Source organism: Phyllostomus discolor, chromosome 9 (genome assembly GCF_004126475.2).
Source record: "Phyllostomus discolor isolate MPI-MPIP mPhyDis1 chromosome 9, mPhyDis1.pri.v3, whole genome shotgun sequence".
Classification (NCBI taxonomy): Eukaryota; Metazoa; Chordata; class Mammalia; order Chiroptera; family Phyllostomidae; genus Phyllostomus; species Phyllostomus discolor.
The window spans coordinates 42,242,727-42,306,510 of NC_040911.2; the positions used below are offsets into that span (position 1 = coordinate 42,242,727).

Here is a 63,784-nt window from a genome sequence, read left to right on the forward strand (position 1 = left end):
CAGAATGCATAAAATTTTACAACTAAAGTTTTAGAGGTCTAACATAGTTTTTCTTCATAATTAACACTTAAGAAATTGATTCAGTTGATGGAATAGCCTTGGCAGTATCTTAAAAGCATAAAAAACGGTCTCTAAGTTAGATTTTTCAAGTATTTACCTTGCACTTGTTTCTTTAGTCACTCTTAAATAATGGTTTTGTTTTCCGTTATTAAGATTTTATCCCCTAATAATTTCTTTAATTAAACATTTTTTTTAATTTTTAAAATTCTTTATTCTCTTTTTTTATTATTGTTCAAATACAGTTGCCATTTCCCCTCCATTGCTCTCCCCTGACCTGGCTAACCCCCATTCCCAAAGACAATCCCCACCCCATTGTACTCGTCCATGGGTCCTTTGTACATGTTCTCCTTCCTTTCCCACTATCCTCCTCCCATCTCCCCTCTGGTCACTGTCAGATTGTTCTTTATTTCCATGTCTCTGGTTATATTTTGCTCATTTGTTTGTTTTATTGATTAGATTACACTTATAAGTGAGATCTTAGGATATTTGTCTTTTACTGCCTGGCTTATTTCACTTAGCATAATGCTCTGCAGTTCCATCCATGCTGTTGCAAAAGGTAGGAGCTCCTTCTTTCTTTCTGCTGCATAGTGTTTCATCGTGTAAATGTGCTATAGTTTTTGATCCCCTCATTTACTGATGAGCACTTATGCTGTTTCCAGCATTTGGCTATTGTAAATTGTGCTGCTGTGAATGTGGGGGTACATAAGTTCTTTTGAATTAGTGCTTCAGGGTCCTTAGGGTGTGATCCCAGTAGTGTAATTGCTGAGTCAGAAGGCAGTTCCCTTTTTAGTTTTCTGAGGAAATTCCATGCTGCTTTCCACAGTGGCTGCACAAATCTGCATTCTCAACAGCAGTGCACTAGGGTTCCCTCTTCTCCACTGCCTCTCGAGCACTTGTGGCATGTTGATTTGTTTATGATGGCCACGCTGACTGGTGTGAAGTAGTATCTCTTTGTGGTTTTAATTTGCATCTCTCTGATGGCTAGTGATGCTGAGCATCTTTTCATATGCCTATGGGCCCTCTGTATGTCCATCTTGGTGAAGTGTCTGTTCAGGCCCTTTGCCCATTTTTTAATTGGACTGTTTGTCTTCCTGGAGTGGAGTCATATGCATTCTTCATATATTTTGGAAATCAAACCCTTGTCTGAGGTATCATTGGCAAATATTTTTCCCATATGATTGGTTCCCTTTTTATTACCCAAAGCAATTTATAGATTCAATGTAATCTATACAAATATGTCATTAAAATACCAATGACATATTTTGCAGATATAGACCAAATATTTCAAAAATTTATATGGAACCACAAATGACCCTGAATAGCCTCAGCAATTTTGAGAAAAAAGAATAAAGTAGAAGGGATCAAATACCTGATATTAAACTGTATTACAAGGCTATCATAATTAAAATGGTCTGGTACTGGCATAAGAACAAACACATACACCAGTGGAACAGAATAGAGAGCCCAGAAATAAACTCATGTCTCTATGGTCAATTAATATTCAACAAAGGGGGCAGGAGCATAAAATGGAGTAAAAACAGCCTTTTCAATAAGTGGCACTCGGAGATCCAAAAGCTACATGCAAAAAGTGAAACTAGAATACCAACTGATATCATACACCAAAATAAGCTCAAGTTGGATAAAAGACTTAAATACAAGTCATAACATAATAAAAGTCTAGAGGAGAACATAAGCAGGAAAATTTCAGATATTCCATGCAGCAATATTTCATTGATATGTCCCTTAGAGCAAGGGATATAAAGGAAAGAATAAACAAATAGGGCTACATCAAATGTAAAAGTTTTCTCACAGTTAAACACTTTTTTAAATTGGCAAATAGTATGAAATTGATGCAAAAAATGAGGATAGTGAAACAACTATGAAAAGGAATAATAAAGTTGGAGGACCTACAATTCCTAAATTAAAATCTTAATATAAAGTTCCATTATTCAAAACAATGTGTTATAAGTATCAAAATACACAAATGAAACTAAACAGACTATTTCTGAAGCAGAAACAAACCTACACATAATGGATTGTAGTAGTTAGCTCAGGCTGGAATAACAAGATACCACATACTGGTGGTTTAAACAACAATTCTTTATTTTCACACTGTTCTGAAGGCTGGAAATCTAATTAATTTTAAGTTGCCAATAAAGCTGGTTTCCATGAGGCCTTTCTTCCTGGCTGGTAGATGTCTTCCGATGTCCTCACATGGTCTTTTCCTCTGAAGAGGAGAGAGAGAGAGAGTGTGCATATGAGCTTTAACTCAGGTATTTCTTCCTCTTCTTAAAAGGTCCAGTCCAATTAAGGTACCACCTTTATGACCTCATTTAGTCTCTCAATTACCTCTTTAAAATCTCTATCTCCAAATACAGCGATGTATCAAATTGGTGGTTAGGGCTTCAAATAACATGAATTTGGGGGGATATAATTCATTCCATAACAGTAAACAATTCATTTTTTACAAAGTTGTTAAGGAAAGTCAGTGGATAAAAGAGAGACTTTTCAATTATATATGGAAAGCCAAAGGGGGAAAAGTAGACTTGAATCCACAGATTATACTATATATAAAAAATAATTCAAAAATTAATTACAGACCTAAATAGAAAACCTAAAACTACAGAACCTCCAAAAACACTGTTTATAAAATGAAAAGAAGAGCAATAGACTTGGAAAAAAATATTTTCAAATCACATATCTGATAAAAAGACATATAGAATATGTAACAGAACTCTCAAAGCTCAATAAGAAAACCCAGTTTTTTAATAGTTAAGTGATTTGACAGGCACATCACCAAAGATAATATGTAGTTGTCAAATAAGCATGAAATGATGGCTAATACCATTAGTCATTAGGGAAAGGCAAATTAAGACCATAATAAGAAAACTATGCACCTATTAAAAATAGCTATTTTTTTATTTTTCAATTACAGTTTACATTCAATATCATTTATATTAGTTTTAGGTATACAACATAGTGGTTAGACAATCATATTTTTCAAAGTGATTCCCCTGATATGGCAAGCACCCACCCACCTGGCACCATACATAGTTATTACAATAATATTGACTATAATTACCTATGCTGTACTTTACATCCCCATGACTGTTTTGTAACTACCAATTTGTACTTCTTAATCCCTTCTTCTCTTTCGCCCAGTTCCCAATTCCCCTCCCCTATGGGAATCATCACTCTGTTCTCTGCATTAATCTCTTTTGTTTGAAAGTTTATTTTGTTCTTTAGGTTCCACATATAAGTGAAATCATATGGTATTTGTCTTTATCTTCTGACTTATTTAACTTAACCTAATACTCTCTAGGTCTTCTCATGCTGCCACAAGTGATAAGATTTCATTCTTTTTCATGACCAAGTTTCACACACACACACACACACACACACACACACCCCATATTTTTGAGACCATAAGACCCACCTAGGTTTTAGAGCAGGAAAAAAGGAAAAAAAATTTGAAGCAAAAAATGTGGTAAAACATTTAATAACACAAATAACATAATATTTCACCAATGTAAATGTAAACAGAACTCAACAGCAGCATTAACAACCATTATTCCTCCCAAATTTGGGGGGGTGGGGTGGAACATGTATCTTATAGCCCGAAAAATGCAGTAACCACTTTTTTTATCCACTTATCTATTGATAAGCACATGAGTTGCTTCCATATCTTGGCTATTGTAAATAATGGTACAGTGAACATGGTGGTACATATGTCCTTTAAAATTGATTTGGGTTTCATTGTATATATAACAGAAGTGGAATTGCTGAGTCAAAAGGTAGTTTCAGTTTAAGTTGTTGAGGAAACTTCATACTGTTTTCTATAGTGGCTGCACCATACAGTGACTAAAATTTAAAAATTGACTATACCAGTTGTTGGAAATGGAATATACCTCTGTCCTATTATATCTACCCAGTATCTGGTACAGTGTCTGACACCTAAATACATACATACATATATACATACATAACAACTCTGCTTAAATTGAACTGGTTAAGAAGAAAATGTTACAACAAAGTAGGAATTGTCATCAATGTCAACTACTACATGGATATAAGATAGAATAAAGAAAAGTTCAAAAGCTCTAATTTGTTCAGTTTTTCTTTTGTGAATCATGTTTTAGGGGTTTGAGAGGGAGGTATCTTATTTAAGAAACTAAGCTTAATCCATTGTCACAAAAGTTTCCTCCTGTGTTTTCACAGAGGAGCACATAATCCAAGCTTCCTGAACATAAATCATATCTGGTCCCTCTTCTGGAGTTGATGCACTCTTTTCATTGAGATTGACAAATTGGTAAAATAAAAAAGCCTACATCTAATATTGGCATTCTTTACTACTGTGTGGAGAATTCCTGCCTGAGAATAAAAACAATACATAAAAAGCAGACCCAAGAGAGGGAGAGAGAGAGAAATTCCTGACCTGCCTGAAATCAACCTTAAGTCCTACACTTTTTCAGTTGCATCACCCAATACACTGGCTTTACTTATAGAAATTTAAGTTTATTTCTCTTATCAGTAATGAAATAGTCTTGAGGAATAAGTGACTTTTTCTGGAGTAACTTTAATATAAACAAAATAAAATTCCTAATACCTACCTTTAAGAATGTTGTTAGGGAAGATGATAGTACATGTCAATTGCTTAGCACCATTCCTAACAAATATTAATCACTCAAGAAATACAGGTATAATGCGGACAGTAGCCAGACTGCAGCAGGTTGAAGAGAAAATAGGAGATGAGAATAAAAATAGGCATGGACAAGGTTTCAAGTATTTTTGCTATCAAAAGAAATAAAAATGGAGATAAGGCTGACAAGGAAAATTGAAATAAGAAAGTTTTAAAGTGAATTTCTCTTCTTGTGATATTCTATTGTTGACAAAAATTGGTTTATCATGTTCAGTCAATATCATACTAAATTTAATTTTGGTTGTTTTCCTAACACCTTCAGATTCTTAATTATTATCACTCTGAGGCTTGCCAGTCTTACAAAATTTTATTACTTATTTTAAGAGAATATATTAGAAAAGTGCAATAAAGTATATGCATTAGATCTTTGGATTGAAGACTTTAATGAGATTTTCTTTAAAATTAGTGAAATGTTTTCTAGATGTAGTTGCTATTGATCCACTCTTCTCCAATACCTGTTAAGATAAAATTATATTAAGATGTCATATATTATTCCTTGATACCCAAAGTGATCATATTAGAATTATATCGAGTTATTCTATTTTAATGAATCCAAAGTCAAAATTATGGTTTAAGTTAATAAACATTAGATACGATGAAAAACATGTCCCTAAGTTATAAGGATGATATCATCTTGAATCTTACTTCATTTATATACAGTGTTAATTATCAATAAATCATAGGTTATTTCTTATTTATCCTAAAGAGGCATTATTTGCATATTATATCAGATTCACATATATACAATGTCTCATTTCAAAATAATAACTCACTAACAGTATAGCTTGTGACACTATATTAGAACCTCAAAAAATGTTGATTTGAACCAAACTGTTATATGCTTCTCCAATTACCAATAAGGAAATGTCCTATCTATAATTTTTCAGTGGGTGTTGCTGGGGAAAGTGAGGAGTGTCAAAGTATGAACCAATTAAGCATATCCATGATAACTAAATTTTCATTTCTATACCACCAACAATTATAGCAACATAACTAAAAAATATAGCCATCTACTTTTGAGCACAGTAACAGATAATTTATTCTACTTTCTACAAACCTCTAATAAAATTCCCTGAATTATATTAAAGATAATATTTATATCTTTCATTGCTTCTGAAATTCTTTTACATAAATACCTCATTTGATCTCACTCAACTCTATATAGTAAATAAGACCTTTCAAAGGTATAGAAAGCTAAAGTTCAGAGACATGTATTGACATGTGAAGAATTACTAAAAAATGAAACCAGAATTCAAACTCATCACTCAACTCACAAGTTCATTGTTTCCAGTACACCACACACATGTTTACATATATGTATTTCTTCTAGCAAGAAACCAAGTGAAGTTTACTCATACAAATTTTAAAATAATAAAATGAGACTACCACAAATTCCTCAGGTCAGATAAAATTTCATATTGATCTTCTGCCTCTCACATTCAAAGCTGTGCTTTCACAAGGACATTTGTCTGATCCCATGGCTACAGGCATCTTCCACAGCATATTGACAGATATGTCTCTTTTTTACCTCAAGTGTCTGGGAACATAGAATGTGACAGCTTACCTCCTGCTAAGCACCTGAAAGCCACTGGGCTCCAACCTTTGCTGCAACCAGCAGTTTCCTCTACTTGGATTACTCTCTTAATGACCAGTGAATTTACCAGACAACAGGAGCTTCATTTTCCATGAAATCTGAGTGTTTCATCAAAGAAACACTATCTCTTCGTTTATGTATTGTCCTATAAACTCATATTCTTAATACATACAATCCTTTGAAAATTTCCAAAAATGCTCATTTAAAAAAAACTTTTATAGGCATGTAAATTCTTATGTTGTTACATGTATGCATATATTATCTCGACTGGATTATACAAATGTTAAACTCCTGAGATTGAGACAGGACTGGTTTTCCTTCTTCTCTGCCTACAGTATATTCATGGGTATTCAGCAAGCACTTAAGAATCTTGGTTAATTGCACAGGTCATAATGTAGACTGAGTTAATAGAAGTGGATCTTCACTCAAGGAATGTAAAATTTAAGACACATAGCACTTGTTCAAAGAAATATTTTTAAAACACTACAGAAGCTTTTAAAATGTTTTAAAAGTATTATTATTTTCCTGGTTTCTCTTTCTGATATTTTCTTGTTGCTGTACAAAAATGCCTTCAATTTCTGAATATTGACTTTGTATCCCCCTATTTTGCCAAATTCACTTATTAGGTTCAGTAGTTTTTTGGTGGAGTCTCTAGGGTTTTCTATGTACATTATCATATCATGTGCAAACAATGGCAGTTTTACTTCCTCCTTTCCAATTTGGATGCCTTTTATTTCTTTTACATGTCTGATCATGGTGGCTAGGACTTGCAATACTAGGTTGAATAGAAGTGGTTAAAGTGAACATCCTTGTCTTGTTCCCAATCTTAGTGGGAAAGCTTTTAGTTTTTGCCCACTGAGTATGATGTTGGCTATAGGTTTCTTCTATATGGCCTTTATTATGTTGAGGTATTCTCCCTCTACTCCCACTTTGCTGAAGGGTTTTATCATAAATGGGTGCTGTACTTTATCAAATGCTTTTTCTGCATCTATTGATATGATCATGTGATTTTTGTCTTTCCTTTTGACATCAGCAAAATGAAAAAGGAACCAACTGTATGTGAAAATATATTTGCAAGTGATACCTCAGACAAGTGTTTAATCTCCAAAATATATAAAGAACTCACACAACTCCACTCCAGGAAGACAAACAACTCAATTAAAAAATGAACAAAGCACCTGAACCGATGTTTCTCCAAGGAGGACATACAGAGGATCCAGAGACACATGAAAATATGCTCAGCATCACTAGCCACCAGAGAGATGCAAATTAAAATCACAATGAAATGCCACTTCACACCAGTCAGAGTGGCCATCATAAACAAATCAACAGTCAACAAGTGCTGGCGAGGTTGTGGAGGAAAGGGAACCCTAGTGCACTGTTGGTGGGAATGCAGACTGGTGCAGCCATGGTGGAAAACAGTATGGAATTTCCTCAGAAAACTAAAAATGGAATTGCCTTTTGAACCACCAATTCCACTGCTGGGATTATACTCTAATAATCCTGAAACACCAATTCTAAAGAACTTATGCACCCCTTGTCCACAGCAGTACAATTCACAATAGCCAAGTGTTGGAAGCAACCTAAGTGCCCATCAGTAAACGAGTGGATCAAAAAACAATGGTACATTACACAATGGAATACTGCACAACAGAAAGAAAGAAAGAGCTACCCTTCACAACAGCATGGATGGAACTGGAGAGCATTATGCTAATTGAAATAAGCCAGGCAGTGAAAGACAAATACCATATGATTTTACCTATAAGTGGAACATAATCAACAAAATAAGCAAGCAAAATATAACCAGAGACACTGAAATAAAGAAGAAACTGGCAGTAACCAGAAGGGAGGGGGGAGAGATAATGAGGGAAATTAGAGAACGGGTCATCAAGGAGCATGTATAAAGGACACATGGACAAAGCCAAAGAGGGTAGGATTGAGGGTAGGAGGTGGGGATGGGTGAGGTTCGGGTGGAGTGGTTGGGAGAGAATAGAGACAACTGTACTTCAACAATAATTTTAAAAATTTTTATTAAGTTCAATTAAATGTTTGAATATCTACTGCTAGACAGTAAATAATTTAATACATAACTATGTATATCTCTGAAAAGAGTATTTGTACAAAGGTCTAGGGTAAGTTACATATATTAAAGATAGGAGTTTGAGAAAAATGGGGTAGAAGTGAGCAAAGGGGGGTGAAAGGGTAACAACAAAAACTGAGTTTAAAAAGAGAAATAAATAAATACAGAAATACAGAAATAAGGATTTTAGGAAGTTAAAGTCACATAATTAATCACATTTTACCATATTAATAACTCATAAAAGTTAGCCATTTGTTAATATGTTGTTATGTATACACACACAGAATCATACTTATTGAATCATACTGAAGTAGTATTTTTCACTTTAGGTCTTTGTTATGTAGATCTATACCATTATTTTTAATAGCTAATAGTAGTTAATGATAATAGCTGCATTATAATTTAATTATAATTCTGCATTAATTGTTTAAAAATAACGAAAGATAATGAAGGACATTCCAGACTCTTTGAATGAGTTGTATGGATAAGCTTAGAAACCCAACCAGGACTAAACCTTGTCCATAATTATCATGCCCTAGGTTTGAATTTACAAAATCAGCCCTTTTGGTGGTCAAATATTAAAAATTTCAAATAGTATCTCCTGGTAAACATAACCATAAGTTCACCAATTATTCAACAAGCATGCTGAGCATCTACCAATGAATAGTGAATATTGATAGAGGATTCAATAACTGAATTAATAAGGCCACATAAAAAGGTTATACCAACATTAAAGAGAATTGAGCAGTAAGTTCTTATAAAAACAATGTTTCTAAAGTAAATATTGAAAAATAATATAATGGCTTCCCCCATCAATCCATTTGTAAATTATATACTGCTTTAAAAGTAAAAAAATCACTGCCCAGAGTTGATACATTTCTTACATAAAAATTAGATGTATGGTAAGTAATATGAGGCATTAAGTAATGTTTAGGTTCAGAAAAAAATAGTAATTATAGACTGTCCTTTGGAAAACATCACGTTCTCAATTATATCTCACTAGGAATCACTCAAAATACTACTTTTCTATTAATTCTATGAGGACAAGAGATAAAATTATGCTTGTTATTTTTAAATCTCTACCTTTTTCCACAGGCATGTATATGCATGTGTGTGTGTGTGTGTGTGTGTGTGAATGCTCTAAGTATCTGGTCTAACACACACACACACTTTTAAGACACCACAGGACAATTTTATTTCTAGTATAATTGCATTCATTGTGCTATATTTCTATAACTCAGTAAATAAGGTGCACATCTTATTTACCTATTTCTAAATGACTAGACAGGTTATTTTTATTACCTATTTTGTTATATGGTTCATTTTCTCAAGCTTTGCCTTTAATCATGGAGCTCAGTTTGGAAAAATTCAAATTTTGACCAACTAGCAAGTAGGCTTAAATTTAATGTATATGCATATTATTGATATTTTATTATTTATTTAGATATATGACAATTACTACCAGTACTTCCTCAGCAGCTTCTCACACTGCCTTATATTTTAGTTTACTTAATTTTAAAATTTATACGATGGATTTGGATTTTTTTTCTAAAAGACTATTTGGAATAATCAGGAGAAAGAATTTGCCACTTCTGTCTGTACATTACATGGGGATTCCAATCTATGTTTCTTTAAAACTATTTTAAGAACGTATTAATTTTATAATACTTAATTTAAGCATAAGGGCACCATTATGGTCTTTGTATGAAAAATTTATGCTGTCAAATTTATGCTAACCAAGTGACAGTTGTAGAATTATTCCCTAATGGCAATATGTTACTAGCTATAAAAATAAAATCATGAAAATATTGATTTTTACTGGTTCATTTGTTTTGAAAAAACAAAACATAAAGAATTTCCAGCTATAATGGTGTGAAGCCAATGAATCCTTAACACAAAATAAAGTTATAAATATATATAACTAAGCAAATACAATTGTCAAGGCTCTGAAAATTAATCAAACTATTCAACAAATTGAGAAGATTTTATCCTTGAAAAAAAATTCCTCAAACTTAGTTTAAGAACAGTAAGAATCAGTGGCAGTTTTCCTAGTACTACTTTCATTCACCTCTCTCAGCCCTCAGGTGCCACAATGGCAAAAGCAGTGGCTTCACCAGTGTGGTGCTGGGCTCAAAAACAAGAGCCTTACTGCAAGAGAGGACATAACATCAATTTGGGGGACAAAAAGAAACCTGTGATTTTTCTCAACTAAGTATGGCAAAGATGGAGGAAAATAAATTAGGAAAACCTGTTGTAAGAGACCATTCTGTGTAGCGTGTGCCCAGCTCCCCCTCAGAGATGCACAGGACCCATGCCCATGGATAGGTTCTCCTATGGGGAGTCAGGCCTGCAATGTACCTAGGCCACTATGAGTCTTGCTTTTTGCTAAAACTCCCTCACCCTGAATTGAGGACATTTACTGCAAAGTAACTTCCTAAAATCCATGCTAAACCTTCCAAGGATGAGTGTAACAGGTTCAACTACTTTTCCCATTTCATTTGCAAATATCCCTCTTCTGTGATGTGATTAGGGGCATTGGCTCCTTTGTTTTCTGTAAAAGATAACCACCTAAAATGAACCTGTGCATACTAAATGAGGACCATCATGTAATGGGCGAAGAAATCCAATAAAGACATGTCATGGTGGATGCCGTGGCCTTTGCTCCCCTTAAGAGAAAAGCCATGCTGTCCCTTTTTTTCCACCAGACAGGTAGTTCATGTGAATGTCTCATTTCATCCATAATCACTCGGACACTGTGGGCTGGTGTCGGCATCAACCTGTAACTTTGCCAACCTGATGATGCAGTCCTGGTTTGGAAAAGTGGCGGCTCAGTCAGAGATTGAACTAGGGGAACCTAAAAATGAAAAAAACATAAAAATGATAATATAAGTCTTTCACATAGCTTGCTGTTGGGGAGCTACCACATGCATGAAAAAGAGTCAAGCAATGCGGGCACAGCTTGACTGAAAAGGTGTACAAAGGAACTTTTGGGGACAACAGTCATGTCCTAAAACTAGCTTTGAATTTGAATTGAACATTTACAGCAACTGAATTTTGTTGTATATGATGCCAGTGGAAATCAGGCTCTCCCACGGGATCATGAGAAAAGCATTTCATGAACCCACACACAAGAGATTGTGGTGTGGCAAGGTTTATTTGAGTTAAATCTGTCCCTGGATTTCTAATGTCCCATCTTCATCCATCCCGCCATGGGAATAATTCAACCATGTCATCAACAAGGCCAAAACAGGGCCAGTGTCCAGAGTGTCTGTTTCATATTAAGGCTTAGTCCGTTGGAGCCCATGTAGTCTGCTGCAGGCCCACACACAGCTTCTGGACACACATGGCTGCATGTGTTTCTGGATGAGAGAGAGAACACATGAACAAACAGGGTGAATGCAAGTGGCTAAGTGAGAGTGAGAGTGAGACAGAGAGTTTCTTTCATCCCCTGTGGTTATACCCAGAAGATTTTTTCAAAATAACCAATCAACTTCCCAAGCTTTCACAGGATTCTGATAGTCCACCCCCAGTTAGACTGGACAGGCTTCTATGGTCAAGCACCTCCCCATGACTGCCCCTGAACAATCCAGTACTGGAGGGGGAAAGGGAGGAGTGTTAATCCCTTTAGCAGAGAAATGCTGTAATCCCTTGCAGCTTGTAAAACTGTAGCTTCCTAGCTAAGCAAACAGAATTATTAGCCCCACATTATTGAACTCACTGTCTAATTCCTTTTGTTCTCTTATTATTAATAACTGGATAATTATATCTATAACAGTATAGAAATTAAACTTGAAGGAATATAAGCACCCCTATGTTCACTGCAGCATTATTTATATACAATAACAAAGATTTGGAAGCAGCCCAAGTACCCATTAGTAGATAAGTAGATAAAACTGTGGTACATTTACATCGTGGAATACTACTCAGCTGTGAAAAGGAAGAAAATTTCACTCTTTGCAATAGCAAGGATGGACCTGGAGAACATTATGCTAAGTGAAATAAGCCAGTCAGAGGAAAACAAATACCATATGATTTCACTCATATGTGGAATCTAATGAACAAACTAAATTAACACGCAAAATAGGGACAGACTCAAAGATAGAGAGCAGGCTGACAGCTCTGAGGGTGAGTGGTTAAGGGGTGGACAGATCAAGCAAAAAAGAAAAAGCACTCATGGACATGGACACAGTGTGGTGATTGTCGGGGTGGTGGGGTAGGTGGAGGTGGAAGAGGGCACAAGGGAGATATGGTAATGGAAAAAAATATACAATAAATAGTAAATTATAGCTGTTTAAAAATAATTTGACTACGGGGGAAAAAATCCATCGGTAGAATCAAAAAGAAAAACTGTTTTTATAAATTTGTTTAATACTATCACAACATAACATTCATTGCTTATTGAAGACCATCATTAACCATTTGTGCACTTCACTAGTTATTCTAGGTAGGATGTTGGCTATTTCATAACTGTACTCATTTTTCCTTTTGTACGAACTAAACTAATTATTGTAGTCAACCATTAAAATGATGTATCATTTCCTTTTACTGAAATGGACTGCCTGTTTTATAATCTTTCTATACACTATAATAAATTTCAGTAAGATAATAACAAGTTGTTGAGTTTAATATGTGATCAAAACAATTGAAAACTAAGGAATAGCTATGGAAATTATAAATGTAATGCTGCCTCTGTGTGGCTAATCTTTCACCTTTCATTGAAGGTAGTCAGAATTAAATCAACCTGACAATTCTTGATCCTTGTCCTTGCCAAATGTACAGAAGTACCATTTCCTGGCAACTAGAGAATCCAAATCCTTGACTCTCATTAAAATAGCCTAGTATGTACTAGGCATTCAAGAACTTTTTTAGCTTTAAATTTATTTCTTTCCTAGAACATAGCGAAGGAAAGATTGCTGTAGCTCAGGAAGAAGACTGCACAGAGATGTCACTTTAAGGACAAACCATGGACTGCAGCTTTCCAAGCGTGTTCAAATTCTGCAACACAAACCCTAATTAGAGCCAGATGAACACCATCCATGATAAGTGCTTAGCAAAGGAGAAACTTCAGAGGCATTAGTAATGTGGTTTTATGTTTAGTTTTCTAATGCAAGAAAATCCAGATAGGTCAATAATCTTTCTTATGGGTACTTGTAAACTAATTTAGAGCTATATGCATAATATGTTCTGGTAAGGATCTCAGTTACTTTACACCCTCAACAGTCTGAGATGTCTGTAGTCTGTGCTTAGTTCACATTGCTACGAAAGGAGTTACTTCATAGAATAAAAATATAAAAGGGAAAGAGAGGTACAACTAAAATCTGGCTTTCACTGGGTCCTATGGATGAAATCATTTATCACTGACTACAATATCAAAATGATTGAGAAAGCTCTTTCACTTCACAGTAAAGAATACCTAAATCCTAGAAGACAGCTGATGTAATACATCTTGTTCTGGAATTTAATCTAAAGATCAAAAATTAAAGTTATGTGATGATCATAAACAAGTCTCCCTAGCCATCATCATTATATGTCCATGCCCACCTAAAATATTTTGGGAAAATGACAATAAAACTTACCCTACAGTTTAGCACCAGAGCAAACCAGAATATCATCCCAATGACACCAGGAGAAAAGTACACCCACCAGCCACTGCCACTTCTATTGCCCATTCTATCTGATCTCAACAGCTCATCACTTTCAGCCCAAGTAGCAGTGTTAGAGACATTTTAGGGTGCTGCTGTTTGGGGTTGTTTGCTATGAGAACATAACCAGGCCAACCAGAAGTGACAGGCTCTTTCTCTGAAGAAAGTGTATATGTATTCTCTCTTTAAGCAAACCTATTCTGAGGGGCCTACACATAGTAAACTGAGCAGCTGCCAAGTCTGTCACTTCATCCAAATAAAGCCTGGTGATCAAAGCAGCAGCAAATGTCACAGTTAAATCACCCTCATTCTAACACCAGCATTATTATCCCCAACTCAGACAGTGAAATATTCCCAAAAGCTCAATGGAGGATTTAAGATTTTCATACAGCTTTCCTCATTTCTCAAAGAGTAGCCTAATTCTATGCTAGCTGTTTGTATGCCTTTATAATAATGCACAATTCAAAATATAATCCACATTGTTCTACTATCCTGTTCCTGAAGCCTCAAGCCACTCTTGTGTCAATGAAAGCCCTTTTGGAAAGTTTGTATCATTAATCTGTTTTCAAGCTTATTTGAAAAGAAACTCCCAATGAAGTGGGAGTATATTTTCTGGGTTCTGTGAGCTCTGCTTTGGACTATATAAAACAAATATAATTTCTCATTCTTATACATGCTTCCTTCAATTTAATATAGAATTTATTGTAATCCAAAGTTCTAAGCATGGAGTCAGAAACTAAGAAAATAAAAGAATGCAACAACAAAGAATTTTTTCCTCATTTGTGCTCGTATAGAGAAATCTGTTCAATATGTAATAGGCATTTCTTCATGGTTTTTTGCCACTGAAGATTTTAATGGCATTGTACATTAATAATAAAATTTCTATTTTCAATTTACTCCACAATTAAAACTCTTCTTTACGTTTTTACCAAACTTACCTAAACCTAGCAAGTGAAAGACTTTATACATTGAAGCTGAATAAAACCCATCTCACTGAAGGTCACATTTAGAACTTTGAATTTCCAATTTTTTAATGCTTCTTTCATTCTGAAAATACCATGACCAGATAGAAGAATCTTGACATTATCTTCTGAATGATAATTATTATTCTACATGGCAAATTACGTAAATTTCTGTGGAACGGCAACCAAGGTCAACAGCTTCTTTGCACAATTCAAGAATAAAAATTAAACTCTAACATTTCAGCCTTTTAGAAGAAAAAGAAAATTGAAAAGACTTCCTGAAATATGTTTTTTGGTTTGGAATGCTTTACATTTATAAAATGTAAAAACTCAGTGGTTTTGAAGTATCCAGTTCTTTCTTAAAGAAAATTCTTACATTTCTTTGAGAATGTTATATTATATTAAAACATTACTTTCTGTTTTTTCATAAACTCTGGGAAAACCTTTATAATTCCAATTGAAAACTATTCTTCATTCCACTACCATTAAATTTTTTAAAAGTGTGGAATCCAAAGAACAATGTAAACAAACAAACAAAACAGAAACAGACTCACAGATACAGAGAACAGACTGATGGTTGTTGCCAGAGATGGGGGACAGGGTTGGGGGCTGAGTGAGAAAAGTGAAGGGATTCAAAAGTACAGATTGATAGTTATAAAATAGTCATGAGAGTGTACAACATAGGAAATATAGTCAATAATATTGTAATAACTATGATGTTGCCAATTGGGAGCTGAAAATATCAGGGAACACTTTGTGAAGTATATGACTGTCCTACCACTATTCTATATACCTGAAACTAATACAAAATAATATTGAATGTAAACTGTAATTAAAAGTTATTTTTAATTTGTTTTTTTAAAAATGACTTATAAAACTGTCTACTTTTATTTATATAAATCAACAATTATCCCAAGTAAATTCTTACACTTATAAAGGTAATAAAATCACTACCCCCACAACTGTGGCTTCAACTAATTGTGGATTAAATTATCTAAAAAATGTTACATTGTTGCTGATGTTTACTAAGTAGTTTGGCCTACCATGGTTGTTTCTGTACTATGCATGCACAGATGTTTTATTCTTGTGATTATTCCCTAAACAATACAGTAGAACAAGTAGTTACATAGTATTCACATTATATTTCATATTATAAATAATCTAGAGGTGATTTAAAGTATATGAGAGGATGTACATAGGTTATATGCAAATACCTTATAATTTTGTGTAAGGGATTTGAGCATCCATGGATTTTGGTATCTGAGTGGGGTCTTGGAACCAGTTCCCCACAGATACTGAAGGATGACTGCATTCAATTTTGCACATTCTTCTTTCTTTGTCTTTTCTTTTCTTATATTTGTATTGTTGTTCAATTACAGTTCTCCTCATTTTCCCTCATTACTGTCCCCTGCCCTACCCACCCCCCACCTTCTACTTTCAATCCATGCCCACACAATTGTCTTTTTACTTATTTATTTATTTATATTTTTTTATTGTTGTTCAAGTACAGTGGTCTCCATTTTCATCCCACCAAGACCTCTTGCCCCACCCATCCTTGCCTTCCATCCTCAAACCTAGCCCCTTTGGCTTTGTCCATGTGTCCTTTATACCTGTTCTTTGATGGACTTTCCCCTATTTTCCCCCATTATCCCTCTCCCCCTGCCCTTCTGGTTACTGTCGGTTTGTTCTTTATTTCAATGTCTCTGGTTATATTTTGTCTGCTTGTTTGTTTTGTTGATTAGGTTCCACTTATAGGTAAGATCATATGGTATTTATCTTTCACCACCTGGCTTATTTCACTTAGCATAATGCTCTCTAGTTCCATCCATGCTGTTGTGAAGGGTAGGAGCTCCTTCCTTCTTTCCGCTGTGTAATATCCCATTGTGTAAATGTACCACAGATTTTAATCCACTAATTACTGATGGGCATTTAGGTTGCTTCCAGCACTTGGCTATTGTAAATTGTGCTGCTATGAACATGGGGGTGCATAGGTTCTGATGTTAATATTTATATCTATTTCATTTACATTACATTGTACCCTTTCCCTACAGTTTAGGAATCTATGGTTATTATTATCAGAAGAAGTTGGCTTTTTTTTTAATGACCTCATGTTATAGCATGCAATAAACATATTTATTTCTCAGGTTCCTTTTTCACCTTCCCAAGCAACAATAACCTTGTTTGAAATTAAATGAACCATTTTAATTAATGTTATTCATGATAATGAGTTAATACTCTGTTTGAATTTCACAAATGATCTTGTATTTCACATATCTTGCATTTTGCAATAAAGACTCAAGATCAGCCTATGTTTTTCTATACTGAATTAAACTAGAATTAGAAAATTCGCTAGAACACTAGTTATTGGACATTAACCACAAAAAAATAGAGAGTATCCATGTAGTCAGGCTTTCCTTACTCAATCTTTCCATATCTCCACATGTGTGTCTGTTTATAGTTTTGCCTCATGATTAATTGCAGCAGTAAAAGAATGGCAGTTTGCATTAGGTCATAAAGAACCAGAGAGGTCTGAAGGAAACAGAATATGATCCATGGCTACAAAGGCTCTTAGATGATATTAAATATTGCCAAGTAATACTGCTGCATTAATATCACAAAAAATATCGGTAAAACTATTAGTATATAGCAAAAATCTAAATTTAAGTTTTACTGCGTGTGTGTGTTAAATGAGGTATGCATTTGGTGTGTGTGTGTTTATACTTGGTGTCCTATGTGTATGTGCAATAGCTCTGTGTGGTATCTTTGAATGTGTACATGGTGTCTGCATATGTGTGTGACATCTGTATGTATGCATGGTATTTGTGAGATATGTGTGGTGACTGTGTGAGTGTGCATTGCATGTGTATGCACAGTGTCTCTTGGTGTCTATATGCATGTGTGATGTGTGTGTACAGGAGAGACACTCAGGAGGACAAAGAAACAGAAATGAGAGAGAAAAGGAAAGAAGATGGATGGTAGGAAGCCATTTTCCTTCATTCAGAGCTGATCTCTCCCATGGTATCAGCAAGCTTTTATGACTATAGGTAAAGAAAAATAGACAATTCACAACCAGCACATGTCACCTAAGCAAGTGTTCTGATAATAAAGCAAGTTCTGGAACCCCAATCCAGAGCAGCCTTCATGCCTCCACTATGGCTGCACGGTCACAGGTTCTAATGAGTGGTTTGATATTTTAAAATTTAATTTTATAGTGACATGTATATGAGAAGGTATAGATAACAGAAGGGTTGGGTCTTTAAAACCATTAAATTCCACTGAGTATAAACAAAAAGGAATTCTCTCAGTACCTCTTGTAGTTCTCAGAAAAAAACAAAATCAATGAAATACATTTCACAAGATGAGAAGCAGGTTTTTTACTGAACTACCTTTATCAACTTTTAAATTAATATTTTATGTGATAAGGAGTGTCCTCTCCTCTCCGCTACTCAAAAGATCAGCTGCCAGCTCGAAGTACAGCCTGAAGGTACAGGAATTTTCCCTGGCCATTATCTATCAAAGTTTTCTCTTATAGCAGTAGCTATAAACTGGCAGATGTGGAGCAAAATAAATTTAATTCATATTTTTTCCCTCTTACCTGCATATCCCTCTAGAGAAAATAGCCTGCGTATCAGTAAATCCAAGTTGAAAAATGTCTATTGTTTCAACAGCCTCCTTAACAAATCCAAGTAGAGAAAAATAATAATAATTTCATAGCACTTAGCCCTGCACTGTCCCAGGGACCTACCCTGAAGGGCCTTCAGAGGGGACCATGAGTTTTCATCTCTGGGCTGAAGTGGGCCAAAGCAGATCAAGTGTCTTCCAAAGTTTCCATCCTAAGGATCACACTCCTGCACTCTGTTCACATCATAAGCCAGGCTGCTGGGTGTGTTTGCCACTCTTTTCAAATCTATAGGCTTGAAACTTCCTTCCCCAAATCCCTGACTGCCTGACCAAAGATTACTTAGGTCCACTCAATATTTTCTTATGAAGACAAAATATAAACACAAAAGGAAAAAATTGCAGAATTCAAAATTTATTTTGTTTTCTCAACCTTCAAGGTATCACCAAAAATGAGGTTGACTTGGGGAAATAATAAAAAAAAAATGTTTTTGGAAATAAATGTACTGATGGTTCCCTAGAACTTATTTGTCTTTCCTAATGGAAACTTTGTATCTCTTGAATAGTAACTCTCCCTTTCCTCTCCCCCTCAACCCATCAACCACCATTCTCGTCTATGTTTTTATGAGTTTGAGTAGTTCAGATACCTCATCTAAGTGGAATCAGGCAGTATTTTTCCTTTTGTGACTGTCTTATTTCACTTAACATAATGTCCTCCAGGTTCATCCATGTTATCACATAAGGCAGGATTTCCTTCCTTTTAATGCTGAATAATACTACATTTATATATCTTCTGTATCACTTCATCCTTTGATAGACATTTAACTTTTTCCTATATCTTGGCTATTGTGAATAGTGCTGCAATGAAGGTGGGATTGCATATATTTCTTCAAAATGCTGGTTTCAATGTTTTTAGATATTTACCCAGAAGTGAGATTGACGGATCATATGATAGTTCTATTTTTTTGAGGAATCTCTACACTGTTTTCCAGAGTGACCACACCAATTTACACTCCCACCAACATTGTACAAGGGTTCACATTTCTCCACATCCTTGCCAACAGTTATCTTTTCTTATAATAGCCTTCCTATCCATTGTGAGGTGATATCTAATCATGGTTTGAACTGCATTTTCTGGATGACTAGTGAGATTGGATATCTTTTTTAGATATGGTTGGACATTTGTATGTCTTCTCTGAAGAAATGTCTATTTAAGCCATTTGCCCATTTTTAACTGGGTTATTTGTTGGGTTTTTTAAATTGAATTTTAGGAGTTTCTTATATATTAAGGGGCATATTAACTAACCCCTTATCATATGTATGATCTCCAAATATTTTATCCCATTCTGTAGGTTGCCTTTTCACTCTGTGATTGTTCTCTCCACTGTGCAGAAGGGTTTTTTTTGCTTGTTTGTTTGTTGTCATCCCACTTGCCTGTTTTTGCCTTTGTTGCTTATGCTTTTGGTGTCACAGCGTTCTTACTTTAGGCTGGACTGCCTTAAGCCATATTACTGCTTCAAACGCCTTCTTCATTAAAGCTCTTGTTGTATATTGCTCAGTTGTATGTTTCTCATTTATACTACCAGAGGCAATGACAGGTCCTCCCAGTGGCATCAATTACTATATTTTCAATGTAACAAGAATATAATAGTTTTTCATTCCTATTTCACTTTACACATGATGACTGCTAGAGACCATACACATTTTCTCTCCAGTGGTATTTTCTTATCCAGTCTCATCCTTGTAAATTGTTTTTCTTAGACAATTTACTTTAACAAATTTGTTTTTATTGACATTTATTGTTTTTTATATAGTGAAGACATTAACTCTTCATTACATATACATGCATATTCTCATTGTTTTACCCAGTTTTTTATTTGCCTCTTATTTTAGGGTTTTAATTTTTCTTACATAAAAGGTTTTCTGTTTTTGATAAAATCCATTAAATTTTCTGTGTAATTTCTTTTATCAATTTAAACTAAGAGAGTACATATATACAGATATCATTTATTTTTGCATGTATTATTCAAATTTTTTATAGCTTTGATAGTTTTAATCTAACTCTTCAGGATATCTAAATCACTTTTGAAATAGTAAGAATCTACACTAAATTTATAAACATTTTCACCAATTTCCTTAATTAGTTATTAAAAACTCATAAATTCAAGCCCTGGCTGGCATAGCTCAGTGGATTGAGCACGGGCTGTGAACCAAAGTGTCACAGGTTCGATTCCCAGTCAGGGTACGTGCCTGGGTTGCAGGCCATGACCCCCAGCAACCGCACATTGATGCCTCTCTCTCTCTCTCTCTCTCTCTCTCTCTCTCTCTCTCTCTCTCTCTCTCTCTCCCCCTCCCCCTTCCCTCTCTAAAAATAAATAAATAAAATAAAATCTTTAAAAAAACTCATAAATTCTATATTTATTCATGATGCAACTTAATCACCTATTAAATTTGGATGTAAGAGTCTGTTTCCTAACTTTTTCCATTGGCTCTACTTTTGTATCAGAAACACACTTTTAGTTACTATTATTTAATAATATATCCTATGGTAATTATAGTTAATTCTTCTTTTTAAAACTTCTCAGCATATCCTGCCAGTTTATTCTTTCATATAAAATTCAGAAAACTTATGTCCTGCTAAAAAAAATAAATCTTAGTGTATTTAAGAAACTGTATGAAATCTATATATAAAATTAAGAAAAGTTAATATTATAATGTTCATCCTTTCTATGGATATCCATTCTTCCCAGATTTATGTAGAGATTTCATTAAATTTCAATCAAATACATCTAAGATTTTATATACTTTCTTCTATGCTTCTCATACACTTTTTGCTAAGGTTATTTTTCATTATAAAAAATAATTTTATTAACATTCTTTTATAACTACTTTGTGTCAGTATAAGGGAAAAGGCTTTCTTTTTATGTGTTTATTAATATCCAGCCTTTCTAAATGCTAGTTAATTATAGTCATTATTTATTTTGTACTAGGGCTTAATAACTACATAAGCAGTTTGTACATAAACAGTGATAACAGTTGTACCACAGATTTCCAGTGGCATTATTTTATTTGCTTTTTTATTTTATTCCTGGTTTTCACCAATACATTGAGAGCAGAAACTTGTGATTACATCAGATGTATAAGGGATTTCCTAATATTGCTAATTAAAAAAAAAGAATTTGATGAAAAACCTAACAGTTATAACAGCTAGTATGAGGTTCAAAGTAAAACTATTTAATCAGGAGAAAGGGTTTCAAAAATCTTCCCTTTGAGGGAGTGAGGAGGGCTGACAAAATGGTCAAATAAACAATTACATGAGCATCATGTGCACATAACTATTGTTGCAAAATAATTACCATACATAAAATAATCAAAACACCTAAAATTTATTATTAGATTATCTAAAGGATACCTCTTCTCATACCCATTTGAACACATAAATATTCCCAGGAGAAGTAACACATATAATTAAAGTCTGTGTGTGATTTATAAGAGCTGTCTTTTCTCTCAAGCGAAAAATTAAACACATGAGAGGCACTAGATCCCTGAAGCAGAGGGGGTTTAAAAGAGCATGAATAACACCAGAACCTGCCAGACTTCAGTTAAGAGACAATTTTTCCCTTGGGCTGTCATTTTACTCCTTTTCTTCCTAACCCATAACTTCCCCCTCCTCTCCCTTTCCATCATCATCATGCTGCCCAGAAAACACCTAGTTATAGTTTCACTTCTTCTAGGAATAGAAGCTATAGCTTCAAGATGCCACCTAATATCAAGGCCTCAATTTTCTATAAATCAAATATTTGGACAAAATGATCACTTTGAAGCTTTATAATTTATAAGTGTTGAGGTTTAACTGATGTTTTTAAGAGGTAAAGGTGAAATGTTCTACCAACCATATTGATTTTACTGAAAAGTATAATGAAATTTTAATATATACTTTCTTTTTACAACAAAGGAAAACAAAAGTGTTTCACTTTCTAATCCAAAGCAAAAATGAAATGTCCTAAAACTTAACTTCTAACTATGATATGTTGATTTTATTTTTAGACCATCAGACTTCAGAACTGAAATAAAATATACATTGCTCTGTTTTTTCAGGCTGGTTATACGTGGCAGATTGAACACACATTTATCTGTTCTCCTTTGTAAATCCCCATTAACAAACTGTAAAGGGGATTTTTAAAAAAGAAAGAAAAAGAAAAGAGAGCATAAACACAAGCACAAGGAGATGTGGAAAAATGATGGCAGCAGTTAGGGGACGGAGGAATGAATAAGCAAAGCACGAAGGACTTTCAGGATGGTGAAATTACCTTGTATAATACTATAATGGTGGATACTTATCATTATACATCTGTCCAAACCACAGAATGCGCAACACCTACAATGAACGCTAATGTAAACTATGAGCATTGGGTGGTAATGTGTCAAAGAGGTTCATAAGTCCTAACCAATACAGTATTCCAGTGAAGGACATTCATAATAGGGTAGGCTGTGCATATGTGGAACAATGGGATATATGAAACATCTCTGTACTTTCTACCTCATTTTTCTGTGAACATAAAACTGCTCTAAATTTAAAGTCTATTTATTAAATGGCAGCAACATTCAGGAAGATGGAAAGTAGAAGGGATAAATGGATATTTACTTTGTAGATTGGAAAAAGCAGAATACTAAGTTGTCAATGGGAAAAACTAAACAAAAACCTAAATTACAAAGCAAAATCCTCAAAGGTCTCAGAAATAAGCAGCTCTGAAAAATTTTGGTGTTGAAAGTGGAGGTATAGCTAAAACTAGGAAGACTCAAAGTTTAATTAAGAAGGCTCAAACAAGCCGCCCTACTTCACTCAGCGGAGTGGCTGCCACCACTTCACCCATGGAATGCGAACATAAAGATCCTCTGACTAGCACACCAGTACAGTTGAAATGAGGGCTACTCATACTGAAGGAGGATTAAAGGGCTACAATACTGAAGAAGACTAAATGTTAAGCCCTTACATTATTTCCTGACTTGGCTCAGAGAACACTGGCAGGAGACTGGAAGACCTATATCTGCAGAATGTGACCAACCTACACAAAATAAATTAAGATATTAATAATTGAGTAATTCATCAGTGGAACAGCCAAATAAGCCCAGCCTGTTGTGGAGTCCATGATCAACATGCCTACACATGTAATCAGCTTCATAGTGGACCACACTTAAATATTAATTCACAGCCAAGAACCAATAGAAATTGGAAATAGGATTCTTAGTTTTAGGAGACAGACAAAACAAAAAAAGATTTTAAAAAGTTGAAGGATGTAAATCCCATTCAAGGTTAAAAAAACATTTTTAAATTTCATCATCAATTTTAAAAGAAATGAGATTTTTACATGAATGAAGCATGAGCATAATATTGCAGGGAAGTAACTTTCAGAAAATAAAACAAAGGAGCTTTGAGAAATTTTAAATTATAGTAGGAATGAAAACTCAATAGAATGATTCACTGATAAAGATGAGGAAGACAAGGATATCTCTCAGTAAGTAAAACAAAAAGACAAAGACATGAAAAATAGGAATGAAAAGATAAGAATATTAAAAGCTAAGCCCAGAGGTCCAACAGACCTCTTTCCAAAAAGAATGAACAGAGAAAGTAGAAAATTTTCCAAAATTGAAGGATATGTTTTCACATTGAAAGAATTCATGAGAACCCATAACAGTGGATAAAAAATAAACCTACTCTAAGGCACATCACCAGAAAATATGAGAATTCTGAGACAGAGACTGCTCTTAAACTTCCAGAAGTTAATGAAAATCAGTTTACACATGAAGGATCAAGAATCAAATTGGATCACACTTCTCAATAGCAACACTGGAAGCTTGGTCGACAGTGTCTTCAAAATTGTAAGATAAAATTATTTGCAACCTAGAATTCTGTATCTAATCAATATATCAATGAAGGATGAGTTGAGAATAAAGGCATTTTCAAACATCTCAAAAATTTGTCTACTAATTATTTCTATTCAAGAAACCACTGGATGAGTAAACCACGAAAGATGAAGACATGGGGCGTTAAGAAAGGGATCCAATCAACCAGAACTTGGAAAAAATTCCCATAATGACAGAGAGGAGAGAGCTAAAGTATTAGCTTTGCAGAAGGCCTACAGAGCAACTAGTCTAGATAAGAGCATGTCAAAAATTTCATTTGGGGATGATTTGGGAAATATAATGGAGTAGGAAGCACCAAGAATCTAAACCACACCCAGATAAAAATTACACTGGCAGAATCAAATAATGTAACTATTTTTAAATTCTAGAGCCTATTGAAGACTGTCACTTTAGGAGGAAGACTTGGACAGTGAGTTGAAATCAATTTCAGTCCATTTCAATTTCATCTCTTACTTTTACAGAAGCTACCCACTCCCATCCTCCTTCCCATGGGAGGCAGCTGTGCACTTGCTCCTGGACCACCCTGCACACAGCTTGTGGGAGATGGAGTAAGCAATAAGAACCCTTTCCTCCAAATATAGGGAACATGTATTCATTACTATTGATTCCAGAAAAATAAAAAGAATTACAAGGGATACTATGAGCAAATGCACATCAAAAATTGGATAAACTAGATGAAACAAACAAATTCCTAGAAAAACAAAATCTACCAAGGCTAAATCACAATGACATAAAAAAGCAAATAGACCTATAACTATTAGGAAACTGAATCAATAATCAAACATCTCCTGACAAAGAGGAGGATTCAAGATGTCAGTGGAGTAACTGGAATGTACATTCATCTCCTCCCAAGACCAAACTGGTCCATAACAACTAAAATATAGAACAATCAACCTGAATACAACTGATGGCTAGCTGAAAAAAAGTCTTATAAAGCAAGGATTTGCAGAAGCTACATTGAGACTGGTAGGAAGAATGGAATGGTGAAAAGGGATGGCCCTGCTCCTGCTGAAGCAACTAAGAATCTGTAAGGATATCTCAGCTGCAAAGATTCACACTGAGGAGCTTGAAGTCTCAACCCTATGTGAGACCCTAGAGGCAAGAGCACCAGAGATGGGAAGAGGTGTCCACACAACATCTGACTATGCAAATCAATGGGGAGCCTGTCCACAAGGGAGACACCAGAGTCTGCTTGGGATACAGGTGCCCTCTTAAAGGACCAGGACTCAAAATCTCATTCTCCACCACTCATCCTGGGCCCTAGCAGAGGAAAGGTGGAACGGAGTTGAGTCATATGAGAAGACATGGAGGTTTGTGCTCTGGGGAGAGAGCTGAAGGAAAAGGTACCAGGATACCTGTGCTGAGTCACTCTCTCAAACCACAGATGCCATACTTCTTGGGAGGAGCACTCCCCTCCAAATGGTATCAGCTGGGGGACTGCAATGGCCCCCCCTTCTGGACTCCTTGTACCTAACCCTTGTACCTGACCCTACTGAGTCAGCTGCCTGGGCTGGAGTGTAGCGGTCTCAGAAAACTCAGGGGATATCAGTGACTGAGTTTTCTGACTTTAGTGCAAAAGTTATTACCCCCACTTTCTTGTGAACCTGACTGGCACTACCCCCTCATGGGAGATCTGCTAGCCCCACTCTCCAGGCTCTCAAGGACCCCACACTCCCAGCTCCTAGAGACTCTGCCCTGCCAAGGTCTGGGCAGAATCCTGGACAGACTGAGTTGTGTGGCTCTGGGGTCAGGGCCACTCCCCTCATTTCCCACAGACTGACCAGCCCCTTCTCCTCACAGGAGACCCACAGGCACGTCCTTTCTACTCCTGGCATCCCTGTCCTGCTGAGATCAAGTTCCTGGCAGAATCTGAAACAGGCTGAGTTGTGTGGCTCTAAAACAGGGTCCATTTTTTATTTGCATACCTGACCAGTACAGAACCCTCCCTTCACATGGCCAAATCTTGGTCTGTTTGGGTCTGATAAACTCTGATGGCCTCAGCCTGACAACTCCTAGAGACCCCACCCAACCACAAAGTGTGCGAGCATCCAGTGAGTGGCAGGTAGATTTAATAAACCCTGGGACATTCGCTGAGTGACCTCAAACCCAGCACTGGCACTGAGTTTGAACTGGCGTCAATCTGGTGAACACCGCTCTCCCTACCTGGTGACTCACTGAGAATCTATTTCATGCAATTGACGTATCACCAGAGGCTCTTCCAGTGACTGCGTCTAAGAGGCAACACACAGGCAAAGGTAGGCAGAGGCAGAATCAGGGTGCCTTGGGCCTTTTCTGAACTACCCCTGGGGTCAGTGTTGATGGAACCCAGGCTTGGTTCACAGTCTGGTCCTTCCCACACACACCCTGGCCCCACAGAGGCAGCCACAAACTGTGAATTGCTTTGTAGCTCCAGATAGGTTGTCCGGCCCCGTCACAGGCAGTATCTGGGATTGACTGCCCCAGAGTGCCTCCCAGGAGGCCCCTGAAAATTACACTCAGTGACCAGCTTCTGACAACATCAGAGCAGGATCCATTTAGCTTCACAAGAAGCATATCCAATGGCAGATCTAGGCAGACATCAGACCCTATTTAGGCAAGTTTTTGCTTTACATGGTCAGCACCTGCACAGCAGCTCATACACTGTGGCCAGGTTCAATCCTCATAGTCATCTAGCCTGTGGATTGAACACTCTCATGAACAGACCAATAGAATCAAGACACAATTATAAAAGGAAGGCTTACATAACCCAAACACAAGACATTCCTGGAGACACAGCTCTGATGACCAAGCAGACTGCACCACTGAGTCCCACAAGACGCCTGCTACATAAGGCCACACTACCAAGACTGGGAGTCATAGTAGATCTATCTAATACATAGAAACAAACACAAAGAGTAGGCCAAAGCAAGGAGACAAAGACACATGCTCCAAATGAAAGAACAGGAGAAATTTCCACAAAAAGAACTAAATGAAATGGATATAAGCAATTTTATCAGATACAGAGTTCAAAAATGGCTAAAAGGATGCTCAGGGAACTTAGAACTAAAACAGCATGAAAAAGGACATAGAAACCATAAAAAATAAGAAATAAAGAATACACTACAAGGAATGAACACTAAGTTGGATGAAGCAGAAAATCAGATCAATGATTTGGAAGACAAGGTAGAAAAATCACCTAATCAGAGCAGCAAAATAATAATAATTTTTTTTAATTAAAATAGTTTAAGGGACCTTTGGGACAACATAAAGAGTAACAACATTTGCACCATGGAAGTACCAGAAAGAGAAGGCAGAGAACAAGAAATCAAGAATATATCTAAAGAAATAATGACCAAAAACTTCCCTAACCTGGGTGAAGGAAAAAGACACACACAAGTCCAGGAAGTGCAGAGAGTTTCAAACAAGGTTAAACCAAGGAAGCCCACCCCAAGAAACACCATAATTAAAATGGTCATTGGAAGGGCCACAATGAACGCCGGGAAAGCAGCAGCACAGGAACTAAGACAGAGGCCCACAGAAAGCTTATAAAGGACCTTGAAGAAATCCACAAATGTGGAATGAAAAACTTCTATACCACCCGGGGTTAATGAAGCCAATTTATTGACTTCGCAAGGGCTCATTACTCCTGACAACACTCCATGTGATAAGAGGACCTTCAGAGCTGAAATCACCTTTCCAACAATATACCCATTCAAACCACCAGAGGTCACATTTAAAAGAGAGGAAGTATGTCTGCCAGTAATTGGTGCTGAAAAATGAAAGCTAGCAACAAAAAACAACCAAATAATCCAGTCCCTCACAGCACTGGTGAATGATCCCCAACCCAAGAACCACCTTTGGAGTGACCTAACTGAAGAATACTCTAAGGTCCATAAAAAAATTCCATAAGAATGATGAAGAGTTTAAAAAGAAATATGGGAAAAAGCAACATGTGGACTAAAATCTGCCTCAATTTATTCCAGCAATGTGAACAGTGCATTCACTGTTCCCTTTTCTGAGCCCTCCTCCTCATCCTCGCACAGCCATGGAGCTAAAAGGCTGGTGCCATATTTGAGACTCCATCAACCTAGCTAACACTGTTTGACCCACCTTAGATATCCCCAGAGACTCCACCCCACCCAATTTACTGACCCACCCAAGCTTCTTTTCCATTTGAATAACTGATCTAGGCTTGTGCTCCACAGCTTCTTAAATCCTATCAAACAAGCAACAGCTGGCCTCGCTGAGCTCCGGGCTGGGCACTAGCAGCAGCAAAATTAGTTTCACAGATTGGCTTCACCTGAAAATCTCTAAGCGCAGCACAAGTAGCAGCATTCTCAGATTGCTTTACAGCTCAGGAAGGGTAACTCCAGGCAAAAAACAGGTGGGGGCTGACCTTGGCCTACACCACCTGGGAAACCCTAGGGCCAGTGCACCCAGTGAACAGCTAGCTACAGACCACTTTGGAGAACCACCACCCTGGCCCTGCATAGCTGATCCTCCACAGAGGGCAGAGGTTGGTGGTTATTGATCACAGCCAGTCCTTGCAGCTGACTGGCCTGGGCAAATCCCTCCCATTGATCTGCTAACAGCAACCAAGGCTCAATTACATGATGCGGGTGTACTCTCAGCCCACTCAAAGGGCACACCTAGAATACCCAGTTTGGGTAATAGGGGAGGCTGTGTCACTGGACCCTACAGGACACCTACTACATTAGGTCACACTACAAGACATGGAGTCAAAGCAACTCTACCTAATGCACAGAAATAAACACAGGGAGCTGCCAAAATGAGGAGGTAAAGAAGCATGGCCCAAATGAAAGAACAGATCAAAACTCCAGAAAAAGAACTAAATGAAAAGATAAGCAAACTATCAGATGCAGAGTTCAAAACACTGGTTATAAGGATGCTCAAGGAACTTAGTGAGGACCTCAGGAGCATAAAAAGGATCAACTCAGAAATGAAGGAGTCACTAATTAGAATAAAGAACAATTTACAAGGAAACAAAAGTAGAGTAGATGAAGCCAAAAATCAAATCAATGATTTGGAACATGAGGAAGCAAAAAAAATAACCAATCAGAACAACAAAAAGAAAAAAGAATCCAAAAACATGAGGGTAGTATAAGCAGCCTCTGGGACAACTTCAAAAGGTCCAACATTTGCATAATAGGTATGCCAGAAGTAGAAAAGAAAGGGCAAGGAATTGGAAATCTAGTTGGAAAAATAATGAAAGAAAACTTCCCTAATTTTGTGAAGGAAATAGACATGCACATCTGAGAAGCACAGAGTCCCTATCAACTTGGACCCAAAGAGGACCATACCAAGATACATCATAATTAAAATGCCAAGGGTTAAAGAAAAAAGAGAATCTTAAAAGCAGCAAGAGAAAAGGAGACAGTTACCTACAAAGGGGTTTCCATAAGACTGTCAACTAATTTCTCGAAAGAAGGGTCTGGCAAGAAATACTCAAAGTGATGAAAATCAAGTACCTACAACTAAGATCACTCTATCCAGCAAAGTTATCATATAGAATGGAAGGGCAGGTAAACTGCTTCCTAGAGAAGGTAAAGCCAAAGGAATTTATCATCGCTAAGTCGTTATTGCATGAAATGTTAAAGGGATTTATTTAAGTAAAAGAAGAAGATCAAAACTATCAACATGAAAATGACAACAAACTCATAACTATCAACGACTGAATCTAAAAGTTAAAAACAAAAACAAACTAAGCAAACAACTGGAACAGGAACAGAATCATAGGTATGGTGATCATTTGGAGGGTTATCAGCTGGGAGGAGGAAGGGGGAGAAAGGAGGAAACGTTTCAAGGATCCAGAAGCATAATGGTAGGACCAAAATAGACAGGGGGATGTTAAGAATAATATAGGAAAGGGAGAAGCCAAAGAAGTTACACGTATGACCCATGGACATAAACTAAGGGGGGATTATGGAGGGAAGGAGGGCACCGGGTGGAGGGGGGCAAAGGGAAAAAAATTGAGACAACTGTAACAGCATAATCAATAAAATGTACTTTAAAAAATTTAAGATGTTCTAGTTCAGTTTATTTGTTTTTAAAACCACAGCTTCAATCTACTCTAAAATAATGGTTTCTTTTCTTGTCCAAATTTATTCAAAATTTTCGATTTACATTTAGACCTTAAGGTTTAAAGTAAAAGGTTGTGGTTCCCTTTCTTCCCCTGCTCTTGCCACTCCCACTTTCTTGAATTCAGTTTCTCTCTCATTCACTCACTTCCCCAGGCCCAGATCCTCCACAGAAGAGAAGAGACAGCTCTGTCCAGTCTCATGGCTTCTTTTATCCCATGTTGCACTGCCTGGTGTGGGAGTTCATTCAATTCTGTTTTGAATTTATAACATTCTTTTTTTAATTTTTTGAAAACAAACAAATACTACCACCACCACCATCATCATCATTACCACCACTATCACTCCCCTCCAAAAACAAAAAAAAAAAGCTGTGAAAAGAGAGGCCAAGCTTTTATGTAAAAATCTGGCCAGTGTTACCACAATAGCATTGATTTAATGGCAACCCTGATATTTGTGTGTGTGTGTGACTGAACTCCACCCTGGCCCAGCCTGCTTGAGGAAACCCTGCGATATTATGTCTGTGGCCATGCAAGGGAGGGCCTGCCAGCCAGAGGACACTGTGCATTTGGGTAAGGAATTTCTCATCAAAGAGGATCCTGAGGTCAAAGTTAGGCTCTCCACCTTACAGCCATTTCAGAAAGTGCGTGGATCATCACAGACAATGCTAACGCCATAATGTCCATTTGAAATTCCATGCTCACCCATCAGCAATCTGCATTCTACTGTGCTACAGAGCTCACTCTCCAACTCCTCAGTGCGCCAGCCCTACCTCAGCCCTCCCTCTGCATGTTTTGAAATTTTGTGGGACTGGAATTGGCAGGACTCAGCTATTACTGGCACCACATGATGATATTAATAGATGCAGAAAGAGCATTTGATAAAATCCAGAACCATTTATAACGAAAACTCTCAGCAAAGTGGGAACAGAGGGAAAATACCTAAACACAATAAAAACCATACATGACAAACCCACAATCAATATCATACCAAATGGGCAAAATTAAAGGCATTTTCCTTAAGATCAGGAACAAGACAGGGATATCCTCTTTTACCACTCCTATTCAACAAAGTACTGGAAGTCCAAGCCACAGCAGTCAGACAACAAAAAATAAAGGCATCCAAGTTGGAAAGGAAGAAGTAAAACTGTCATTATTTGCTGATAACATGATACTGTATACAGAGAACCCTAAAGATTCCCCCATAACTAATAGAACTAATAAATGAACTAAGTAGTGTACAAAATAAATATTCAGAAATCAATTACATTTTTATATACCAATATTGAACTATGAGAAAGGGAAACTAACAAAACAATCCCACTTACAACTGCATCAAAAATAAATACCTAGGAGCCCTGGCTGGCATGGCTCAGTGGATTGAGCGCGGGCTGGGAACCAAAGTGTCCCAGGTTCGATTCCCAGCCAGGGTACATGCCTGGGTTGCAGGCCATAACCCCCAGCAACCGCACATTGATGTTTCTCTCTCTCTCTCTCTCTCTCTCTCTCTCTCTCTCTCTCTCTCTCCCCCTCCCTTCCCTCTCTAAAAATAAATAAATAAAATCTTAAAAATAAATAAATAAATAAATAAATACCTAGGAATAAATTTAGGTGTTAAAAGAGCTGTACATGGAAAATTACAAGACATTGAAGAAAGAAATTAAAAAAGGAACAAGTAAATGGTGGCATATACCATGCTCATAGATAGGAAGAATTAACATCATTATATTGTCCTTACTACCCACAACAATCTATAGATTCAATGCAACTCCTATCAAAATACCAATGTTCTATGACATTTTTTATAGAACTATAACAAATAATAAAAATATTTAGGTGGAACCACAAAAGATCTCAAACATAGAAATCTTGAGAAAGATAACAAAGTTGGTGGTGTATAGTTTGATACTACTTAATATCAAACTATACTACAAGGCCATAGTAATCTAAATAGCATAGTACTGGCATAAACACAGACATAAATCAATGGAACAGAATAGAGAGCCCAGATATAAACCCATGACTACATGCTCAGTTAATATATGACAAAGAAGGCAAGAACATACAGTGGAATAAAGACAGTCTATTCAAAAAATAGTATTGGGAAAAATAGACAGATAACATGCAAAAAAAATGAAACTAGGCCACCTTCTTACACCATATTCAAGAATAAATTCAAAATTGATATTTTAAAAGTGTGTAGCAGCTGAGTCCCAAGGTCAATTATGCACCCTATAGTTGGACATCTGTGAGGTGCATTCACATGGTTGCCATAGTCTCAAAGGAGATACTGGGGAAGGACAAGTGGACACAGAGAATCTTCATTTTGTAAGGACTACCCAGGCTGCAACATGGAAAATGAACTGGAGGAGGAAGCACTAGTAGCAAGTCTACCATGTAGTAGGCCAAAGACAAAAAATAGATTACAGATTCAGTATATGCAAAGACATAAGTACTTTAAATACTTAAATGAGTATTTTAAATACTACATAGTATTTTTTAGTATCCCTGTTTAAAAGTTTTTCACAGTCAAGACTTTCATGTTACCTTAAAACACAATATCTTTGAAAAGCATTTAACTCCTCAACCCATTAAGAAATTCTCTTATTAGTTTCATAATAATATTTATTTCCCAGTGGGTTTAATGATCATACATGTTCAATTATCAGAAAAGGGTAATAACAGTAATCAAAAGAAGCATCTAATCTACCTCAGAAAGGCCAAAGTGGCTTCCAGTCTATTCCAGACTCTCTCTCTCTCTCTCTCTCTCTCTCTCTCTCTCTCTCTCTCTCTCTCTCTCTGTGTCTCTCTCACTGAGATTGGGAATTGTGCTGCTGTATAAAGCTGTGTTTGCTTATTTGTTTCCATTTCAGGGCTTAAATAAGAGCTTGCTGGTAAAGTCCTTAGACATGCATGAGGCCATGGGACTGAGCTTGTTTGACAATCTGTTGATTCAGTTCTTCAGCTGTGACATATCATGTCTGTAATAACCACTGCTTTGTGTTCTATAACACAAAACATCAGGATAATATCTGGGTTTTTTTTGTTTATTTTCTGAGAATCACTTATGGAAAAAAAGGAAGATATTTCATTATTTTGGTACTTTTTCCTGACAGCTGTAAAAAAAAAAAAAAAGACTTCAGCATCCTGCCCTGTAAACTTTGTATAATATCACATTTCCATTTACCTTAAATTGAAATTTCACAGGCTTGATTTACAGTTATCTGCTCTATTCTAAAGTACTCTAAATAGCCAAGATGTTCTCTGAGGTTTTTTTCCACAGGAGAAATAAATATAATTGATACATAATAAATTTACTTTCCTGAAAAATTGCTACTTTGTTCACTATTTTTCCATAACCTCTTCTCTATTTTTTCAGTTCTGCATATAATTTTATTGAGATAAATATTTAATTACAATGTCATCAGGAATAAAGTAGATCTACTATTTGACATGAACAAGATAGACCTACTAGTTTATTTGATACTGTTCAATGCATTCATTCTCACGCCAGATTCAGCTTTTCAGACTTACATTCTATAATTAATCTACTGTGTCCAATGCTCTCTCAAAAGTATGTTTTCCTGATTTTTATTAACATCACTAAAAAAATCCATCCAACTCTTCCTTCACTGAAGATTACTAATGTTAGGATCCTTTATACTCTCAATATTTCAGTAAGCAGACTCTCTATTCTTTCCTAATTAACTTGCTGACCCCAGTGTCCTATGCCTCACCTATTCAATTTAAAACAAAGATGTACTCAACCTCCACTCATGCATGAAAATATCAGAGCATCATTTCCAAATGACCTGCAACTTTATTCCAGCATTACCTTTCAGTAATAGGAACAAAGTAATTGGAAAACACATATTTCTTATTACTGAATAGCAGGTCTCTTCTATGGTCTCACAAGGCAAAGACAAAGTCTGTAAAGCAAAGAACCGCTTGCAAGCGGCTAAAACCAGAACATTCATTATTTCTTTTTGAGAAGAATCACGTTAGTAGTGAAAAATGTTGTTCACATCTGCTATGAAGGCATTTAAAATATTCTCTCAGTTGTTACCTTGGTAACAACAAGGTGCTTCAGTTTTTGCTCCAAAAACTGAAGCAATTCTTACTAGTATCTGTTCACTCAAATGTTGAGCAGTGTAGACAACCACAGTGGAATAAACTACAAGAAATTTTCAAAATTTCCAAACTATCTGCCATCGTAAGCACTTAAATTTTTGCTCATGCACAATGTCGGCAGTTAGCCTAGTTGTTTTCCTTTTTTACTATGCTGCCTAATTCCTTATGAAAGCCTTCTCATGACTAATCCTTATCTCCTCCCTCCTGTGTATCCTTTGTGCATTGACTAAATCAGAATAGCAGAGCATATATCCTAATAGTTCTTTGGGGTTTTTTGCTATTATTCTTTATCTCCTAACCAAGATACAGGCCTCTGGAGGTTCTACACCTATAGATAGGTTAAAGAGTTCCAGTGTTTTAGAAATCTTTCAGTTGGAAGTAAGGGGGAAATATCTTAAATTGGAGTATACCAAAATGTTTTTACTATTCATGTAAAAGAAAAGTTTACACTAAGTAGTGACTTCGGGAATGACTTTATTCAGAACTCATATGAAATCACCTACTTTCTTTGTTTCCTCTGAGTTAAGTCCATTCTTGGGCTTCAGTGGTCCCTGCAATTTCAGGTTCCCATAACCAACACATGAAAACAAGTTTATATTCAGTCTTCTTGTTTGAAACCAAATTGGTGGCATTGACTGACTTAGCTTAGGTAAGGGCTCCAATTCTGGAGCCCAGGGGTAAAGGTAGTTTCAACCCAAAGCTTGCAGGCCAAGAAGAAATGCACAGTAAACTCCAGACAAAATTGTGGTAGGAGGTACATAGACAAGGTAAGACAAAACCAGTCTACAGCCACCTGTGGTAGTATAGCACCCACTTTTGACTTCCAGGTGATTTATTATCTTTCCTAGTGATAAGTTTAGTCAGAATAGTAATCCTCTTTGAGAGTCTGTGTTATTCTGCCACGGTGTCCCTTAATGGCAAACATATTCTACAAAACTATCAAATGAAATTCTTATTTTTTCTTTGTGAGACAATTTCCAAGTATGTGCAACATAAAAATAAATGATATGCTAGTAGTGTATTTAGACTTTCTGTGTCTGTCACTATGTTTTTCTAAAGCTCAAAAATCATATAATCTTTTAATTATCAGTTTTTTGATAAATGAACAACCAAAACACAATAGATAACTACCTCCCATCAATTTAAAGACCAATTCTTTGTATTAGTTGTCTCCAATTGTTATTGGAGGTTCTGAAATATTTCCTTGAGTTAACAGTTCTTGACTCATGATTTTAGTTATTTTTACCTTTTTTAACACAGCACTAAAAGCTCCAAAGAGAAATATGTTAAAAGTCCGTAGTTAATGTCTTCTCTGTGCCTAGGTGCCTTCCTTAAGAGGTTCATTCCTTTTAGCACTTTCAAGAAAGGTAACTATGTTCACCAATGTCAGCCTTTTTCTCTTTTGTAAACACTTGAGAAACATGTGAAATGTCATTCTATCATTTCTTCCCCCTCTTGCTTCCCTTGTAATATTTTGATAGAAAAAAAATCATTTTCCAGAAATACATTTGGAATTATTCATCCATTAAAACTCTATTTTGCATACTGTAAAATATTTTTAAGCAACACCAAGGAGTTTTTTAGTTTAGTTTTTTGTTTGTTTGTATTGGCCTCTTGTCAGTTTCTTCTTACATTTAATGATTTTCATAAAGTTGACTTGTTTCTTGAATTAATTGGGGTGACAATGGTTAAAATTACATAAGTTTCAGGTATACAGTTTTATAATACATCATCTGTGTATTGTATTCTATCCATCCCTAGTCAAGTTTCCTCCTGTAACCGGAAAAGACACCAGTGTCTGGGCTGCCTGTCACTACCAAATCCAATAAGCAATGACAGTGATTGAATCTTTTATAGGTGCTTTATTCAGATGGCCTGAGATCCGAGAAGATGGAGAGTTCATACCCTAACAAACCGTCTTATCTTCTCTTTCCTGGCCAGATCTTTTACAAGGAGGTGGGGGAGGACAAACAAGGTGCGGTGAGGGCTTTGAAATTCAGGGAGGATTAGATGAGCAAATGGCAGCCTTCCTGTTCTCAGCAGTTAGCTGTTCCCAAGTGGGGGGTGGGTTGTCACAAGAAAGGCCCAGATGCCTCCAACTTGTCCCCAGGCGGTAATCTCTACCCAGTGCCCCAGGAGATCAGCTGCTTTTCCCAGGAGCCAGGATGGGCCTAATCTGTAGTTTCTAAAACAAAAGCTTAACATACACATTACTTGCTAGACTTACAACTTTTTACCCTGAGCTAAAATTTTCCAAGTCTTGAGTCACCTATCACTTCCATCACCATTTATCCTCCCTTTACCATCTCCCACTCCCTCTACCTTTTTCCCTCTGGTAATCACCATACCATTGTCTGTATAAAGGGTTCTTATAGGCTTAATTCCTTCACCTTTTTTACCCAGCTCCCCCCCCCCCACCGCCGTACCCTCTCCCCTATGATAGCTGTCAGACTGTTCTCTCTATCTGTAAGTTTGTTTCTATTTTGTTTGTTAGTTTATTTTGTTCTTTAGATTCCACATATAAGTGAAATCATGACATTTGTCTTTCTCTGACTGGCTTATTTCATTGGCATAATACTCTCCAAATCCATCCGTGCTGTCCCAAAAGGTAAGATTTCCTTCTTTAATACGGCCAGGTAGTATTCCATTGTGTAAGTGTATCATAGCTTTTTATCTACTCACCTACTTTATCCATGGGCACGTGGGCTGTTTCCAAATTGTGGCTACTATAAATAACACTGCTACAAACATAGGGGTGCATATATTCTTTTTGATTGGTGTTTTGGGATTCTAGGGTGTATTCCCAGAAGTGGGATCCTGGGTTGAAAAGTAGTTTCATCTTTAATTTTTTAAAGTAACTTCATACTGCTTTCCACAGTGGCTACAACAATCTGCATTCCCACCAACAGTGCAAGAGGGTTCTCTTTTTACCACATCCATCCCAGCACTTGTTTTTTGCATGATTAATTGATGACAGCCATTTTGACAGGTGTGAGGTTTTGATTTGCATTTCTCTGGTGATTAGTGATGGTGAGCATCTTTTCATATGTCTACTGGTTATCTGTATGTCCTTTTTAGAGAACTGTCTATCCAGATCTTTTGCTTATTTTTTAATTGGATTGTTTGCTTTTTGGTGTTGAGTTTTACAATATAAGTCCTTTACAAATTTAGGGTATTAACCCCTCATGAGATGTATCATTGGTAAATATATTCTTCCATTCAGTAGGTTGTCTTTTCATTTTGTTGATGGTTTATATGCTCTGCAAAAACTTCTTAGACCCATTTATTTATTTTTTCTTTTATTTCCCTTGCCCAAGGAGATATATCAGAAAATAAATCACTTGTGAAATATCTGATTTTACTGCCTGTATTTTCTTCTATGATTATTATGATTTTGAGTCTAAAATTTAAGTCTTTAATCCATTTCAAGTTTTTTCTTATTTATGTCATAAGAGGATGGTCCAGTTTCTTTTTTTGCATGTATATGTTCAATTTTCCCAACACCATTTATTGCATAGGCTATCTTTACACCATTGTATGTTCTCGCCTCCTTTGTCAAATATTAACTGACCGTAACAGCATGGGTTTTAGAGGCGGGGCTCTCTATTCTGCTCCATTGATCTATATGTCTGTTTTTATGCCTGTACCATGCTGTTTTGATTACTATGACTTTGTAGTATTGTTTGATATCACACTACGTGGTAACCACCAGTTTCATTCTTCTTTCTCAAGATCACTATGGCTATTTGGTGTCTTTTGTGTTTCCATACAAATTTTTGGAATATTTGTCCAGTTCTGTGAAATATGCCATTGGTATCTTGAGAGGAATTGTGTTGAATCTTTAGATTGCTTTGGGTAGTATGGATGCAACTGATTTCTGGATATTTATTTTGCATCCCACTAATTTATTAAATTAAGTTACAGTTCTAGTAGTTTTTTTGGTGGAATCTTTAGGGTTCTCTGTATACAGTATTATATCATCTACAAATAATGACAGTTTTACTTCTTCCTTTCCAATTTGAATGCTTTTTATTTTTTCTTCTTGTCTGATTGCTGTGGCTAGGGCTTCCAATACTATGTTGAATAACAGTGGTGAAAGTGAACATCCCTGTCTTTGGCCCAATCTTAAGGAAAATGTCTTTAGTTGTTGCCCATTTAGTATAATATTGGCTATAGGTTTTTCATATATGACCTTTATTAAGTGGAAGTATGTTCCCCCTTTGCTGAGAGTTTTTATCATAAGTAGGTGCTAGATTTTATCAAATGTTTTCTCTGCATTCATTGATGCGATTATGTGGGTTTTATCCTTTATTTTGTTTATGTAGTGTACCACTTACATTGCACCAACCTTGCATCCCTAGAATAAATCTCATTTGATCATGGTTTATGTTTTTTTAAGGTATTTCTGGATCCAGTTTACTAATATTTTGTTAAGAATTTTTGCATTCATTCTTATCAGGGATATTGGTCTATAATTTTCTTTCTTTGTAGTGTCTTTATCTGGTTTTTGAATTAAGATAATACTGGCCTCATAAAAAACTTGAGAAAGTTCCCTACTCTTGAATTTTTGGAAATAGTTTGAGAAGAATAGGTGTCAGCTCTTCTCTGAATGTTTGATAAAATTCACTTGTGAAGCCATTCAGTCTAGGATGCTTGTTGTTGGGAATTTTTTTTTATTACTACTTCAATTTCACTAATTATAATTATTCTATTCAGATTCTCTGATTCTTCCTGATTCACTTCTGGAAGACTGTATATAAAACCACCACCTTTAAATTATTTTTTATATTTATCCACATGTCAAAATGCAAACTGAAAGAAAAGTCATTAAATATTCTTAAACCTATTAGTGTTTCCTATTTACATATACAAATACTGTAAGTCTCAAAATAGTAGTTTAAAGTAGTGGATATTTTTGTCTATTGATTTTAATGAAATTTACCTGAGGTTGTCTGTATTGCAAGTAAGAGAGAAAGAAGAAGTAGATGAAAAAAATCACAAGCAAGCCTTTTATCCCAGCTCTTGGGAAAAAAACTAATAAGCCACCTCCACAGTGAATTTCTAGTGAATCATTAACCAGGGATTTGTTGCCTTGGTTACTGAGCCAGGTAGAGATTCCAGAAAAAAAAAACAATGTGACCTATGAGCTCAGGAAACTGAAAAAGTGAAATTTCTGCATGATGATATTTGCAGTTTCTAAAGGAAGAAATGAAAAGAGTAAAAAAAAAAATGTATGTTAAAAGAAAAAATATTACCTTGATTTTTGACTCAATGTCAAGACATCTAAATACACACAGAAACACACACTTAATAATAGCACCTCATTGTTTATTTGCTTGTGAGACTCTACAAAATATAGACCATTTCCAATATACAAGACATCTCCCATCCTAGAAAACAAAGCACTTTGGTCATCAGTAGTGACTAAACATTCCATTGGTAGAAAATACTTTGACAGCAATACATTTACAAAACAGGTATTCAAAAGGTAGAATAACCTTGGGTAGATTTTCCAAGCAAAATGTATCTTTAGCTTTTTCATTGAGTTATTGGTCTATAGTTCTTTACATTTTATTGTATCAAAATAAAAATCACATGAATATGGGTATCAAACCTAGAATTAAAGTTAAAAACAAGAGGCAGAATTTTAAGGTCTGACTTCAATTATCACCCTCGTTTATTATTAAGCTTAGGATGACACTGAAGACTTTGGTGGTTTAGTAAAGTCTTGTGATGACAGAGACTACAGTATCTACGATGGTTCATTTTGTTCTCTTTCTCTGGAGAACCCTGAATATCACTGTATCCAAACCATACTTCTCACTCTTTTGGATTAATCCTCCAAGCCAGTCCAGTTTATTTTAAAACCAAGACCCAATGACAGAGAGTAAAAGGCTGGCAAATTGATAGCTGTCCCTTAGATGATAATGGGGAATTTAATAAGAAACAATAAGAACTTAAATTTTGCCAAGAGTTAATGATAAATAGGCAGCCTGATGTAGTCAATAGGGCAGGGACTCTGATATCAGTAGACCTGGGTTTACATTCTAACTCTACCACTTACTCACTGAGTGGCCCTCAAAGTAAAACTGACTGAGCCTTGGTTCCTCAGGTGTGTGATGGAAATAATATACCTACGGATACTGTCATCTAAATTCAGTGAGATAATACATGCAAAGCTTCTAGCTCAATAAAATTGTAATCTTTCATTCTTCCTATTTCCCATCTGGACTTCTCTAATGTCAGATTTTCTGAAATGCTTAAACTTGGGATTCTGAAATTTAAAACACTTTCATGCACATTCTAAATACTTTGAAATAAATCTTAAAATAAAAGTTAAAAGGCTAAAGTTAATGTTCAGATTAGAGGTGTAAATTCCCATAATGAGCATATTGTTTAATCTGTTCCCAGGCTTAAATGCAGTCACATGGGGCTCACACCAGGTTTTACACCCAAAAATAAAGCATTCATGATCAAGGTATATTCTCAATCATAAATTGCCATGGGTTTGCAATCTTCCCACCATCCTCATATCTGTAATGGCAGATTTTTTTCACCATTGTTAATCCAATTTGGAAAATAAGGTATCCTCATCAAGCTTCAAGTTGGACTGTTAAATGAGATGAATGTTTGGCACCTGTGGTTTATTGAAAATTCAACAGAAGTTGCTGATATTTGCTTTATTCCAATATGGCTTTATTTAGGCTTATTTAGGCTTTTTATAAACATAATGGACTTTCTGCCTTTATTTCCTGTCAAAGCTCTTAGATGCTTATTACTTATTACTTATTTATCCTTTAACTTTAAGAGACAGCCACATCATAAGATATTTAAATATATTGCACAGATTTTGAATTTTTTAGGGTTCATTTTTGTCAAAATGGCAAAAATACCACAGGAGCTTTGAACTAAAGGCTTAATAAAACTTCACTTTTCTTTCTTTCTCCATGATTCAAATAGCACATTATATTTCCTATATAAAAGAGATGTTATTACTCAATAAGATTAAACACATTTTTATTCTATGATTTCCTATATTTTCATGTAGGTTTGTTACATGAACACAGACTTGGGTCTATTTTATTTCAGGTACTGAGGCAGATATAGCAAGAAGTATGACACGATTCCTGCTTTCAAGGGGTTTACAGTCTTCAAGAAGGGACAAGCATATCAACAAATCATTATTATACTGTCTTGCCAAAGTTCCCTGGAAAAACAGCCTGAGACAGGATTAAGCTCTGAAGACTTTTGGGGGACATACAATCCCCAGGGAGCAAGAGTAAGGAAAACCATAAGTAGAGCTGAAAAGATGGGAAACAATGCAAAGTAACATACTCCTGCACTGGCAACTCCTTTACAATAAACCCTGAAAAGAAAAAGCTGGCCACTGATAGTGCATTTGTTCAGCTACTCAGATGTCTGCATGGAGACACTCTGTTTAGAGGAAGAAGTCCATGGGAAGCACAGAGAAGACCTAATAAAAAATAACATCTAAGCATTAAGCCTAAACTAATGTGCTATCTTTCTCTAACAAGAATTTCAGCCTCCCTGGAAGCAGTGGGCTTAACAAAGGATAAAGGTCAGAGAAGGAACCAATAAGCCCATTTACTGTGACCCTCAAACATGTCAAAAACTAGATAGAGTCAGTTTCCAATGTCAGAAATTAATAGTTGTCCTGTTTCATCTTCTGTGACAGATGATGCTCTCTCTTTATTGTGCCGTGCCTTTGTGCCCTTGTGATTTTGTATCCTTTCTCAGATAAATTCCTCAGAAGAGAAGATAAGCAAAATCAAATATAGGAGGATAACTTGTCTAAGATTGTTGGTTTATGGTTCTATGAGTTAATGTAAGCTATAGGTTTTAGAATTCAGCCTCCACATAACTGCTGATGAGAATTCAGTTGGTGAATCTATCTAATCAGTCATTTTCTTTTTTAATGGGCATAATGTATAGGTAGTTAGCAAAAAAAAGCAGATATCAATACCAATTTTATTAGTTGAGTACAAATGGTTTCATTCTGAACACCTCCCTATGCCTTCTTCATCAAAGTAGATATCTTATTAGATTTTTTAAGATCTCAATTTCAATTCTTTCAATAATTCATACTATACTTATTAGGCATCTATGTACTTTGTTTTGTTCTAGACAGTATATGGGGTTTCAAAAAAATTGAACCTCTCCTTCTACAGAGCTCACTATTTGGTTAAGGGGACCATCTAGAATCAGAATCTCAAGGATGGATGAGAGTTACTATGAAGATTTATTAAAGCCAACACATACACCTGAAACAGTTAATAATTATAACTATAGGAGTTACAGTTAAATAAATGAACAATTGTTAAATAGTTAAAGAAGAGGGAAAAAACATATTTAAGAACTTGAAGAAGATTGGTAGAAGATGGGGTAAATATGCTGCAACCTGAAGAATTCCCAGGCTTTAAATAATGTAAAACAGGAAGGGAAAGAACAGCCCAGCTATAGGAAAAGAGCATGAGGAAGGGACACAGGTAGAAATGAGCACAGCAAGTTCTCAGGACAGTGTGGGGGCTGAGGAGAGGAAACTCAGTAGAGCAGAGGGTACTCTTTGGGAAGGAACAGGAAATAAAACTGGTAGGATATCAGAGAAAGAGATTTGACATTCCAATATACCATGACACAGATTTTTAAATACACATGATATCCTGTAGTGTAATTCTCCAGCTAACTTTTCTCAACCTTGCTAACCTTCCAGAAGTCCAAAATAGAATTACTAATGGTCTAGTGAGTGGCTAGACTGGAATTAAGTGCCTAAAAACAGTAAAAGCCTATATAATTCCAATGAGACACTATGAATCACACTGCATCATGTACAATATGCACTCCAATATATTTTAAGTATCCAAAAAGGGATGATTTATATATTTGAAAAACACAGACTTTTAACCAGAGGTCACCAAACACACACACACACACACACACCCCTTGGGAAAAAACAAGACAAATGCACAATACCATTTCCTAACATACAAAATGTTCCTTCTCTCAGACCATGTGGAAAATCCTATCTATAAGCCTTCCTTCATATTTTTATGGCTTTTATTAATAAAATATCCAAATAAATTCTCTGAAATTATAATCTGAACTTTTATTATTATTTCTGTTCAGATATTATTTGGTCTGGAATTTGATGACACACTGAGGCTACATTCTACCCACATTTGAATAGATATGTTGATGGTTGAGCTTCGGCCAGGCCAGCTATTGTCCTGAGGACACACTGGTAAGTGTGTGCCTGTGGCAAAGCCAGAATTGCCACTTGTGGTGGTAGATAAAACCCTGTGTGCTGATGGCTGCTCCTCAGCCTCCTGCTGTCAAAGTCAAGGAGCCCATTAGCTCCCAGCTCTCTAGCCTGTCCTATGAACTGTAAGCACAATTCCTATAAGACCCGAGAAGACATTGAGGCAACAAAAACCTGAGGAGGTATATAAGAAAAATTCATTCATCTGACTTCTATTTCTTGATTTCTTTGCACTGCTTTTATGCCAATTTGATAACAAGCCCATGTGGATAAAAATTCAATTAGACAAGTTATCATTCTTGTTAGATTTCAAAAATGGACTATAACATGTGTCCTGTCATAACAAATTCTATTGGGTTTCTTAAGATTGTTTTCTATTTTTGAATGACAATATTATTTCAATTAAGTAATAGTTAATATTTATTTCAGCTGCTATATACCAAACATTGAGCTAGACAAGCTGAGTAAAATAAAGAGCCTCTGACTTCAAGAAACTTGGAGTCTACTGAAGGAGACAGACAGATAAATAAATAAAATGTTTTATAATAATCTTCACTAAGTCTCACGGGAACTCAAAGGGGTACCTCACCCAAACTGTTGAGACCAGAAGGCCTAAAAGAGGTGGGGAAGAACAGGGTAGAGGCGTTATCTTAAAGGTGAAAGAGGTGACACTTGAACTCAGTCTTCATATGAATAAGTCAGAAGAAAATGAGATGAAGCTATTCCAGAGCATAAAACCAAGGAAAGGAGGAAAGAAATAGTGTGGTGTGTGCAAAGACCCAGAAGCAGTGTGCTGCCACTAAAGACAAAATGTGAAGCCTGGACAGCAGAAGAGGATGTTGTGTATGCTCTAGGATGGACTTGAAGCTTCATCCCATAGGTGACAAGGAAGCACTGAAGGTTTTATGCTGACAAATAACAGTCAGATTTGTGTTACCCACTGGACACTGAGTCGCCTGGGTAGAAGAACTAACTTGGTGTCAGTTTTAGTTAGGTCTTGATAAAGAGAAAAGATTTGTGGATAGCTTCTCTTGCATGTGAACTTGTGTATTACCGTGGTCTCCTGCCCAAGAGAGTTCACTTTCTTTCCTGTGTGTGTGTGCTAAAGATACATATTAAGCTGTACCTTATAGCTTCTGGGAAACCACTTTTATAATAACAAAAAAATTATAAAAATGTTCACAAATACTTTTGTAACATGTTTACAATTTTTCTGGAGCATATAAATTCAGATGCAATATAGGGAAAGAAGGAATCTAACCAGTATCTCTAAAAGAATGGTAAACTATAAATTGTTACTGAAACATGTATTGGCCCTGCTAATACAGCATTCCTAAATGTCAGAATCTTGACAATTATCAAGAATATTCAGGGTTCACCTAGTCCAAGTACCTAAATATGACAATCACTAGAAGAGTTCTTTTAGCTGAGGACCATGACTAGTCCAGAAGTACTCACGGGGAATGACTCAAACCATACTCATAGACAAAAAAAAAAAAAGTACATACAAATATAAATAATAAGCAATGAGGTTATGAAATTGATTTTCAGTCCCTCTGAATACACTGAACAGCACACATAGCTAGCATGACTAAGAGCACAACCTCAGTGGGTTCAGCTGGGACCATCTTCCTGTTTGGCCCCAGATCTGGTGAATATCTCTGCTATGCTGCCCTAGGATTGATGCTACTTCCTTTCAGTATGATCGGTCTTGGTTTATGAAGTTACTCAAAGTTATTCTTTACCTATTGATTTTTACTGAAGCTTTGTTTCATTCTAATATGCTTTGCAAAATGCTTGCAGCCTGTTTTACTTGTTAACTTTTGGAATGGCATTTATCTGTCTACTGGTCTTGGCAGCTCTAACATGAACTTCATGAGCAGAAGTCTCACCCTGACAGCTGCACTGTATCTCAAGTGCTGTGGCCAAAAGGAAAGTTTAATCTGTTCCCTTGTCAAGAAGATTCCCCATGGTATTGTGCCCTTGGCACTTCCTATGTTAAGGTGCCAGACACTACTGCATACATTATGTTTTCTATACTCAGATTTCTCAGCTTTCTCTTCACTGTGATATATTTGATGTTGTTAACAAAAACTCTGGTATTTTAAAGGTACAACTAAGGAGTCCAGCTTTTAGAACCCACTTTCCAGCTTTTCCAGCAAAAGAGACATGATTCAACCTTGTAGTTTCACCATACTTGATCTTGGAACCCTACGTGGTTTTCCCCAGTCTCTAAGCCCCATCTTACCAGAAGCCAAATCTAACCAGGATGGGCTTATTTTAAATTGGTCTCAGAAAAATATCTGAACTTTAATTCAATTGTGTTCTAAATACTGAACCTGTAAAACTAAGTCTTTGTAATTTACATATTCTTTCTATGCCATGATAAACTTCCCAGTTCCCCAAAGTGGATTTTGGATTCTTGTCTTTAAAAATTCTATATTGGTTAATATCTGTAATTATATCTGCCATTGCTCACTTCTACTGTCAGCTTAAGAGGTTTTTGGGTTGCTTAATAATGAGGCACATTTTGTTCCATATATTTGCTTTTTTTGACCAGAAATTCAGAGAACAGAATTTTACTGCTACAGGGTAAAATGCCTGGGTAGGAGCACTATTGTTGCATGATTTAAATGTAGAGAGGGGAAAGGGTATTTATCTTAAAAGCCGGGAGTCAAGAAGCTTTGTTATCTCAATCCCATATGACACTGAAAATCTCCAAGCCTCTAACAAAATTTTGTGGCATCTCTGGTACTCTGTGAGTTGCAGAAACATCTATCTATGTGTTTCTATACAACTTTACTCTCCAGACTGAAAGATTTTGGCAAGAATGCTACCAGTTCAGAACTTAACATGTTATGGTAGCACCCTATTAACAAAAAAGAATACTTCTTGTAATGTGATTTTGATCTTGTCTTATTACAAACTTTCTTTTTTATTTTTATTTTTTAAATTGCTTTATTGTTGTTCAAGTACAGTTGCCTGCATTTACCCCCCGCCACTTCCCCCACAACCCCAGCCTTTGTGACAATGCCAATTAATAATTCTCAGGTTCTCTGCTTCTAGTGTCTATAAATGGAGATGTTAATAAGCCTGACTCATCTTCTGCCTGGTGATGTGCTGGCAATAAATGCATGTGGAAATACTTAGGAAAAATATAAATTGATATTATGGCATCAGTATTACTTCAAGTAATTCAAAATAAGTTGTCAACTTGGTGAGGGTATGTGTTAAGGCAGTATGTGTACGCTAGATGAGAGCTGAGGACCAACACTGGAATTACCTCCCTTCTATCCCCACCTGGCTTTGGTCCTTCCTTAAAGACAGAGACTGTTGGAGCTAACCTCAAAATGCACCCTTACTATCTATCACAGAAAGTTCTAAATTGGCCTGAAATACAACATAAGCATTTGTTGATATAAACATCTTCCTTATTAGACCAGAGATGAAAGAGATTCTAGGAACCACCTACCTCAACTAACCACCTCATTTTGCAGATGAGGATATCTAGGCTTACAGAGTAAAGCAACAGGCCCAAACCTATATGGCTGCTTAGCAGTACAGGTAGAAGTAGGATCCAAGCCCACCACTTTCGCCACTGTACCTCACTGTCTATCTCTTCCATTGTTCCTCCATCATTTTAAAATAGGTAACAAAAGGCAATTTATTATTTATTTATTTATTCATTCATTCATTCATTTTAACAAATATTCATTGAGCGTTTCATTGGAACAAAAGTATTAAAGGCACTAGAGATATAATAAATAAAATAGACAAAATTTTCTGCCTTCATGGAGTTTATCTTCTACAGCAAGAGACAGTAAAACAGTTTCTAAGGAAAAACAAATAAAGCAGGGAAAGAAATTATGGGAGGAAGAAATAAAATTTATAAATGAGGTAACCAGGGAAAGTGACTTTTAAGCAAAGACCTGAAGGAAGTGAGAAAGTCAGCCATACAAATGTAGAGGGAATGAGAATTCCACAGAGAAGAGCAACAGTTAAAGTTCTAAGGTAGTAGCTCCTGGTGTGTGCAAGGGACAGCAAGGAGACCAGGTGTGAGCAAATGGGGAGGGAGATGATGAAATCCAAGAGGTTCAACAGGATAAAAGTTTATGGAAAGCTTTGTAGTCATGGTAAGGACAGCAACTGACTCAGATAGGATGCCTAGAGAACTAATATGACCAGGTTTTCATTTTAACAGAATTACTGTAGTAATGTGCTTAGGAAGAGAACAAGAACAGGAACAGAAAGTATTTTTGTAATAATCCAGTGGAGAAATGATGGTAGTTTGGGCCTGGGGATAGAGCCAGGGGTGGGACAGTGGACAGAATTTGCTGATGAGCCAGATGTGAGGGATGAACCAGATGTGAGAAATAAAAAAATAAGGTTTCACCTTAAACAACTGGAAGAACAGAGTTACCATTAGCTGAGACAAGGAAGAATACCAGAGACACCGGTTTGGAAAGGAGGGAGTGAATATCAGGAGCTCTCTTCTTGAGATAAGTTTGAAGAGCTCATTCAATATCTGTGTGGAGGTGTCAACTAGCTGAATGGGTATATAGATTAAAATCCAGAGAACAGAGTGTAGCTGAAGATACAAATTTAGGAATTTGGCAAACAGAAGGTATTTAAAGCCATAAAACTGGATCAGACCAGCTAGATACTGTAAGGATTTATAGAGAAGAGTCTCGATTACTGAACCCAGGGTTCTCCAACATGTAAATGTCATAATGTGATAGAGAATATGAAGAAACCCCTAACCCAACAAAATGCTTATGAGCCATTCTCTCTGAATTCCTATCTCCCTTCTATACATCCTTTTGTGTCAAAATTCTTCTTCCCTTTTATTAGCTTAATTTTACTTAAAATTATATTACCCAATTTGATTATTCATCTTATTCATCAATATTCACTACAAAGAACTTATATTTTCCGAAACCCAAATCCCCTCCCACTCTCTGAAAAAAAAAAAGATTTGCTGACATTAATTACACTCAAAAGAATATACCACAAGACATTATTTTTAAAGTATATAGCTAGCTTTCCTGGGTGGCTGTTTGAAAAAGGAAATGATCATTTGTATATATAGCTTATGTGTATGTGGATAAGCAGCTAGTATTTATTAAGTGCTTTCTAGGTGCTAATCATTCTGTTAAGCATGTTATGTATATAAATTATCACAACATCCTCACAGTAATCCAATAGGGTAAGTCTATTATTATTTACATTTCAGAGTTAGGGAAAAGGAGGCTTTCAGGTGTTCAGCAACTTGCCAAACTAACTGGAACTGAACCTAGACAGTCTGACTCCATAGCCCCTACTCTTCACATTTTTGCCTAGAGTTTGCAATCCAGGAGATGGCTTGAACCCATACAGCTGTTTGGTTTGGGCTGCATGATGTTTTTAAAAAAACAAATGTCCTTTGAATGGCTTTAGAAGGAATGATCATTGCAACACAGTCTGTACTGGCTTCATCCTTCCCTCTTTATCATGTAATTTTCTTGCTGCACCAAGAGCATTTGAGTTATTGAAATTTGTTCTGCTATACTTCTTCCTTTAACAAACTCAGCATAAATCTAGGGTCTGAAACACATATTTTATTTCTACACATGCACACATACCACCACCACCATGACCATTAATACCACCACTTCTGCCTTCAGGAAAAGTAAAACAAAATAAGTCTGTGCTTACTTTCCACTGCTTTTCCCAGTGGTGGCCATTCATAACACCTAAGGTTCTCTCCCAGATTTACCTCCCAAACCTAATTCAAGTTCAGCTTCTACAATGTAGGAGCAACTTGTTTTTTGCCTAGAAGCATAGGCCCATACCCTGAGCATGATCTATAATAAGAGGGACCCACCCTCCAAGAAATGCATCATCTCATCATTTGTTTGATGTTGTTCTATCTCTTATCTCTGAGCAGTAGCCTATGACACATATATGTGTTCTTAGTGAAAGTGAATTTAAATCATTTTTATTTTGAAATGGCAAAGCATCTGCCAATAAGCATTGCCTTATGAACTCATTATTAATTGCACATCCATTATACATTCAACACATAAGAATATTTTCTTAAATTACCTGTGTTGGGAAGCTTAAGTATTCCCCTGACTTTCTGGCTTTTGAGTAGTGGGAAGGGTTCTATGGTTGTATCTGTGTTTTGGATTTGGAGGGCAAAATCTGACTTCTGTATGTAACCACTTTTTTTATTTCTTTAAAGAAAGTAGGAAAACACTTTAACAAAAGCTAGATAAAATCCTGTTTACTCTTTAGAAAATGGTAAAAAATGTTATTTATTTGTGAACCTAAACTCTTGGGAACATTTGTAGAAAGGTATTAAAACCAGTTTTTTCAGAAGCTACTCTTTGTGTTGCAAGTTCCAACAGAGCAGAAATAAAGACAGGTGCTGAGCACTAAATTGGGCCAGCTGTGTTACTCATTGAATGCCCTGATGTTTGCACCTGGGACAGTGACAGAGCACACAGTTTATTAACCTCCTATGTGTTATTTTTTCCTTTTAGCAGAGGAACAGTTGGATCTCTCTTCCTTTTATGCATTTATATACTAGAGATAATTTTAGCCTTAAATCCAAAGAGTCACCTTCTATATGTTTAATAATTCAATTCACTAATTAAGAACACTAGGACTCCTTATTTAGAACATATTAAATACTTTAAACATATAACAAATAACCAATACACTCTGCCAAGTTTACACATGCCTTAATAAATATATTCACAAAGTAATTCTAGTAACAAATAGCTATTCCTATTGTCCCCATTTCATACATTCATGCATGAGGAAACTCAGAGAACCAAGTGACTGTCCCAAGATCACATAGCTGCAAGTGATAATAGAGCAGGGACTCAACTCATGACTTATTATTCCAAGTCCCATGTTCTTTAAATGAGTTGGCTGTCCCTTCCCCCCTGCACCCCTTTGGCCGCTTTCCTAGTGGTGACTGACTCATTACTCTATCTGGTTTTGCATTGTCTCACCATTCACAGTCAACAATCTGCATTGGAAATGGGTTAGGAGAATAGAAAATGCTCTACTTGTCATCATCTGACAACTGTCCCTTAGTCAGTACAGAGACATAAAAAGCTCCAGCAGTTTGTTTCTAAACTGGTAGACCAGGTTTCCCCATGGAAAAATAGCTCTGCAGAGTGTTGCACACAGAGGTTTTATGATCACATTTCTTTTTCTTTCAGGATCTTCAGTGTAATAATCACCATGATTATCCTAGGAAAGGACATAATATAAAGTGCTTTTCCAGTGCATTTCACCTCAGGACCCATTTAATAGAGTTACTGGATAGATTTGTACTGGGGATGCTCTTGGGGAGCCACTGTTTTTGTGTCTCTGAAACTTTCTAGATTCTGGAATATTCATCCTAGGAACCATCTCTCACAGCTTGAGAACACACAATTTGGGATAGTCAGTAGTAAACTTACAGAGTTCCCTCCCAAAATTTGGTATAGAATGAAAATATAGATTCAGAAACAGCTTGAACAGATTTATGAATGGTATATTTATATCTGATCAAGGGAAACTAGCAATGGTACAACCTCATATCCCAGGCAGATGTCACAGAGGTCACTTGTCTCTAGGGTTATATGGCCCAGCCTGACCCAAGATGACAACTCTTGTGTTATTAACTCAAATTTACTTCAGGGTGGCACCCAGCACTGTATTCATGCTTGCTAGTGATAATGAAATGAACTCAAGGATTAAAATTAATTGTGTTTAAGTTTAGCCTTATCTACATTTAGAATGTCTCTCCAAAACTCAATATATTCCTTTGAACTAATACTTATTTCTTCCTTATTTTACTTCGGTGGTGAACAAAATTAGAAAGTAATATAAGAAATATTTTATAAAATTTTATCCTTACCCTGGAATAAATTCGATAGACAATATATAACTTACATAAATATTATCTTTACATATGTATAATATGTATAAGATCAGATATACACATATATAGACTTTAAAATATATACTATCCTAATGGTACTATAAGAAGGAATAATTTATAATAGAATCACATGAATTTAAACATATAAATGCTCAGGCATTGCAGTATTTCAGGATACAAAGAATTCATAATTCACATTCACTAAATAATAGTAATAGCTTCACCTTTATTGTGACAACTCAAAACGTGTCCTCTCCTTTCAAAAATTCCTTTGAAGCCTCCATTTCTCAGCCATTTAGAATCAGCTTGTTAAAGAAATTTAAGAAGGAAGCACTGTTTTGATTACCTCCTTAGAAGATCACTTAAGCTTTTGTATGGAGAATGAACTAGAGGGACAAGAATAGAAAAAGCTAGACAAACTCAGAGGCCATGCAATGGTATGAGCAAAATATACTACTTTCATGCTACTGGTAACCAAATCTCTAGTCAGTTTGCTCTCTACATCCAGATGCCTATTGACCATCTCTATTTGAATATGCTGATAACATGGAAAATATTTTAATCCTCAAATTTAATCTTAGAGTCTCCCTCATTCTCATACAATAAACTAGCATCTCTAATTTTATCACTGTATCAATATTACATATCTTTTCTGCAGCATCTCTTAAAGTTTTGCTTGTTTTACATCCAATCCCAGCCTTGTTCTTCCATCTGGGCTTTACCTGAACCTCTACTGTACATTTCCAGTTGCAATCCACTCTATGAACAGCTTCTGGAACAATTTATCTCAAAAGCCAACCTCTATACTCATTCACACCTTATAAAGACAACTTACTCTGGCATTGCAATATTGACCATTAGCCTTCACATGGCATGTTGTGGCCATGGAACACACAATGGGGCAAACTCACTGTCATCGTGTCCAAACCACATAAGTGTAACTGTAAACTATATCTTCCCCATTCCTTCACTCCATCTCCTTCTATCTTTTGCAATTTCTTACAGAATCTTTCTACTGAGACCTAACCATCTACCACCATGCCCAGCACTCTTTAAAAGCAAGAACATTGGTTCTCTCCTCTTAAATTATACACTCACATGCATGCACGCACACAAATGATGAACAGTATGTTTGCTGCATTTGATAAATTCATTTTAAATATTAAAATAAAGTTCCAAATTATGATATAAGAGATTAAAAAATGAAAACTTTAAGTCTTTTCTGTGGATTTAAATTTTCCATGACCTTCCAAAACACATGATCATTCTACTGTGGCACATCAGTTTACATTTTTGATAAAGGAGCAGTAGAGTACATCCATGAAGCATTGATTCTAAAGCCATATTGTTTGGGCTCAATAATCAGAAACAACATTTACTATCTATATGAATTAGGCAAGTTAATCAAACTCTATGTGTCTTAGTTTCCTAACCTATAAAATAAAATGATTAGTAATAGTAACTACTTTAAGATTGTTCTGAGGAGTTAATGAGTTGTTTCATATAAAACACTTTAAATGGTAGTTGACACATAGTAAGAATTTCTCAAGCATTTTCTGTTGTTAATCCAGTAAAGTTTACCCTTAAAATTCTTATAAATATATGTATAAGGATATAAAATTATTTTATTAAATTAAGAACCCCTTTTGCAATAAAGATACAAGGCTGAGCAGTTACTTATAACACTTATAATACCACTAGAAAAAAAATTGACAAATTAGGAATAGTTCATAGGGTGTAGAATAAAGAGAGGGTACAATAGTAGGTTCACTAGTTCTTATGAAATATTTGTGGCACTTTTTTAAGTAAAGATGTTTATTTATTTATTTTTAGAAAGAGGAGAGGGGAGAGAGAAAGATGGGGAGAGAAGTATGGATGTGTGACAGAAACATTGATTGGTTACCCTTTGCAAATGCCCCAAACTGGGGCTGGGCCACAGGCAAATGCCCTGACCAGGAATCAAACCAGCAATCTTCACTTTGTGGTATGACATTCAGTCCACTGAGCCATGCTGGTCAGGACAAATATTTGTGACACTTTTAAATGGTTATGAAATAAGCCAAATTAAATCTTTTTGTTAAAACCTGAGTTCTCAACAGTATGCTACTTAGAAAATCCTATTTTCTTTTATTGATGGAAATTTGAGGCCACCCTAGGAACTTTAATTTTCATTGAAATCACCAAGAAATTTCAGTACTAAGTTTCCTTTTCTTTTAGATCAGAAATTAAGATAGAGAGAAAATAGGTTTTTACCATTATCCTGCTATTAAAAGTATGCTTTAGTAAATGATTTCAATAAACCATGCAGTTATTTTTTTCAAAAAGCATTTTGGTGAAAACCCTAGAATGATAAACATACACAGGATTTCAGAAATAAGTTCTTTATACAGTAACATATTAGTATTTCAATTTATGTATAACAAAACAAAACTGTATGTGGATTGATACTTTCCTTCATTCTTTAAGACTACATGAACAGTAAAATGACAACAAACTCACAACTATCAACAGCCAAACCTAAAAACAAAAACAAACTAACCAAACAACTAGAACAAGAACAGAATCACAGAAATGGAAATCATATGGAGGTTATCATTGGGGAGGGGGAAGGGAGGGCTGGAATGGGGAAAAAGTTACAGGGAATAAGTAGTATAAATGGTAGGTATAAAATAGACAGAGGAAGATTAAGAAGAGTATAAGAAATGTAGAAGCCAAAGAATTTATATGTTGGACCCATGGACATGAACTAAGGGGGGTGGTGCAGGTGGAGGTGTACAGGGCAGAGGGAAATAAAGGGAGGGAAAAGGGACAACTGTAGTAACATAATCAATAAAATATATTTTTAAAAGGCTTCATCATAATTAGAAAAAAGGAACAAAGGGAAAAGACATTATCAAATGTTTCCCAGGTTTCTTTCAATGAAGTGGAAGACAATGAAAAGCCATCATATAACCTTCCTGTCCAAGAACATCTTGTGGCATAATTCCCAAGTTACAGCAGAGGGGAGATTTGAATTCACATTTTCAACAGCCAGGCCATGAAAAACAAACCTGACAAGTTCTGTTTGATACTTGTTCAATAATTTGTCTTCACCTCCCACTCAGGCATCTAGTCTATTGAACAACAGTGCCTCGTTGTTTCCCCCGCCTCCAGTGAGGTCCAAGACACTTCCTAGAGATAATGGCCACTTTGAAGAACCCAAGGAGAGGTAGGATAATGGCCCCAGTTCCATCCCAAAAGTATCCCAGTGGAGGCAAGATTGTTTCATCAGTCACACCACTTCTTGACTCCTTTCCCCAATCTCCAGGGTAGATGCTAATCACTTGTTTTTAGGTGATATAGATATCAGCAGTGAGAGGTTCATGCTCTACTAAGTCAGGATGGTAAAGTTCTGCTTGTGAACTCCCTGATTTCCAACAATAGTGTGACAAATTTCCCCCAAAACAGAGCTACCCTCAGGGAACACTCACTCACACATCCAGTCTGGCTCAACCTCTGACAGGGGATTTTCTCCTATGTATTCCTATAGCAAGTGCTTTCAAGTTGCACATTCTGGCCCTTATTAAAACCTGCCTTGTGGACTTGAGTCTTCAGCATGACCATCTCTTATTTGGACTGGCTGGCCCTCTGGAAGAGGAATAAACTGAAAAAGCAAGCCTGGCTGCTCTAGATAGAGGCACTATAAATATATATGCATTTATATAAATATATATAAAATCTCTAAAATGAAGTTCGCTATAATCCTCATGTGAAATGGGCCACAATGACTGCCATGAGACTTGCTTTTCTGTACTATTGGGCAAGCCCACCTCATCAAGGTGCATTAATTTCTATGTGCCTTACTTCCTCCTTTCTAAATGCAATGGGGTTTGAAAAGGAATTTGAGGGGCTGTCCATAGTTTTACTGGGAGTCTTCTTTTTATGCTGAAAATTCTATCCTGACTTGACTTCCACAAGTTCCAACCCTCCTTCCTAAATGAGGTGCCTTAAGAAGTCTCTGCTCTCTGCCTCTTGACTCCTTTCCCCAGTCTCCAGGGTAGATATTGACCATGTGGTTTTCACATCTTATTGGCCCCAGAGGAGCCCCCCATGGGAGGATCCACAGCAATCTTCCAAAGTCACTGACTACCTTTGAGACCACTTGCAGAATTTTCTCATCACTTACAATTAAGAGCTCAGTGCCTTCTGGGGGTGATATAATTAGAAGCATGGGCCTCATACTTAATGCTTGTGGACAGGGCCTTGGCTTCTCCTCAGCTCTTCAATCCTCCTCCTTTTGTCCTTGATCCTAACCTCTCCCTGGTCCAAATCTATGACTCGTGATAGGAAAAGAAAAGGCACTTCCTTTTCTTCCACCATTTCCAACTGGCCCCTTTGCCTGGTCCCAACGTGGAGAAACCAGATGGAAGGGGTGGAAGCCATGAGCAGGAATGGGAGACACAGTAGAGCACCAGTTGGAATTGGAGCTGCCAGACCTCTTTGGAGCCTCCTCACTGCTCCTAGAACCTTCTGACACTTCTCCCTATGAAGAAGCCCATTATTGCAGCCTGTAGTTCAGCCTTACTACAATCTATGTGCCTGACAACTCAACACTCCACAAGGTTAATGTTCCCCTCATAGTTCTAACTGAATAACTAGACAGACAACCTCTAACACCCCTCTCAAGGTAATATAGGCCATGTTCCAAAGAGAGGTTCCTGGTCTATGCCTGCTGGTTCCTGAGCTGGCAGAGTAACCCAACAAGTCCCCAACTCCCACTGCAAAGTTGGCCAAGTTTCATAGGGAAAACTTTCTAAAGAATGGCTGCTTATGAAATTCCAAAATGAAGCATTGGCCAACACCACTCACAGTCATCCTGGATTTCCCCAGGAGCTGCTTTCCTTGCCTCCTTGCCTTCCTGAATAGGGTTGAATGCTTAACTTTCTCTCCTCCCCTTTTTAGACCTTCTACCCTGAGTTGGTGATGTTTGGTGGGGTCTTTTCCTTCCTGGAGATGCCTTGAGTCAGGCAATTTTGAGGTCTTGGAGGAAGGATGAATAAGTTGAAATGACAATTATGACTCTCCAGAGGCTGGTGATATGACACGGCAAATGTAGAACTGACTTTCATTCAACAAACGCTCACTAAGCACCTACTGACACTGAGATATGCTACAAACTGAGCAATGAATGGAGGAAGCAATGAGAACACTGGGATAATCAACATGGGCCCTGGTCTGGTGGACATGCCTGCTGAAATGGGTATGGGAAAGCATGTACTCAAACATGATGAATGTAAGGCAGAAAGTGATGGGAGGTGGCATGAAAAAATGGGACTTTACTAAAAGGCACATGCAGTTTGTGCAAAGGAGAGCTTTCTAGAAGAAATTACACTTGAACAAGTTCAGGAAGTATCTTTTTAAACTGGAAGGAGAATTTAACTTAAAAGGGTGAAAGGATAAGGGCCCAGAAAGGATAAGGGTCTAATATGCTCTTATTTAAAATATCAACCCTCTCTGTTACTTCTCTTTATGGCCAATGTCTTTCAATTGTCCTGGCCCTTTAGAAATATCCCCAGCCAGATGCAGTCATTGAAACTGTTTCCACAGATACAGAGCAGGATGACAGCTAGGTTTGGGGGGCAGTAGTTTAGCGGGTGGAAGGACTGAGGAAAAAAAGAGAGAAAAAGAAACTTCCTCATTATCAATGGTTGAGAACTTGGCAAGGTTTGAAGGGTTTTTGTTTTTATTGTTGAATATTTTTGTTTCTCATAAAGACACATGATTTTGAGCCCCCCCCCCAAAAAAAAAACTGTCTTGTATTAATGCCTACCTGTTCAGTACCTTGTCAGAGGAATTGTAAACTCCTTTCACATCAGGGAATATTTCTTATAAATTTCACTGGAGCTCAAAATATGCATGCATTAAATCAATATTGAATGAGTGAATAAAATTATGGGGGGTTTAAATAGCACAGAACCATTCCCTCCATCTCTGCAGAATAATAAAAATATCTTTATATGTTGGTTTCTGGTAAATAAAACCCCTCTGAATGGTTTTAATTAATTTATTCAGTATTTAGTGCCTTCTCTTCAAGGGGAGGGATGTAACAGAAGGTTCAGGTAGAGTCTAGGTCATGGAGACACTCGTAAACCATACCAAAAAGCAGAGTTCTATCTTTTACACTGTAGCATTTTGGGCATGATATAAAATGGTCAGTTTTCTTTAATAAATAGAACACTTTGATGACAATGTGAAAGATGTACTTGAAGGGCAGAACAGGAAACAGGATTAAGTGCAAGACACCAAGAGAAAAATAATATAAAAAATGGGAACAGGTGTAATATACAAAATAGGTACAATTTGGTGACTGATTGTTAGGGGTCAAAATTCAAGAATAGCCCTCAGGTTTCTAACTTAGATAATTAGGTAGTAATGGAAAATATGATTGGCTTCCCTTCTGATAAGAACCCTAGACTTTTCTAATGCTTCTTTCATAATACTCATCATACTTGAAATGCCATATTTGTCTTTTCTGCTAGCCCATAAGCTGCAGGATGTCCTGGACCACACTGTGTATTCACCACTGTCTCTATCACCTGCTACAGGCTCCAGCAGATGCTAGATACTTCATAAATACTCCTTGAAGTAAAATAGGTGTATTTATTTGATGTGATTGCTGTATATCTAGGAAGAAGATAGTCTGGGAGGAGGCCTCCTTATCCTTTTCTATCTTTGATCCTACTCAAGTCAACTTCAGGAGTAAAAAACACATCGTTTTCACTATTATTCCTTCAGAAATAAAATTCTACAGTCTCTAGTTTAATGTTTTCATGGTTAAGCAGACCTCACTGTCAAAAAAGTCTTCCTAAAATATGGTGCATAATCATTGTGTTTCCATTTAAGTCATAATTATATTTCATGAAATAAATAGATTAGCTTTTTTGTTTTAAAGCTATCTCTTCACAGGAATCAAGAAAGATTTGAAAGGAGACATACCTCCAAGAAGAAATAAAATGAAAGCCTGTACTCAAGTACCAAGCTGTTGGCTCCATATGCAAAAGTTTATTTTCCATAAGAATGAATTCATGAAAGATAGTTGCATGATCTTTGAAATCTTTTTTTAAGATTTTATTCATTTATTTTTAGAGAGGGAAGAGAGGGAGAAAGAGAGAGAGACATCAATGTGCGGTTGCTGGGGATTATGGCCTGCAACCCAGACATATACCCTGACTGGGAATCGAATCTGCGACACTTTGGTTTGCAGCCCGCATTCAATCCACTGAGCTACCCCAGCCAGGGCTGGTCTTTGAAATCTTAACAATTTTCATTTAATATTCTTTTTTCCTTTTTTGCGAGGTTAAGCATTAAACACTGATCCAATATAAATCTATCAACATTATGTGCTTAATATACAGATCCTTAATAACTCTGCTTTCTAATGGATTAATAGAATTTTTACCAGTCACAGTCCTAACAGGAAACAGGTGGAACACTTGAAATAGGCTAATTGGAGTAGAATTTACAAAAGGATTAAGTATAAAGTCAATGCTGTTGGGCAGCTGCTGTACATGGGAGAGTCTCCCAGGGCTGGTAGCCTTACTAATCATGCCTATGCCAGAATGAATCAGGGAGGCAGTGGTTACTGGAATCTGGAGGGAGAAGATCAAATAGAGAAGAAACCCTTAAAAGGACCAGAGACTTCTGTTGAGAGGCATTGAGTCAAACTCACAGGAAGGAACCCATGGAAATGAATACCAGTCAACACTCTCCTTCCTCCCTTTGATCTTTTACCAGAGCTCACCACTAGCCAAACCCATCTGAAGACAAAGGGAACAGGAGTCCTACAGGTCAGCCTTCTAGAGTGGAGAACAGGGTGAAGAAAGACAAAAAATTGGGTCTTGAGGGGAGAATAGAAAATATTAGCTCAGTTATGCATTTAAGGGTTTTCTGCCTAGAAAAAAAATACCTTTGTCTACTGTTTAGTATCCAAAATGTTTCCATCATCTCACTGTTACAGAGGAAAAATTTTTCCTGCGTTTACATTTATTGATTTTTTAAGTTCTCCAACAAATTTATTTTTGAGGGAAAAGAATGGACTTTGAGGAAGAAAAACATGCAGCCAAGAGGTATGGAATAGAAAATAAACACAAGTGTAAGCTGTTTTTCTAATTGTTCTATAACTGCAACAAATGAGCACAGAGAATGCCCTGTACCAAATAACACAATAAATGTTTAAGATCAAGGTGTTTCTTTAGACAAGACTAAAAATTCAGTCTCTGGTATTTGGAATTTAGGCTGCAATCTTTATTTTTGGAGGGCTCACTGGGTGTGTGGTATACAGTCCATGCTTTTAACCATATTTGAACAGAAGGATGGCCACATGGCACAGATACAAGCAGATAAAGTATTTGCTTTCATGTGTCACATAACTACTGAAGTTCCTTCCAATTATGCAGTGTCCATTGGGGCACTTCTTGTCAAACTTTTTCTTAATGTGGGCCATAATATCCTTCTCCATATCATATATCTCCAATGCCTGAGTAGCACATTCCACAGAGTCCTGTTGCATTTCTTCAAGGTACTGGCATTTTTGATTACTGCCTTTCAGTTGCACATTGTTACAGTGGAGCAGGGGCTGGCCAATGGCAACAGTCTCCTGCAGGAAGGGCTGGAAAGGACCACACTCGAGGAGAAGCCTTCGCTACCAAAGCTGTGCACATCTTCTAGGTTTACATTTAAATTTCTAAGTATACAGCTACCAAAAAAACCCATATTCCTCTAGCATAGCAGCAAAAAATCTGAAAGATGAGTACAATTCTAGAACACTGGAGAAACAAGTACAGAGAAAGTACAAAGTAAAACACCCAGTAAAACTATAAATTAACATTTCAGAATTATATCAGAAAAAATATTTAGAATTCTTTAAAGTCTTTAGAATTTACAGACGGCTTCATGATTTGTGATTGTGTCATGTACACAAATGTACACATTAGGACCTTTGGCAATAAAGTAATCTTTTAATCTCTTTTTGGAGATTTGAAATCTGCCCATACTTGGAATTGAACTATAGCAGTCCCCTTCATCTATCTAAGTGTTTAGATATGTCTTCAAAAAGTGCTGTTTCAACCTGAAAAAATATTGTTTTTATTATTAATTTCTACTGCTTGCCAATAGTACAAAATGTTTTGTCTTATATGCCTATTTATCCAACTATGTCCAGAGGTGTTAGATTTTCATTCAGCATTTTCTTGAACTACTTGGTATTAAAACAGAGCATGGCACTAAGTGTATAAATTTAGTATAATGATAGTTGTTGTTCTTATCTATTCCTCTTTTGAAGAGATAGTATATTTTTTCAAAGCATGGATTCAGAAATGCACTCAAGTATGAGGTTACGATCAAAATTCTGTCTTATAATATGTACGTACTTTCATGAATGTAAAATGTTAAAAAGAAAAAAAACAGTACACTCTCCTGGTGAATAACTTGAAGTCTGGGTGAAAAACACTAAAATCCAATGGGCCACAGAGACTGTAGGTATGACCAAGTTGGCAAAGACTTTAAAATCAACCCCCAAATATAGTGCTTTTATTTGTTGTTATTTATCTTCTTACCAAAAGAAATGAAATGCTTCATTGTCATTTTCTCCTCATTTTTCCTATCTTTCCTTAGATTAGAAACTGACAGCTTAGATCACATTTTGTAAGAGTAATGAGGAGCCCAACCATATGTTGTTTAAAAACCTGGATTTCATTAACCATAGGTGAAGCTGGCTGAAGTGAAAGAGGTGATTTATACTGCTGGGCTGGCAGCAGGATAGAGATCACAGCCCCTGCCTCCCATTGTGAGCAAGATCTATGGAAAAGCTGAGCCTCTCTTTTTTCCACCAGGGCACTCATTTTACACAGTACCAACTGACAGAATTTTCAAGAGCATAACTTCAGCTAAAAACAGAAAGATCCCTGTAACTGGTTTAGAGTATAGCTGGCCAAAAGATAGAAAATATAGAAAATGCAGGTTCATGGCATAACTTCTCTCAAGTACTAGACAAGTAATAAGTGCAGAAAAAAATTTGTTTCTTTGAATCTGATATTGCTAATTCCATTCAGAATGAGAGCTGTCTTGGTTAAACTTTCATTTGAAATACAAAGTTTAAAATGCTTATCTCATTTATTATTTCATGGGATTTCATACTCAACCTATCTTTTTACTCATGGCTTTCATCAGAAGAGTGCCATTTTAAAATCTGACAATCCTGTCCCTCGCCAATGATTGTCTTAATTGGTTCTCTACTTTACCGATTTGAACAGCACCCTGACTGCATGTATTGTCAAAGTAGAATTGCTGGGTTGTACAGTATTACTATTTTTAACTTGTTGAGGAATCTCTGTACTTTTCCATAGTGGTTGCACAAATGTACAATGTCACCAACAGCGCACAAGGATTCCCTTTTCTCAATATCCAGCCAGCACTTGTTGTTTGTTGTTCTTTTCATAATAGTCAGGCTGGCTGGTGTGAAATGATAATTAATTGTGATTTTGATTTACATTTCTTACATGATTGGTGATGTTGAGTATTTTTTATGGGTCTGTTAACCATCTGTATGTCTTCTTTAAAGAAATCTCTATTCAGTTCCTCTGCCCATTTTTTAATTGAGTTGTTTCTTTTTTTCATTTAGAGTTGTACGTGTTCTTATTTTAACTTAATCTTTATTGTATGTTTCCCATTACCATTTAGTCCCATTATACCCACCCCTCCACAATCACTGCACAGTTGACCATGTCCATAAGTCCTCTTATTTTCTGCTCAATCATTCCATCCTTTAGTCTCCCTCCTCCCCAGCTGTCATCCTGCTCTCCATCTATGAGTCTGTCCCCATATTCCTTGTTAGTTCAGTTTGTTCATTAGTGTCCACATATGAGTGAAATCATATGGTATTTGTCTTTCTCTGACTGGCTTACTTAACTTAACATAATGCTCTCCAGGTCTATCCATACTGTCACAAAGGGTAAAATTTTCTTCTTTTTTATGGCCAAGTACTATTCCATTGTATAAATGTCCATAGTTGTTTTACCACTCATTTCCTGATAGACACTTGGGCTGCTTCTATATCTTGGCAATTGTAAATAATGCTTCAATAAACAGAGGAGTGCTTATGTTCTTTCAAATTAGTGTTTTGGGTTCCTTTGAATATATTTCCAGAAGTGGGATCGCTAGGTCAAAAGGCAGATCCATTATTAATTTTATGAGGTATCTCTGTACTGCTTTCACAGTGGCTGCACCAGTCTGTTTTCCCACCAACAGCGCAAAAGAGTTCCCTTTTCTCCACATCTTTGCCAGCACTTGTTTGTTGATTTATTGATGAGAGTGATTCTGACAGATGTGAAATGATATCTCACTGTGGTTTTAATTTGCATTTCTCTGATGATTAGTGATGTTGAGCATCTTTTCATATGTCTATTTGCCATCTGTATATCTTCTTTGGAGAAGTGTCTATTCAGGTCCTCTGCCCATTTTTTAAATTGAGCTTCTTGTTTTTGTGTGTGTGTTGAGTTCTATAAGTTTTTTATAAATTTTGGATATTAACCCCTTATCAGATGTATCAGTGAATATGTCCTCCCATTCTGTGGGTTGTCTTTTTATTTTGTTGATGCTTTTCCTTTGCTGTGCAAAAACTTTTCACTTTGAAATAGTCCCACTTATTTATTTTTTCTTTTGTTTCCCTTACCTGGGGAGATATATTTGATATAATATTGCTATGAGCAATGTCTGAGATTTTGCTACTTGTTTTCTTCCACAATTTTTATTGTTTCAAGTCTA

The 63,784-nt window shown here is 36.3% G+C and overlaps 2 pseudogenes; one reads left to right on the forward strand and one right to left on the reverse strand.

The window, feature by feature from the left end:
• Nucleotides 1-24,457: 24,457 nt before the first annotated feature.
• On the forward strand, nucleotides 24,458-28,520 carry LOC114506005 (annotated as a pseudogene).
• A 31,724-nt stretch (nucleotides 28,521-60,244) lies between these two features.
• Nucleotides 60,245-60,580, reverse strand: LOC114507066 (annotated as a pseudogene).
• Nucleotides 60,581-63,784: the final 3,204 nt, after the last annotated feature.